The 72,089-nt window shown below is 32.8% G+C and overlaps 1 protein-coding gene across 1 annotated transcript; it reads left to right on the plus strand.

The window, feature by feature from the left end:
• The first annotated feature begins 24,242 nt into the window (after positions 1 to 24,242).
• Positions 24,243 to 41,281, plus strand: LOC124890396 (BEL1-like homeodomain protein 2). Its single transcript, XM_047402229.1, has 5 exons — positions 24,243 to 24,477; positions 24,720 to 25,979; positions 27,891 to 28,273; positions 36,114 to 36,174; positions 40,570 to 41,281. The coding sequence occupies exons 2-5, from the start codon at positions 24,858 to 24,860 to the stop codon at positions 41,050 to 41,052; spliced, it is 2,049 nt and encodes a 682-aa protein (XP_047258185.1). The 5' UTR covers positions 24,243 to 24,477; positions 24,720 to 24,857; the 3' UTR covers positions 41,053 to 41,281.
• The last annotated feature ends 30,808 nt before the right edge of the window (positions 41,282 to 72,089 follow it).

Genomic DNA, 72,089 nt, shown 5'->3' on the forward strand with positions numbered 1-72,089 from the left:
CTGATACATTTATCTTTTTTTCTACAAATAGAATAGGAGCATTCCAAGGCAAAAAATTTGGATGAATAAAATCCTTTTTTGATATCTAGGACTTCAATTCCATTAACTCTTCTAGTTCCATCCGTTAAGAAGGGATAGAGATGGGTTCGACTACTGGCTCTAAGTTTATAGAAAAATTAAACTAGCGATCTTGAGGTATACTAGGGATATCCTTTGTCAACCCCTCTAAGAATTCACACACTACTAGGACCAAAGTTACAAGAGGAACTACTTAACTTTCTTTCTGAAGATTAGCAAGAAATGTCCTATATGCCACTTAACTAACTTCTACGCATAAATAACTGACACAATCATCAAAGGAGTAGGCTTAAAGGTACCTTCCCACTCTTAACTTTTCAACTTTTGGCATAGCTATACTATAATCTAATCATAACAATCAAGAATAAAACATTACAGAGACAATAAACTCATTCCCAAAATAATATCAAACTCCTCCATATCGAAGATCACTACATCTAGCAAAGGTTTATACCCCATAAAAATTATAGGACATGCCTTGTAAACTTGATCAAAACATACAGAAACACCAACTAGTGTAGAAACATACATGGGAGTATCAAGAATTTCACATTCTAAGACCTAATCTAAAGAAAATTTCACAAACACATAACAGAAAGTAGGCTTGGTATCAAACAATACAGACGCTATATGATCACATACAAGAGTAATGCCTCTGATCACAATTTCAGAAGCCTAAACCTTAGGACAGGATGGAACAACATAAAAATGATTCCTATCATTACCATGTCTACCACTTCGACCAGCCTGCAAGCCATCTCAACCAACCTGTCCTCTACCATGAGAGACTTGGTACCCACATTTCCCTATGTTATGACCACCACACTTACCATGTGGATGACCCCTACCATATCCTCCATCACTTTGGGACTTCTGGAACTAAAGCACTATTAGTTGGATACTGAGTCAAATAACCCGCAGATAAAAAAATTAGGACAAAACCACTTGATTTGACCCGAATCCCCATACTTATGGCATCTGATGCCTAAGGCAAGTTGATGGACTAAAGATTATGAAGGTGTTTAGATGCTTGTCCATGAAGGCTGATAAATGAGCCTAAAAGGGCTCCATAAGAACACAAGTATAGCTCAAAGAAAAGGCAAATAAGAATGGCCCTATGAACCACGACCCCTCAAATAAGTAACATAAAACTGAACAAATATCCTCGTCGTCTTTTCCTCTGCCTCTATCTATCCTTGCTTTTTATCACTTCAACTTTCTTAGAAAATTCAACCATATCCTGAAAAGACTTTCCAAATGCAGCCACTGATAAAGTAATCATCTAATGCTCTGAATTTAAACTTTTCATAAAGTAGTTGATCCCCTCCTTCTTCAGAGTAACCAACTGAAGGGCATAGTAGGATATAACATGAAATTGGACCCATAGGCTGTCAGAAATATATCACTCTACTCTAGCCTTAGAAACTTATCCTTTTTCTGATCTCGTCATGTACAATGAAAATATTTCTCATGAAATACACTTTGGAACTAAGCTAAAATAAATGGAGGTAAGGCAGCCTGACAGTCAATAAAGAACCTGCAATATAGCTTGGCCTTTGCCTGTAAATAAAATAATTCAAACTTCACATGGTACCTCTCCACTACACCCATCTTATGCAAACACTCACAAAAACCGATCAAAAATTCAAAAGCATCCTTTAACGTAGTACCTTGGAATAATGGAGGTTTCATCTTCATGAACTTATAGAATAGTCTATGTTCATCATCAGTCATCATCAATCCTAACACCTGTCGGGGAAATACTTCAACCTCAAAGGCCTCATATACTTGAGATGCTCTAGCAGTTGTATGTTGCAAGACTGCAAATGAAATGAAGGAATAACTGGAATGGTATAGGTGTTATTCAAACCACCCAGAATCCCAACAACAATTGAATCAACTCCTCAGATATAGGGACGTAAGTTGTACCACTCTACATAGGCACCATATTTTCTTGAACCTCAACTTCTCCCTCCTCAATAACCATATCTTCATTTTGGTCTAACTTTAGAGCATTTTGTCGTGGGAGGGGACAATGTCCTCTGTTTAGGATGCTCTCAAGATACCCAAGGTCAAAACTTGATAGTTGTTGCCCTTGTTTCTTCTCTCCTTACCCTACTCCTCACTCAAGGCCTGCCCCAAATTGTGGCCCTAATGATTGATATGGATGTTGTTGTTGGTGCAGCTGCTACTACTATAGTGGAATGAGTATTCACTATCTGCAAAGTAAGAGTGAAGGAAATCAACTACCAATTTGGATCACCAAACACCAATTGGAATTAAGTAATAGCATAAAAGGAAGAAATATAGGAATTTTGTTTCCTAAAGCCTTGTAGCCTCCCAAATAAAAGTATAGAAATCTCAAAACCATTCTGCAAGATTCTACTAGACCTATTTTTGTATGACAATATCTATGAAAGCGCTCTGATACCATCTTTGTAACAACCTAAATATTCATAATTAGCACCCACTCTAACACTATAGTGGAAGGACCATCTAAATCAATACTTGTCAACTAAGTTTGACCCTTCATAAGTGTCTTTTGTAAGTTTCTTATCTTTGAATCACTAAATCATAATAATAAAAAACTCAAGTACAATCTAACTTAATCAATAGCAATAACCACGAAATAAAGTGTCAAATATCTCTAACTAATACAATCCTCCAGCACTTGAAGTCACCATACAAAAAAAAGTACCAATATCTAAAAATTAAGTCTAAAAGGTTATCTAAAAATACAAATTAAAGAAAAGTCATAGTCTTGAATTAGGAGATAAATGACATAAGGAAGATAAAATGGCTACCCAATCATGGTGTTTATCCTTTAATCAAAGTCTGAAATCATTGGCTAGAGTCGAGATCTCGTCTCAACTGTTGGAACATAATTTGCACTAAACAAAGAAAAGAGTACCATTAGTATCGATATAACAACCATATACTGGTAGGCATCATTGACTGAATCAACTAAATATTATGAAAGTATACAAATCTAATGCAACTAACAACAATGAAAACATAACTTATAATCAATAATAATCAAGTACAAATATAAAACTACATCTTATTAGGAATACAAGGACAGAAGTACTTCAACTATAAATAGACAGAATCTTCAACAAGGCGCATTGCAACATATAACTATATATATATATATACTAATATATATATATATATATACACACATTCAAAGAATAACATGAGTGCAAGTAGGCAAGAGAAACATATCATCACAAAATTATCAGAACATCGTCATATACATTATCTCAATATACACGTCATAATATGATTATCAATATTATCTCAACATTATATCAACTTCATACCATACCTCTCTATAACAACCATATTATGCATACACTCATGACAATCAATCAAGAATTCAAAAGCATTGTCTGACTCAATATCCTAGAATACTTGAGTTTTCATTTTCATGAACTTATAAAATGTCCAAGCTCATCATTTGTCATCGCCGATTCTAATACATGTTGGGAAAATACTTAGGCCTCAGAGACTCACCTATCTAAGGTGCTACAACAACTGCATATGACAAGGCTATATATGGAAATATAAGAACAACAAAAATGGTACCAGTTCCAGCCAAACTATTCAAATGCCCCAATACCTACTAAATCAACTCTGCAGAAATAGACAATTGAGTTGTACCACTCTACATAGGCACCACATTATCTAGTAACACTACTTCTTTCTCCTCAATCACCAAATCTTCATTCTAGGCTAATTTTAGAGAATACTATTGTGGGGGAGAGAATGGTGTCCTCTTCCTAGCTGACCTTTTAGTTATTCAAGATTCAGCCCTGATATTTATTGACCTTCTTCCTTCTCTCCTTGTCCTACCCCTCCCGTGATGCCTTTCCTAAATCATAATAGTTAGTATAGGTATTGTTGGTGGTGTGGCTGTTGTTGCTTTAGTGGAATGAGTATTCACCATCTGTGAAATAGGAGTGAAGGAAATTAGATACTAATTTGAATCATCAAATATCAATTGAAATCAAGTAATAACATAAAGGGAAGAAAGAAAGAAATTTTTTCGTAAAGCCCTGTACCCTCTCAAAAAAAGTACAGATTTTTTGTCTTATTCTATAAGAATCTAAAAGACCGATTCTTTCATGAAGAGATCTATGAATCCATAGCTCTAATACCATATTTTTCCAACCCAAGTAGTAATAATTGATACCCACCCTAATATTATAGTGGTATGACCATATAAACCAAATTTTATCATCTAAGTCAGAACCCTTCACAAGTCACTTTCGTAAGTTTCTTATTTTTAAATCACTAAAACACAATAATAACCAATTTAAATACTATCTAACTTATTCAATAGTCATAACCAAGAAATAAAGTATGAAACATCTCTAATTATTACAATCTCTAAAGACCTGAAGTCACCATATAAGAATATCTAACAATATCCAAAACTAAATCTAACAGGTTATCCACAAGTACAAAATAAGAAAAAGTGTTAGTCCAGAACAAAGGAGATAAACTACATAAGAAAAATCCAATGGATACTCGGTCATAGTGCTCACTCTTGAATCAAAGTTTGAAATCACTTGTTAGGGTCGATGTCTCACATCAATCACTAGAACACACTCTGCACTTAACAAAAAAAAGAGTACATGTAGTATCGGCTCAACAAGTAAGTACTAGTAGGCATAATCAGCCGACTCAACTCAACACTATGTAAATAGACAAATTAAATACAAGTAACAACGATCAAAACACAACTTACAATCAATGAAAATCAAGTATAGATCTAACACTACATCTCATCAGGAATACAAATACATAAGTGCTTAAATTACACTTAGGCATATTATTGAACAATATTCTCCACAATACAAACATACATACCTATATGTGTGTGTGTACACATATGTGCAATGAATAGGATGAGTACATGCAAGAGGAACATATATATATCATCAAAAAATTATCACAACATTGTCATCAACATCATTTCAATATCATGCTCAACATTATCTCAATATCATATGTCTATGTATATGTATGATGCAATCAATAATCACAAGTAATCACATTATTGTGTTTTTCAATAAAAAGTAAAAGTGAAAACACATTTGGTTTATTTTACAAACTAAAATCCTTTGTTTTTATCGCTGTAGTGAAGGATCTTCCACTGCAGTGGCCCTCAGGCTAATTGAGTGGCCACCGCAGTGACACTTTTGTTCGTTGCAGCGAGCCCTAATAGTAACTTAAAACTTGCTTCTATTTCTCCATTTGAAAGCACTTTTTCTAAAATTTGACATCAATAACTAACTTTTTATGGTAATTTCTATACTCAGAGTTTTTCAAGTTCATTTTATGCACCAAAAATTTCTGCGACTTTCTAAACTCGTTCTCTAACACAAAATAAAATCAAAAATACCAAACAACACTCAAATTACTATTAGATTTCCCTAGACCACCAGAACCCTTAAAATACACCTAAGACTAGGTTAACACTGAAATTTAAACTTTTGATATAAGGAAAAACTAGGAAGGAATTCTACTCTCTATGTTTACATAACAGGATGTGAATAATTACATCAATATGATCGATTAAACTCAGTTAGTTTTAGCCCATCAATTGAATGAGTTGATATATACTCCAAATTGTCTCTTGAAAAATCTTGTTAAATACAATTCAAACGATATTTTATTAGTTAATATGCTATATATAATCATAATAAAGATAAAAAATATTTTATTAGGTACTAAAATTAATTCCTCTGTCTTAATTTATGTGAGGCAGTTTGACTCGACATAGAGTTTAAGAAATAAAGAAGACATTTAAAATTTGTGGTCTAAAATAAGTCATAGAATATTTGTGTGGCTATAAATCGCTTTAGTAAGGGTAAAATAAGCATTTTAAAGTTAATTCATTACTAAATGTAAAATACACCATTATTTTGGGTTGATTAAAAAGGAAAGTGAGTCTTATAAATTAAAACAGAGGGAGTATGAAAGAACAAATAAGGCAATAAAAACTTAATAAAAATTGAGTGGCTTGGTTTATGACCGGCGTTTCAGCCATTTCAACCTATGTAACTTTTCAACGGATGAATAACTCGCTCATTTATTAACTGAGTTCATTTTAACTAGTCCAAATTCTTCTCTGTCCCCTCATTTTGACAACTCTCACTACTAGAAATATAACTATTTTCTATTGAAATTTTCTACTGGAACTTGTCCAGTGGCTATGCATATTTGATTGAATTAGTGGGAAAATAAAAATAGTCATGTAAATATTAAAAAACTTTAAAGTGTTTCACTAAGAATATGTTTTTCATCATGCACTTTTCAGTGAGCTGGTTCGATGGAAAACGAGTGAGAAAATTATAATTTATAACACAAATTTTCTATTGAATATATTAAAAAAAATCCTCTATGTTTAATAGTCCCTATAAATACCTTTACTTAGAAATTTAGTAGGTATACTAAGAAGCAATCAAGACACATTTGTGTCCTTAACTAAACCAAAGAAATATATGTTTCCTTTTATTTTTTTATAGGTAAAAATAAGAAAATGTCTACCATGATGCCATGCTCACCTTATCTGTTTTATCAAGTTTAATATTATGTGTAATACCCCAAGTTTTCATGTTCTAAACCTTCCAAAAAATAGCCCATGAGGTTAGCTTTCCAGTGCATCAAGCCTCATCTTAGTCTGACGTAATGGCAAAAAGTAGTGGAATTCTTACTTGAGATCCAGTTACGACTCAGCGTAATGAATCGTTACCACTCATGATGAGTCAGTACGAGTGAGTTGTAACCACTCTTGCGAATCCCTTCTTGTTGAGCCCAGTAACTTTTATCCCTCAATACGACTAGTAATCAATACCTGCGAGTCGTATGGAGGGACTCATAGTCACATCAGTGTGTGTGGACAAGAACCCTCTCCAAGGGTTATGGGTCTATCATACAAATCATAACCTAACCTTATGAGTCTTTACATGGACATATGACCTAACCAGTTTATGACCCATGGCCTCATCTTCTAACTACGACTCCATCCTATGACTCATAATTAGTCATGACGAGTAGTAAGGTGGCAAGTCGTAGTAATCCAAAATGTACCCTAAATACTAAAATCTCAGGCTATGACTCAGACCATGAGTTGTAACAAGTCGTTATAAGTCGAAAGTTGAGTCGTAATGATTGGGGGTATATTTTCCTGTACGTTTTTCAAAGTGCCTTTATGTATTTTCTCACTATCATAAAATCCAAATCCATATAGATTTGGCTTCATAAGGGGTGGTATAAAAGACTCCAAAAGCCTAAAATCACGACATAATCCTCAATTTCACCAAAGTGAGTCAAGAGGGATGATTTTCTCTTTTTCCTCAGGCAATCAAGGTTTCTAAAGAACAAGATCAATTTCAAATATTTTCCTAAAGATTTCACTTAAGTTATGTGGGGTATTCATCAATGGGTTACGTTCACCCATTGAGACCCAAAATCCTCTTTTTGGTTCAAGTATGAATTTTATTCTAGTTATGATCCAGTTCAATATAATTATTAAATTCATCCATGTTTCCTCATTAGTTTTACATTCAAGCCATGATAATAGTTTTAATCTATGAGAATCATGATCATACATGATTGAAGCTCCAAAACCCTACATGTTCAGGCAATACTATGTTAAATTCTCAAACTATGCTTTAAACTATATAAAAATGATAGTTTTCCAAGGTTAACTCATTCCCATGTTTACATTCATGAAATTTATCAAACTATTAAAATGTCTGCTATATGTAGTTGTGATGATGAGCAGTTAACTGCAAGGGACCAGGTCCCTAGAAATGTAAGATATAGTACAGCTGGCACGCGTAGTCTGCATAATTTTGTAATCTTGTGAAGCAAATTTGTAGGTGCTATTTTTTATTGATTAGGACAGAGAGTCCAATAATCTTTCAACCCTAATCATCTTCAACTATCAAAGAAAAGAGAGGCCTCTTCATCAACCAGTTTTTGACTATTAAAAGGAGCGAAGAGAGGCAATAGAAACCTCATTTTGACACTTCTTGAGTTTGTAGCTTTATGAGAGCTTAAATAGAAAATTGTTCTTGAGTGAGTACTGATTTGTAGTTGAACTACTCATGCTATAAGAGTAGTGTTTTGTTTTTATAGAATTTAGGTAGACTTACCAATGTTTGTTACTGATTATAGTTAATCGACATAGAGGGTCTTTGGTCGAGTTTCCAAGATAATTTTGTAGTAGAGTTGTGTCATGACCCGAGTCTACCCCTAGTAGCAACAATGGTGCTTATGATCATAAGTGATCATGATCTGGTACCAGTTGTGCGCACTAAATAATATATTGATAATGAACATGTACGGAAACAACTGAAATAATTCATAAGGTTCAAAAACTAGGAATGCGATTTAAATCATAAGTTTGAACATCTGATGACATACTAAAAAGAATGATCAAACCACTGAACTAATAAACTGACTAACTGTCTGAATGATGGAAAATATCTGAAAGCCTCTAAACTAGTTGAAGAGTTGATGGGACAGGCCTCAACTAACTCCAAAATAAACTAACTAAAATGAAATACGAAAATACTGAAATAACATCACAGGTCCTCGACATATAAGGACTCACCACAACTGCCGTTTCTAATAAGCTAAACTATCTAAGAGCGGTCAGAAAACTAAACATCCAAACCAATGATACAAGATATCATAGAACGAAGAAAGTATGCAATCAGTACTTTGAATATACTGGTATATGAGATAAGGTTAGGCTGAAATACATAGGTTCATGTGCATGAAATAATGACTGACTGAATAGCATGAGATAACTTATGCATAAATGTGTGAAAACTATAAAATCTAAGAATGGATGACCAAGCATATAACATGATACTGAAATAGTCTATAAACTAAAATATTGAAATATAGTAACTGAATAACTAATGAACTATATGCTATGGTCAAGAAAACCTAAACTGAACTCTATAATGAATACTAAACTGAGACTATAGGAGGTATCATCTAACCGACATGCCCTAATTTAAGCAAAGTGGGGTCCAACCTGTAACCCCAGTTGGAGGGTGTCAGTAGTGTGCCACGAGTACGAACAATGGCTGTGTGGATCCACTAAAATAATGTCCTGAAGGACTAATGAGCCACCATCATAAGGTAGGTGCTCTAATGAGATATGTGTTACACTCAACTGGCAGGTAAACACTTTATCAACCTTCAACTGGCAGGTTGATATCTCTAACCTACGTTGGCTATGTAGTTCTGAAAATAAGGGACTGCTATTAAAGGTCACACCCTCTACTAGTAGGTGATCCCCTATCCCTGGGTTCTCTCGGTGCTAAATCTTACTCCCAACTGAACTGACACTGATTACTGGACTGAACTATGCTTAACTGAACAAACAAGTAATTATAGATAACTTGACTGAATGATAATGCTCATAGTTTATCTTAAATCAATTTGAAGATACTAAATTTATGTAAAAAACTAAGTATCAGGTGTTCATAACCCACCAGCACTGAATAAAATAACAATAAGGACGTATGAAGCTTTAAAACCGATAATAAATGATCATTGTTCAAAACTCAAAATTTAGACATTTCATTAAACACATGTGAGTCATGAATTTAAGCATGGGAATGCGTAAAGAATGTGATTGAAAACATAGTTACAAAACTAAAACCATAAATTAGGGATTTAACATAAGAATTTTAATACATAAATTATATAAGGGCTCATTTCATCGAAAAACACTTGTAACATAATGTGTAATCAAAATCAATAACAATTTTATGGAGAAAATTCATCATAAACATGTAACAACTCATAATTTGATATTAAAAGGGAATTCTTGGACTCCATGGATGAAAAGGGCCTATGGATGAACATCACACATACGTTAAATCCTTAAGCTTAAAAGAGAAACATAATCTTGATGTTTTTCTTAAAAGTTCTTGGAATTTGGAACTTAATTTGATGGTTTTCTTGAAGAGGAAGGAATGAAATTGATGAACTTGGGGGATGATTAGTGTTTTTTTAGAGGAAAATTAGAGAAAATAGGCATATAATACCCTAACTAAAGCTTTAACTCATGTTTTTACGAATTGGATTGAGGGGAAAAGACTCAATTACCCTTTAAAAAAATTAAATTCATAATTGGAATGCAATTTAAGAGCTCACTGCGATGTGATAAAGCGCTCATCACTATACCCACTACGATGCGCCACTATCGCGATGAGTTTCTGGAATCAAAATCCAAACACAACCCTTTCCTTGTCTGAAAAATCCAAAACTTCTCTGAGATATGCTCCTTACACCCCTGAACATGAATTAACTTAAAAACTAACATCTTGGGGTTGGGAAGACTCGTTTAAAAATCCTTGAAGTTAAGAAGCCAAAAATATGGCTAAGACCCCAACACTTGGTTAAATTTTTAGGCTTTAAGCCTCTTATACGTGAATTTAGGAGCTAAACTAAGCTAAGAAAAGTATGGGGTATTACAAGTTGCTACATGTGAAAGGATATTAGAGGTAGGCAAAAATCTAGAATATAATTAGGAGGTTGATTATAGAGTGTATTTCTTGAGGTTCTTGTGAGGGCAAGCCATGGTTTTTTCCTTTCTGGATTTCCACGTAAAATCTCATATTCTTACTTTCTTGTACTACCTTTGCTTTTACCAGCACCTTGTAGTTGCTTTAATATTCTTTTGCTTGTGTTTGACTTTGAGGAACCTGGTCCCTCACAGTGTGGTGCAACCCCCAAGGGTTCCAACAATTGGTATCAGAGCAGGGTACACACTAAAATGTTTATACCAAAAGTGTTATGGTCATCATAGCTGCTATAACTAAACTAGGGGTGGAAAAAAAACAAGCAAAAAGGGAGAGAGTTATGACCTTGAAAGCTTTTGAGTCTGCCCCAAGCAAAGAAGACTCTAATGTTGCACTTTTAGTAACAAAAATTGTTAGAGCTATAAAAAGGGGTGGTCACATAGCAAACGAAATGATAAGATTGAAGACTGTAGCAAAAATGTTAGCTCTGACGCATTCATAAGAAACTACCAAATAGATAAGAATGATCAGGTCCCTGAAAATTCAAAAAAGAAAACTATAGCAAAGTATACAGTAAAGCAAGATCTAACAGCATAGGGAGATTCTTCTAGTAAAACAAATGAAGATAGGAAGATTGGAGATATATATAGGCTAGCAATGGAATATAATCCAGTTATGTACGATACCTTGTGTTCATTCATGGCAAACTCAGAAGATGAAGAAGAAAAAAGGCTAACCCTTTTTTACTTAAAAGATAACCTACATAACTACTCTATTAAGAAGATAAAAGGGTTTGCTGATGTGTTTATAGACTCTATATGTGAACTAATTGCTGAGAAGAATGTATTAGGGGAGAAAGTAGAGAACTAAGAATATGAGTTAATTTCATTCACTCACTAAATCTCTGAAACTAGAGAGTTGTTCATAGAGATAAAATTAAAAAATCAGAGTTTAATAAGTAATTTGAATAAAGTTAATGATAGAGATGAAAAGGGGAAGAAAGAAGCTTCATAGATTCAAACTAATCTTGAAGAAAGACTAGGTATTCTTAAAAACACCTAATGTCTGCACTTCACAGAAATGAAAACTTAGAGAGGGGCATGTTCCACTTGAAAGAAGAATTGAAAAAATTACTTAAATGGACTATTTCCTCACTGATCCTCTCTAACTTGACTAATCAAAGTGTAATTGATGGTAGGGGTCTGGTCTATCAAAGAAAATTCAAACCTTTTGAGTGTAAAGGAAAGGTTGTTTATCATACTAAAAGCAAAGGGCACGAACTCATGTGTACTTACTATAGAAGAGATGGACATTTGAAAGAAAAACATCAGCACTGTCTTAAGGCCAAATTGAGGAGTAATGAATATAGTCATCTGGAAATGCATATTTAAAGAATTTCAGGTCACTGAAAAGGGTTAAGAGGAAGTCATCACTGCCTATATGATCCTAGAAGGATTTGATCACACCATTATCCTCTTACTGGGAACTCAAACTTAAGTAGGTTCCCAAGTCTAACTTTTGATCATGTTTATAGGCATGAGAGGATTAGAGTCAGGAATGGTCTGTAAATAGTATGTGCTCTAAGCTCAATATTTGAAGACCTGACTGGATTCTCTCTCAAAATATTTCTAGATGGAAGTATCTCATTGTGAAAGAGATAATTTCAAGGGACTTGGTACCAAATAAATTCATATTAGGAGAAGAAAATTGAGGTAGAATGAGTGAATTAAAGCCTGGGACCTGGTCCTTAAACTTGTTCTAAAAGAGCAAATTGAGACTGGAGTGATCAAAATACCCTGACCTAATATCTAAGTCAATGTCACTCCTAAAAATTGGCTATGTCAAGGTGAAAGGTATCCATGATAGTGTAGGTCCATATTAATCTAACTCATTATCATAGCTTCATAGGTATACATCCATGCGGACAACTTTGGAGGAAAACAGTTGAAGTAATCACAAGTTGAAAATTCACTCAAGTAAGAGAAGGAATTGGTCCTATCTCTTAGGTGAGTACCAAAATAATGTGCCTTAAATTTTTTTTATAAAAATTCTATTTAAAAAGGTCACATTTTCTATCTCATATAAACAAAAGTTATCAGTACGGTTCAAATATGAAGAGACACACCGTGTCATCAGACGCATCTATTTAAAAAGGTATCTATTAAATGTCAAACGGTCTTCTCTTCAATTATAAATTCAAATCCTCCTATTCTTTTCTCAATTATCTCATAACATTATTCTCTTCCTGAAGCTAAAATGGTCCTTTTCTTTTGCTTCTCTAAAGTTCAAAATAGCTAAAAATTCATCTTCTTCAAACCCCATAAAAGAGTCATCCACTAATCATCCTCAAGAGTCACAAAATCTTTACCCATCAGTCCTACTCTTGATATCCCTGAAACCTTAAGTGAACAAACTTACACTAATAGTCTTGCATCCATCAAGAATCCTGTTGAGTTAGCCTTGGAAGATATGAATCAAGTCCAAGAGCTTTATCAACCAGAAATTCCCCCTCCTCAAAAGAACAAGAGTCCTCTAATGACCCATAAATTCCTATTCATCTTGAAGAAGTGGTAGGTTCTGAAAAATAAAAATATTTGCCAATATTGGTTCCTCTAATGGCTCTAAGTCAAACTCCATCTTTGCTCAACTGAGTGATGATGAAATTCTTATAAAGAGATATGATCCTATTAGCAATATGGACTTGGGAGTTGAGAATCTACTTCTCGATACTGGTGATCCAAATGAAAACTCTATAAGTATTGAGAATCAATCTTAAAGGAATAGAATGAAGAGACATGGAATGAAGGGGGGAGGGTTATTACCTCTAAATGAGAAATATGAAGAGGATGAGAATAATCAACCTCTGAGTTGGAAAATGAATAGACTAAATAAAAATAAAAGGAAAAATGATTGATATTAGTGTACAAGGTACTAGATCCTATTCCACTAGAGGATCTAAACAAAAACTGCTTGCAGATTTAATGAAGAAAAGGAAGTCTTCTACTACTAAAAGAAGAAGACTTAAGAAAGTTGTCTGTAATACCTTGAAAATCTAGATCACTATTAGAACCTTGCTTCAAGATCATGAGAAATAAATTTCAATGTTTTGGTAGTTTTATAAGAGAATTGATGTATATTAAGTCCTCAAGTAAATCCTAGCTATTAGACAAATCAAAATACCTCTTACCGATTAAGTTCTTGAGAAGTATGTTGCCATAGTCAACTTTAAATGAGATTATCTTTAATTCACTAAGAATTTTGAGCTCATTACCCACTAACAGGTAGATAATTGAATTAGCTTTCCAACGATACCAATTCCACCTTAATCTGATACCTGGGTGAGAAGTTATGGCCCTTTTAGTAAAAGTCAGTAGTTCACTTTGATAATGCCGCATCGTGGTAATGGCCAAAATAGTAGACGTCCTTTTCTAGTGAGGTGACGCAATTTCACCATGTCACGGTGATGGGCAAAATAGGGCTCGTCCTTTTCTAGTAGCCCAACACAATAGCATTGCATCGCGCCAATGGTTAAAATCGCGCTCGTCCTTTTTTTAGTTAGGCACCACGATAAGCATCGTATCGCGTTGAGTGTCAAAATTGGGCACCCAGTTCTGAAATGATTTTTAAAGGGCAATTTAGTCTTTTTCCCAAGCCCCAAATCGTGAAAAACATTGAATTAAACATATTCTAAGCAGAATATGCTCATTATTCATCAAATCCTTCTCAAAGAAAACTCTAGGTTTAAATTTCAAACTCTAAGAACCTCCAATTTCCACTATTCTTTTTCCAAGAAAACCCATAATTCAAGGTTTCCAATTCAAGATCTTCAAAAGCACAAATAGGAACTCAAAATCAAGCTTCTTCATCTAGTTCATCAATTAAGGTATGTGGGGGTTTTGAACATGGATAATACTTTCATCCTTGTTCCCAAAACTAGTTTTAATTTCAAATTTACATGGTTTTACATGAATTCACATGAATTTCAAATTAGGGTTCATACCCAATTATTTCTATTTGAATTGTATGTCTATTTTACACATTTATGTTTGTGAAGTGATTTTAGATGTTTAATAAGGATTGAATTTCATTATTATGACTAGAATTGTACAAGAACTCCATGGTTTTGACTAATGAGCATGATTCATGATAATTTGACATGAGTTTGAAATTGGGTTATTAGGCCCTAGCTTTGATAATGATATTCCAAGAAATTATACTTTTAAGCATCCCATGATATGTTTATAATTAGTTTTAAATCAAGATTTGATCTTTTGATCCCTATGGAATTCACTTCATAGCTTGAATTTCAGTTAAAGAAAATAGATGCATAATTAGCTTTCAGTATGAATCTTTATGTTATTTTAAGTGAATTTCCTATAGAATGAGCATACAGATTAAAAGGAGAAGTATTTAGCCCCAAGCAGGAAGTGTGGATTTAGTGCATCCTACTTTCTTAGAACTACCAGCCAACATAGGTACAGATTTAGGTTAAATCCATTTCTATATGGATGAAAGTTACAGATGTGATCACTTAGCTCAGGTTATACTCCCTGGCAAGAGTATGACATCTCTCCCCAATGTTAGGTTTTCCCTTTAGGGGAACTAGATATTGGATACTATGATAGCTCATATAGTGTATGTCAGTTTAAAGAACCTCCCTATAGCCTAAGTCCTAAACAAAATAATAGTTCAATTTTTTTAGAATTAAATATGATGGCTCACCAGCATAAGTGATTTCGAGCATCTCTATCTACATCCCGATAGTTGGTGAGTCCTTATGGTTTGAGGATCCATTTATTCAGATTCTTAGCTTTCATAATATTTTATTAGTTATTTACAGTTCAGCTCAAGTCAATTGGGGGTCTGTCCCAAGGGCTCTTTAGTTCTTAGTAGTAGATATTTGTCGAATTGCTAGCTATAGTTCAAACTTCCAGTATTAGTTGTTCAGACAATATGTTCAGTTGATTTCAGCTCAGCTTAGATAATTTAGTATTTCAGTATTTTTACTTGTTTAAGTTACCTTGATATGAGTTGAATACTTAGTAGAAGGCTTACAGGATTAGCTTGAGACTACTCGTAGTCTTGAGCATCGTGTGATGTTTTGGGACCCATTTCTGGGGAGGTACACTGTCATAGCAGAGGAAGCAACTATTGAAGTAGTAAAGTTTAGATAAGATGAGGATATTAACACTGATACTGTCATTGCATATAAAATTAAAGTACTAGAAGTTAATGGTGATAAGAGTACCAGGTCCTCTGATCCAAATTCTAGGAGTCATGGTTGATGTTGGGTGTATTTATGCATTCTAACATCCTTATTCTAACCTTTTTAGCCTTGTTTTGGGGATGATTTTATGCTATAATGATGTATAATGAGATAAATGTGTATCAAATTTTTAAATCATGTGTTTATGATGTTAAGAGTGAGTTTCAAACAAGTTTGTACCTAAAAGATTCATTTAGAGTTCAACCCGAAAAACTAGTGTTACTAGCTTAAGCTAGGCGCTTGTCTAGTTGATTACAGTGGATTCTATTGTGTTTAAAGTGTTACAAATAGTTTTTATGTTTATTTATATGTGAAACAACTTTTTTTATAATGCTCAAGGGTCAATTGTATCAAGCCAAGGGTCAAAATAATAAGTTAAAGATCAAAGTGAAATTAGCTTATGCTTAGCTCGTGTTTCTAGTTCGCCGTGTTGGATGTTGTGTTGTTTTGAGCTTTGAATTATTGTGTTTAATGTTATAGTATTCTTTGTTAATGGAATATTATTATATATTAAGGATATACAAGCTTCAAATAAATTAGGAACAACTCAAAAAGGCTCGGAATGGCTCAACGAAGGCACAATACGCAGATTGATGCACTTTTGGACCCATGGAATGACTTGGGCGCATTTGGATAGTAGGAGTGGCCAATGTACGTGTTAAAAATACCAATGGATTCATAGTAGGCTCAAAATATCAACCAATAGGCGCGTGATGGTCCTAAAGGCGATTAGCATGCGGCACGCTCATTTCGGTGCTCCTTTGCCTTAGAAATTTTTTTAAGACAATTTCCAGAGAGTGGATGCAATTATCATGCGACGCACGCTTCATTCAATAGGAATAGAGCATGCGATGCACGCTCCACTCGATACCTATGCATTTCAAGCTAAATCGACTTCTATTGGGACTTGGCTTACTCCTATGTTATAAATATATGTTGTATCACGTTTTTACATACTTTTGTAAGTATTGAAGGATTAAGGAGGCTGACACAACTTTTTTTTAGGGTTTATATCTCTTTAATTTAGTTTCTTTCATGGTTTGTATCATCAATTCAAGGGATTGGATGATGAATATTTCCATTAAAGGCTAAAACACCTTTTCGGGGTTAAGGTCGTGACTTCTTTCATTTTGAATTAAGTTTGTTAATTTGCTTATCATTATTGGTTGTTTATTTATTCTTGTTTTAACTATTTTAAGGATTAGCTACCCTTAGACTATATCAATTGTCAACCTTGTGATCTCGAGAGAGGAAATAGGGAGATATAACATGGGAATAAGCTGAGTATGGTTTGTGTTTCTTTATGAAACAAGGAATTCAAATTAGTATCTAGGACAGTGATGTACTTAGATGCCTTACTTGTTTCACACGTAGGATGATATTTGTAAAGAACTTAAGTAAACTATTACATCCCCACTCAACGATGTAGGTGTAAGGTCCAACTTAGGTAAAGGATTAGAGGTTGGGAAACCATAATTATACAATTAATCGTACGAATCAACAACCACAATAAGAAATTTAATAAATGAAGTTCAACAATGTAGTATGATTATTTGTAAGCCTAAACCCTGGGCTACTATCCATATATTATCCTAAGTCATTACTTGTTTGCATTAGTTTAGTTTAGTTTTAATTTACAACTTTAAAACTCTATTTGTTCCTCTCCTTAATTGGTTAAACTATAATTGGATAGACGGTGAACGTAAGTCCCTGAAAGATCGATACTTGGGATTCCTTGAACCCACTTTACTACTTGATAAGACCAGTACACTTGCGTATGCGCTTGGGTGCTGTCAATGGCATAAGAAGAAAGAAACACGTAGCTATAAAAAAAGTGTCTAAGGGACCTGGTCCCACGAAGAGAAAGAGCTAAGGAATCAAAGAAAAGGAGAAAAGAGGAATAAAAAAAGGTTGTCCCTAGATAAGTCAGGAATGTTATCTGGAAACTCAGAAAGTATTGACTAGAAGAGTATTTGATCAAAAAATCTATGAAAAAATAGGGATAGTAGAACTGGTTGAGTATGTGAGGCATTAGGGTTGGCTTCACCTACTTGAAGAATCAGCCCCTATGGTGTTTGAAAATGAAGCTAGAGAGTTTTAGTATAACATGAACTTCTCTAAAGATGGCCTAAGCTTAACTACTTAGGTGCAAGGAAAGTATATCTATCTATATAAAGAAGCACTGGAAGGATTTTAGATGTACCTATTATGGGAGTAAAATCTGTTGTGAAGGAACAAACTACCACTGAATTTATGATTGAAGTATCAAAAGTGGGTAAGACTTCAATAGCTATGGTGAAAAAGAAGTTTTTAATCAGTGAGTTTTAGCTAGTCTATGAGTTCATCAATAAGGTTCTGTTACCAAAATTAGAGAAAAAGACCATTGCCTTTGGTGTTGATCTGTTCTTAATAGAATGTTTGAGTAAATTTGAGTTGATAAGCTTACTAGCACTTATGATAGAGCACATAAAAAAAGTAGTCTATGAGAAAGAAAGAAAGCATGGAATGCCTTATGGGTACTTCCTAAACAAGGTGTTTGATCACTATGAAATAATTTGGAAAAAAAGGACCCCTGGAACAACTAAACTGATGTTTAGTCTAATAACCTTAGTGGAGAATGAATGCATTGAAGGAAAGGTTGTAACGGTGTCCCAAGTATCAGAACTCTTGGTTCCTTAAGAAAATTTGAACAAAGAATTGGAAGTGTTAAGGATTCAACTGGATGCAAAGGACACTGAAATAGTCCATCTAAAACTGCAGAATTAGAAGATGTCCTCAGAAGGACCTAGTGCAACTGAAGAACTAGCAACAGAGAATGCAAAGCTCAAAGAAAAAATTATAGAGTTAACTAGTGAAGTCCAAAGACTGAATGCTAAAGTAAAAGATCTCACCAAACAATTACTGGACGCTCATACTGCTGCAGCTGATAGAATGGACATGTTGCTAAAATCATTCTCCTCTGAACTCCCTTCTACCTGAATCCTGTTGTGTCAGTCTCTTGAGTCAGTTTTAAGTTCCTATTCTTATAGTGGCCTTTGGAAACAGTCTTTTTATAGTTTTTTGGTTCATTGTACTGATACTGGTCTTATTGGATAATGAATGAATTTCTTCTTGTGTGCTTCAATTATTTTCTTTACTTTAAGTTGTTCTTCATGTTAGTGTTGTTCCAGTTTCCATGAGTTAATTAGCGTGTACTTATTTTTACTCTTAGTTTACTATTATTCATATTCAATGATGACAAAAGAGGGAATATTGACTTCATGTGTAAGGTCTAGGTATGATGTGTGATGTGCATGGACCACGTACCATGTAATGAGGATGACCATGTACCATGAAATGATGATGTCATGTGTGGCATGTTAATAAGGGGAAGAAGAGGTTTTTGCTGCAAATGATAACTAAGGACCAGGTCCTTGTATTGTATGATGAAGGAATCATGATGATAGGGGGAAGGAAATATTCATCTTCAGATGGTAATCACACTGATTAAATGTGATGAATGTGCAATAATGCTCAAAGTTGAATGGTTGGTTTGTCATCATCAAAAAGGAAGAAAATTGTTATATGTAGTTTTGATGATGAGCAGGTAACTGCAAGGGACCAGGTCCCTATATGTGTAAGATACAGTATAGCAGGCAGGCGTAGTCTGCATAGTTTTATCATTTTGTGTAACAAATTTGTAGGTGTTATTTAGTACTGATTAGGACATAAGGTATGATGTTTTTTAAACCCTAATCATCCTCAGCTATAAAAGGAAAGGGAGGCCTCTTCATCAAGCGATTTTTGACAATTAAAAAGATAGAAGAGAGGAAGCAAACCCCCTATTTCAACACTACTCAAGTTCATAGTTTTATGAGAGCTTAAATAGAAAATTGTTCTTGAGTAAAAACTGATTTATAATTAAACTAATCATGCTATAACAGTAGTATTTTCTTTTGAGAGCATTTAGGTAGACTTACCTTAGTTTGTTGTTGATTAGAGTTAATCGACATAGAGGGTTTTTGGTAGAATTACCAAGATGAGCTTGTAGTAGAGTTGCTACAAGTTAAAGGAGCCTAGAGGTAGGCTGATATCTAGACTGTAATCAAGAGGTTAATTATAGCGGATTTCTTGGGGTGCTTGTGAGGATGAGCCATGATTTTTTACTTTCTGGGTTTCTACGGGAAAATCATGTATTCTTACTTTGTTTCACTATCTTTGTTTTTTCCAACACCTTACAGTTACTTTAATATTCTTTCGCTTGTGTTTGTCTTTGAGGGAATTGGTCCCTCACAGTGTGGTACAACCCTCAAGGGTTCCAACAGTGTCTCATGTTTGGGTCATTGAATTATGACTTTATTTCAGTACTGTTGGGTTATGAACTCCCGATACCTATATGTTTACTTATATTTCAGACTTTTCAAGTAGTGAGTCAATCAATTCATGATTTTATTGTTATACTCAGTATTATTTCATGTCAAATTATTAGTTTTACATGTTCATGATTTCTTCAGATTAGGCATGCACTGTCAGTTTTAAAATACATCATGTGAGCAAATCAGTTATCAGTGTATGCATCAGTTAGTATCTCAGTTTCTTTCAGTTAGGAGTAGGATTTAGCACCGAGAGAAAAGTATGGGTTCAACGTATCCTACTTTCCAGAAACTAAGTGTCACCGTAGGTTTAGAGGCTTCGCCAGAGAGAGTTTTCCTTTGCCCAATATGGGCTCAGTTTAATGATCACTCCAGTTCAGGTTCTACTCTGATGGCAAGAATAGAACATCCCTGCTCCATGATATCTTACATGATTTATGTCGGTTATATGATAGCTCCCATAGTTTCACTCAGTTTATCTCAGTTTAGATTTGCTTGACCAAGTAGACAGATTTCAATAATTATTCAGTCAACTTTACAGATTATTTTAGTTATTCAGATAACAGTTATTTAGTTATTCAAATCATATTAGTAAATACTATACTTGATCTTGCATTCTCAATTTTACATATCCATGCTTCCATGTTCAGATTTCACAAGTATTTCAGTAGTTCTTGCCTCACGTACCAGCACATTCAAAATACTGATCGCATACTTTTCTCTACGCTATATTATCTTATAACATAGGTTCAGACGTGGAGTTCATTGGGCATACTTAGACTGATTAGCATTCTCCCAGCAGCAGCAGTGGTGAGTCCCTATCCACCGCAGATGTTATTTTTATTTCAGTTATTTACAATTGTTACTTTTATGTCTGTTAGTCAGAGTTAGTTGGGGGCCTGTCCCATCAACTCCTCACGTTAGAGGTTTTTTAGATGTTCAGACAGTCAGTTTATCTTTCAGTTATTATCAGTTGTCTTTCAGACATGTTATTAATATTCAGATCAGTATTCCATTTTTGGATCATATTTCATCAATTTATCTTCTGCACATGCTATTTCAGTATCATTTTATTCAGTGCTCTCAGCAGATACCAGTACATAGGTTAACTTGGGACTGGGCCGACTCAAGCAAATCGGTGTCCTAAGGCAAGAATTAAATAAAGACCTTGAATTTTAAGAAAAGTTAATTTTATTTTATAAAGTCTATATTTTAAATCCTAAGATGCAAAGATGTACTATTATAATCGATTTCTTCTAATTTTTTTTTTAATATAATTAATGCATTTAATCTTTCTTGACACATACTTTAAATACATCAAAATTCTTCTATAATTTTTTACTTTTATATAAGAAGTTTATTTTTTTGTACAAATAATATTTAATAATTTTTAATAAAAATTTGTAATCTATTATTGTTAAAAAAAGGGACAAGGATACTCTATAGCATTTTTTAAAACAAATAGCCAAAGTTTGAAAACTTTTCAAAAAGCAGTCAGTCGAATATACTATTTTCGCTTTATAGTCATTTCCTAATTTGGGTCATTTTGGCCTACATATACAATATACAGTTTATATGTAATACTGATACAGTACTCAACTTGAACAATTCGGCCCTTTTAGAAATATTTTAATTTTTTTTTTTGCTATAAATTTTTTAATTAATCAAATATTTTGCTTTTTTTATTGTTTAAAAATAATAATTAAATTATATAAAAATGATATGATTGTTAAATAGAATATGTATCTATATAAGATATATGTATAGAAATTATATAGTTCTATCAAATATGTAAATGTATAAAATATATTAAAAAAAATATGTGGAAAGTGTATGAAAATTATATAATTGTTGTATAAAATGTGTAAAAAAAAAATGCACTGTTATTGTATAAATTGTGTATCAAAACTGTATAATTTTCGTATAGAATATTTATATGTATAAGATTTGTATAGAAACTATATAGAAGGTGTACAGAAATGATATAAAACAAGCCAGTAAATTAAAATGACTAGAAAGTGGAATTTAAATTTCATGACCATTTTCATGGAAATAGTTTAATTTGAAGTGTCATTTTCCCTAAAAAAATATAAGGCCCCTCAAATTTAGGGGCCTTTGGCGGTTGCCTTTTTTCTGAAGGGGTTGAGCCAATACTGGCTTGAGGTCATTTGCACTTCGCCCCTCTTTTTATTTATTCTTTTATTTTTTCTGAAATTGAGTAAAAAAATCAAAAATATTTGAGTTAGTTATAAATTATGAACTAATGAACAAGCATCGTGTCGCGATCAGGGATAGCCTCGGGTCGTGACATTATGTCCACCTCATCTCTTTTGTTCCAAAAATTTGTTGTTATTGCTGTGAAGCGCCTACGAAGATTGACTATTATAGCCTCAGCCAAGAGGGTGAGCAAAGTTATGATAATGATAGATTAACGTCTTAATGCTGTTGAGATATCTTTTCAACCTAACCTTAATTAATTACCAACTAGTATCTCTTATTATTCTCTAGATAAGCTGTACTCTCTACAAAATTTGATGATGGACAAATTATTTGTAGCTTGGTCATTTTCTGCTCCGTGATTTGTTGATTTCATTTTAAAATGCAGCCCAATACACTAGGTCCCGCCATGTGCGGGTTCAAAAGAGAACCGAACCACAATAATTTATTATTTTATTGATTACATTATTTTATATAATTTTTTTGATCATACATCGATCGCATAACTAGTCATATTGACATATTAGCTATTATATTTAATCATATTCCGTCAAATAGAATATCAAAATAGAGAAATAACTAATGGTTATTTGAATTTCTCCTCACGTTTTTTTTTTTTTTTTTTGTGAAAATAGCTTACCGTTTTCCTTCTCCTTTTTATTTTATTTTTTCGGTAAGCATAATTATCAGCATCTAAGTTATAAATGTTACTATGTTAGTATAGTAAAGGACTAAAGGAGGATAAATAATGTACTATCATGTTGAAGGCTCATTAAAATTCCGGTACGCTATCTACCTTACCTCCCTGCACTAAAATTGGACTTATTAAAGTCCATTTGTCAAACAAAGGAAGAAAAATAAACTAATGTTAGTAGTAATATTTAGTGGGATAAATATTTTTTTATTTTTGGGCAAGTTAGTAGGATAAGTAATTAGTTGAATGAAAGGGAAGGTGAGCAAGAAGAACAACGACCTTTTCTCCCTTTCTCCTCTCCCTATTTCTTTCTTGTGTTCGCTCCTCTAAGACAGAGGCACAGAGATGCGTGATTTTCAATTTTCATTAGGCATAATTGTGACTTCTAATCCCACAACACACATAGTAAGAGAGATTTATATTACTAACTATCTTAAAGATTGATTATACGTAAAGTTGACAACTAAGATTTACAGTTTATGCATTTTGAATTTGTCACTAAAATTCTATTTCATAGATCATTTTAATTTTTGTAGTTTATAGTAAGATAATTATACATTTGTATTGATACTAAAGAAATTACACGATATAAGCAAAAGCTATTAAATAACAACAACTTGAATTCATAACCTATTAGATCATAAGGAAATTTTATGATTTCTCCAAGACTCATCTTTTGCAAGTCATATAAAGAGGAATTAAAGATTTGAAAACTGAAGCAAGTTATACTTTTAAGTGTCCATTTTTTTCTTTTTTTTTAAATATTATCCCAGAACACTGTTTGAACATAGAATTCTTGCAATTTTTCAAAATCTAAAAAAATCATTTTTACTCCAATTACAAAAAAAAATAAAAAAAAATAAAAGCAATTTTAATTTATATTTTTGTTCAAACACAACTCAAATTTTCAACTTAAAAAACAAATGTTACTTTCCATAACAAAAAATCACAATTTTTATGTACAAGCACCCACTTATGATTACATGTTACATCTAAAAATTCACTGATTATATTAAAAAAAAATTACGTATATCATCATTGTATTTTATAAAAGTGCACTTTATTATTGTTACTTATTGGACTCTCTTTAGAGAAGGCAATTTCAGAGACAACAATCACTTCAAATACAAAGAGTAACAAGGACACAGATAGAGAAAGAAAGTGAAAAAGCGACAGCCTTACAAACAACACAGAAGCGAAAGAGAAAGAGAAAGAGAAAAAAAAATTGTTCATTTTTAAATCCCACAGAAGCGAAAACGATACCTGATGAGAGCCTTTGCAACCTTTTCCGACCTGCAATTCCATGAGGTAATAATTCTGCTTATATGGATATAACTCAACTTCTTTTTTGAATAAAAAAAAATAAAGAAACAAATTCAAAAAAAAAAAAAAAAGTCTTTACTTTGATTTATTCTTTCTCTTTTCCACTTTTTTATACTTTCTTTGTTCCTAATTATAGTTGTATCCATGATCTCTTTGTTGTATATCTATGACGAATATCACAAACGTTTATTTATTTTTGCTATCTTATTATGCTCGATCCATGGTAGACTGAGCAGCAAATTGGAGCAAAAGAAGGAGGCAGGTTAACTTATTGTGATGGTGGAAGAAGTGAGGACTATTAAATGAGATGATTACACTCTTCAACTGTTCAATTGTTGGAGGAATTCAATACTTCGAATAATCCAATGTCCCAAGATTATCATGACCAAAGTCTTGCTAGTTTCTCGAGTGGATTCGAGAGACTTCAAGACGAAGAACAACAGCAGCAACAACACATCGCTCACCAGATCCATCGAGAAAAATTAAGAGTAGAAGGGTTTGAGTCGCCACTGTCCTTGGTAGGTGTTGAAGAAGAAGGAGAATCAAGTGGAATCCAAGTTTATGAGACAGACGGAATGTTGTCTGAAATGTTTAATTTTCAGACAACAGCCACGGCCGGTTCTGCAACTGAGTTGTTGCAGAATCAATTGTCTCATAACTATAGGCACCCGAATCAAGTGCCACATCGTCATCAAGAACAACCTCCGAACACTAACTTGGGAAATGAGTGGTTTGCTAACCAACAAGTGGTCGTAGTTGGTGGAAGTTTGCAGGTACCATTTGGGGATGCAAAAGATCATGTGGACGCGAAGGTATTGAGTAACCATGATAGTGTAACTGCTCATTACCAGCGTCAACATAATCAAGTACCAAGAACATATAACGCGGAATCCATGCAACTTTTTCTTATGAATCCACATCCAAGGTCAGCATCACAATCTCCTTCACAACCTACTAGTTCAAATCTTCAAGGGTTTCCTAGTCCAGCGACCGGAGGGCGTTTCGGTCAATTCATATGTGGAGGAGCAAGTACTTCTAATTCAGTTGGAGGAGTAAATGTAATTGAAGGGCAAGGTCTTTCATTATCTTTGTCATCCACTTTGCAGCATTTGGAAGCAAACAAGGTTGAAGAATTAAGGATGAGTGGTGGAGGAGAAATGTTGTTTTACAATCAAGAAAGTCAAAATCATCGTCAATTTCATCATATTGGTTATGGGTCATCACTAGGACTAGTCAATGTGTTGAGGAATTCAAAGTATGCCAAAGCAGCACAAGAGTTGTTGGAAGAGTGTTGTAGTGTTGGGAGAGGTCAATTATTCAAGAAGACAAACAAAGTTTCCAAGAATAAAAACACAAAATCAGCCTCTAACCCTAGTGGAAGCAAAAATAATCCATCTTCTTCTAAGGATAACCCTCCTAATTTGTCAGCTTCAGATAGACTTGATCATCAGAGAAGGAAGTTTAAACTTTTATCCATGCTTGATGAGGCATGTATAATCTCTCTCCCTCTCTTTATTTCTCTATAGGATTAATTAGCGATTAATCCAGGATTTAAAAATTATGCGTTCAAGTTTGAAAATTCAAATACAATTGGATTTACTGGGCCTCAAAATATATTATGATCGTTATTTAGTGAATTTTTTAACATACACATAATTTGAGTCGAAATTACTGGTTCAAATGTACATTTGCCTCCGGGGTCAATGACCAATCCTTGTTGTTAATTATAAATTCAAACCACAAGAAAGGGAAGGAATAGAAAACTCTAGGAGTTGGAGGAATCTTTTATAGAGGAGAATATAGAAAGCCGGCTAGAGAGATAGCCGATAGGTTTTGTAATATCCATAGATTCATGAGTTGGTTTTAAGTTTGATTTCATATTGACTAACAAAGGAATATATAACGGGTGGGATGTTAAGCATAGCATCAGATTTTGCTTTGGTGAGATCGAGTACAAAAAAAACAGTGATAGCTCTCACTCTACCATCAAGCCAATTAAATCATTAATCTTCTGTCATAGATATTACTCTTAAATGTAATATAAATATAACATCTATCTTTGTTTATTTGACCATCATATTTCAATACACGACAAAATAAGTGATGCTTAAAAATCCTTCTGCGAGGATATGATTTACCTTTTTTTTTTGTTTATTGATACATTATATTTTTATTATTGTTGTATTGAAAAAATGCTAAGCGAAGGCACATGCAAACAAAATAGACATAGAAGGTTCTTCTTCACAACAACAATCATTTGGCATCAATGTACTACTATATATCAGCTTTCTTGCAACCCTTTTATTAGAATATATTATGTATCTTTCTTCCTTTATTTTGTTTCTTGTCTTTACTATTTCAATCGCATCTGATTTACTATGAAGATATTCTTGTTTTCTTGAGTGGAAGGTAGAGTTACAATTTCAGGAGTAGTTTTCTTGTTGAGGAAATTTGACTTCCTAGCTGCACCTTATACTTTTCAACTAATTGAACATCTTTTTCTTTACCTTGATGGTGAAATTTAGTAATATAGTACTCCCTCCCAATTTGTGCCATACTTTGACTCAATGAGTGTCATTTATTAAAATAAACAAGATTTATGAATCTTACAATTTTAAACTAACGATATATATACAATACACCAAAATGTCATGCCATGTGAGAATTAGAAGTTAAAGAGTTGTTAAATTAGGAAAGATGTATTCTTTTTCATAAAGAATAAAAAAAGGTAAGACAAAAACAAATTGAAACTGAGAGAATAATACGTTATTTACTTTATTTTCCATGTTACTTCCTCCGTTTTGGAATAAGTGAATTGTTGGGGTATTTATTGGTATTTCAAAATAAGTGAATCATTGAATTTTTTTTCAAATTTATCCTTATGATTTGACAATCAATTAACTTTTGAAAAGAGATTACAAGATCAATTTTTTCTTTTTTTTGGGTAAAAATAAAAAGTTGTATTAAATTTATGTTTTTAATGTTTTTTTCTTAATTTATATGTCAAAATCCAACAATTCATTTATTATGAAACGAATGAATTATTAAATAGTTATAAAATTATTTGTTATTGCAGTTAACTTAACCTAGTAGTACAAAAATTGTATAGATTGCCAGTAGGGGCGAGCTACTCTCCCTTTTCCCAAGAAAGTCAATTGATATTCATTTGTTTGAAAATTACACATTTACAACTATATAAATAGTTTAATATAGGGTATGTGTGTTTATGTATATTGTATATTAATTTTTTTTTTATTTCTTCATATTTTTATACAATTTTTAGTTTGACTTTTTCTAATGAAAATTTTGGTTCCATCACTCACTATAAAACTCTTAATTGCACAAAATTAAAACATGATTTATTTTTCTAGAAGGATTACTTGTTTGGCATGCTGCAGGTAGACAAAAGATACAACCACTATTGCGAACAAATGCAGATGGTAGTAAACTCATTCGACCTCGTCATGGGTTTTGGAGCTGCAGTTCCTTACACAGCACTCGCACAGAAAGCCATGTCACGGCATTTCAAGTGTCTAAAAGGTGGCATCGCCGCGCAATTGAAGCAGAGCTGTGAACTGCTGGGCGAAAAAGATGCAAGCACTTCGGGACTGACCAAAGGAGAGACACCAAGACTGAAAGTGTTGGAACAAAGCTTGAGGCAACAAAGGGCATTTCAACAAATGGGAATGATGGAACAAGAAGCTTGGAGACCACAAAGAGGATTGCCTGAACGTTCTGTCAACATTTTAAGAGCTTGGCTTTTCGAGCATTTTCTCCATCCGTACGTCTTTCATCTCATTCTCCTACTAATTTTTATAGATAAAAGAATTTTTATCCTAATCATTATTTTATATTTTACAAATTTTAGTCAATATAATTACTCTATAATACTCCTGTCGTTCTAATTTATGTGGCACATTTCGAGAGTTAAATGAGTTTTTCTTTAATCATAATTTTTGTCTTTCAAATATTTTAGATTGTTAACTATTGAGACTTGAGAGTAAGAGTAAATCTTACATAATTTTTCAGACATGTAAATTTTATTTTACAAATGTTTAAAGATCCCATGACCAAAATTAAGAAATATGACTCTTGAATGTTTTGACACATAAATTGAGACAAGAAAGTAATGTGTACCGGCAATGTTTACAAATGGTTACTGCAGCTAGGTTAGTAAAATTAATACTTCATCTATTCCATTTTATTTGACACCAATTCCTTTTTTGTCCATCTCAAAAATAATGTTATAATTAGAAGTAATTTAACTTTAAATTATTTTTTTTTTACCACTGATGAAATGATTTATACACATACAAATATCTATAAATTGTTTTAAAGCACAAGTCTCGAAAGTATTTTTTTTTTAAATATTGTGTCAAATTGAAGGATACCGCATAATATAGGACCGATGGAGTATAATTTTTGCCACCTGGTTAAAACGTTAAGACCCTAAAAGAAAAAGTCAAATAACATGTAACAAAAAGTTAATCCTATATTATATTGATAGAGTGTGTAAAATAAAAATTTTAAAATTAAATTATTTTTAAAAATAAAAGATATATTTTTTTGAGTGGGACTATATATCTCTTTGCTGAAGAAGACTTGCAAATCTTTTGTCGACTCTAGCTTACACTTCTCCTTAAGTCCTAGTAGTGTACACCTTTATTATAAAGGAAAATCTTAGACATTTACTGGAAGACCAAAAGTTAATGAGGAAAGTGGAGATCCCATGATCATGAAGACAGAATGTTTTTTCGTGCAATCAACTTTTATTAGTCTAATCTAAAACACATTTCCAATATATACTGAGTAGCCGCTGGTACATTTCCTTTTTCCCCCTCTTTGCTGTCAGTGTTTAAAGGCACTGCTGCTATTCAGTCCTTTCTTCTCAGTGCAGGGAATTGAGCAAAATTACCTCTTACTACTTTTTTGTCAACCACTTTTACCTCTTGAAATTCAATGCCATCTTTCTGGCTTAAGCATGAATTTGAAAAGTATCTAGAATTTAATTTGTCACCAACATACGCTATCATTTCATTATAATAAAATAAATAAATCAAAGAAAGAAAGTCGTCAAATATAAATTATGTCAATTTTTAAAAGTGAACAATGCAAAACAATTTACGCTCCCTCAATTAAGAAGGAAATAATTCATTTCTTCATGAAATTTCTAATCTTAAATATGTTACTAATATTTCATGTAGTTATAAAGCTTTTGAAATTTCTATTATCAAATAGGAATATGTCATAATATTTGCGTGTCCAAAAAAAATGGTAATTAAAAATAAAATAGAAAGTTAAGTTGAATATTTTCGAAAGACTTTTCCTATAGATATTGTTAGAGTACGTTCCCTAATGACCAGTGACTTTAACGTAAAAGTTGCCTATGGATGGAACGAGTTGCCTGACGTGTTCCAAGGAAGCAGTAAAACAACAAGTAAAGAACACAATGATTTTTACTGGGAAAACACCCGGCTCAAAAAAATGTAAAAAATCACGACCTGTACCTCTACAGGATTTAACCCCAATTTCACTAAATAACTTTGAGTCTCAACAATGACTGATTACAAAACTCTTGTAACCAACAATTAGGAATTATAAACTCTAATTCCTATAACTCAACAACTAAGAATCATAAACTCTAATTCCTATAACTCAATAATCACCCTTGACTGTTGAACCCACTTCGAGTTATCCCAAACTTGAAGTTAACTCAGCTCAATATTGTTCCTAAATAATTAATCTAGGAAAGCAATAAATTACAACTCAATAAGAACAATACATTTAAACTGACTCATGAACTGTAAAGTTCTGTCTTGTGAAATATATTCGTTAATCTGTTCCTTTGTACTGGCAGCACTTGAATCTTCAGTCAGAATTCTCTCAATTATGAACCTTCTCAATTTGCTCGTGTTTAGCCTTTTCTCTCTGTAAGTATGGAAGTTATTCTGAATAATACATGTTCTATTTAAGCACAGCTCTCCAAAGAGTCATTCTTTATTTCAAGCTCCTCCTTTAATCAGAACTCTCATTGCATAGAATTCTACTTCAAGTGAGACTCTTTCTTTAACTCCAACTCTTGCCTCCTTAGTGTTGTAGTCAAACTCCAACTCTTTAAATTAGCACATATTTATTTCCTTGAGTTTATCTGAATTAGCCACCCATCTGGTCCTTCTTTGATTTTTGCATGCTTGTCTTTAATCATCGATGATTTTGCTACAAGTTTCAGCTACATGAGACAGTGTGTCTGTGAACCAGCTTGACTGACATATTTCATATTACTTTGTCAGTTTGTCAATCATCAAAACTACATCATACCCAACAAATTTCCCCTTTTTTGATGATGACAAACCTCTTTTCTTTGGGCATTCAAACATCTTCACCTGTAGGCACTAAAGTATAAAACACTAGAATGAAACAAGTTAGCCAACGAGCTATAAATATTGCACCCCTCTTATCTTTCCCCTTTTGGCATCATCGAAAAACTATTTTTAATGCAATAATATACTAGCCAAAGTGATTTATTATGCTATTCATGGCTACTGGGGCTATCACCAAAACAATCGACAAAGACTTTAGCCAACATAGTAATGTATTAAAAGAGAAAAAATATGATTCAATTTAGCAAAGATAACCATTCCATTTAACTGACAGAGCATGTTTCGCATTAAACCTAAGCTAGTACTGAACAAAGCAAAACAACTGAGCACTAATCAAAAAAGAATATAGTATAAAAGTGGGACATATCTAAGGATACAAATAGTGAGGAGCTGATGAGAAAGGTGAAACAGATGATATCAACTATGTCAATTGATTAATGACTTCAACATTTTCATTCCTCTATCAATCAAGGTCAAGCTTCAAAGTCTTGATCCTAGCTTTAAGGACCTCTTATTCCACTTCATGACTGTGTTGTACAATTTTTAGTTTAGATTTTTTCCAGCTAAATCATTTCTTTATTATCAATTTATTTTTCAAATGAGTGTTAACCCTCTTTATTGAAACAGGTATAGCAGCATGATTCATTTGCTTAAGAATATCCATTATTGTTTTATAAATCAAACCTAAACTAGGACTGAGACATTCACAAAAAAGTAGCCAATTAGGAACTAAAAAGGAAAGCATGTCCCTTTTTATTCTTCAGAAACATATGCTGGATGTGATTGATGATCAAGTTTGGCAAATTTATGATACAAAAACTAATACTTTGGTTGAGAAAGAAGAAGGAATTTCTGGTGTTGAATTAACACATTTGTGCACTACCATTTAGAGAGAGTCAAAGAAAATTTAGTCAATCAATTCGTCAGAATCATAGGAGAAGGGGAGGATGAAGTGTGAGGAATGGAACATGTGTGCTCAACTATTTCAACTTAGACAGCCTATGCTTATGTCAGTGTAGAGCATACCTTATAAGAGGAACTCTGTGGGCACAATTGCTTGCTTGTACCTATTTTCTGCACAATATAATTCAAAATTAGGTTAGAAGAGTCAAAAATCTGAAATTGGGACACACAAGTAAATGTGCCAGACTGAATCGAATAAAATTTTAGCTAATAAGATTTAAAAGAAAAATGGTTATTCTAGTCAATCATTGAGGGGAGTTCATGTAATTTTAATCATCCCCAAATCTAATCTATTCCTTTCAAAATGCTCTCTACTTAGTTCCTTTGGTGCTTCTGCAGTCATTTAAGTATGCCACATAGTCAACATTTTTATAACCCTCAAGAGTAAAATTACTTTCATTTGAATACCATAGTCTCAAGCCATTGATTCCCATGAGATATCTCAAGATTCTTGTGACAACATCAATTCTTATGAATTACCAACAAAATTATCATCAGCTTGTGTTGGTGTTATTGATGCATCAATTTCTTGATTTGTTGTTTCCCTTATCAATATGCCCTCAGTCTGTACAACAGTTAAACCAGGCGGTACAACATGTTTCTGTGCATGCTCATCAGTTTCACTGCCATCCTTTTTTTTGCCATTTCCAAATGATCCATTTCCCTTTTAAATATAGTGAATGAAAAAAACTTTATTTGTTTCCAGTTTTATACCTTGAGCAAACTTTATCCATGTATAAATTTTGCTTGTCTCCTTTCACTCTCATCTGCAAAATAAATTAGGAGTTAAATTTAGGCACCTAGATAAGCTTGGGTCCTTTCTTATGAGAAAAAAGATGTATGAGGTTCCTTTTAGCCCATCGAGGCAACATGTTATGTAACTTGTTTCTCTGACCAGAGTTGACCTTCTTGTTAGCTTGTGCTAACATGGAATCAGATTTTTTTCCTAGGTTTATGCTTCTTGATTTGCTTTTTACTGCAACTTGACATTCAGTGGTTGGATGCCCCCGGTTACTACAAATATAACACAGATCTTTAATAGCATTAAAACTTTTATAAAATCCCAACCCAACCTTTTCATTGTGAGTTATTTGACCTAACTTGTGAACAATTCTTGAAGAATGTATCCATTTATTAGATCTTTCAAGATCAAGTTTCAATTTAGAAACTTTTTGACTCAATTGACTAACCTTTTCTTTTTTCACAAAAGTATTCATGTTTAATCTTAGTCACTTCTGACAATTTTTTCTTGTTCCTCACTTTTGACCTTTTTTCCTTTTTCAGAAAGAGTCAGTTTCAAGATTTCAAATTTGAGGGTCAGATTTGATGAATCAAGTCTGCTAATCTGTTCCTTAAAAGTGCAGTTTTCCTTTTCAACAATGTTCTTACAAGTTTCTAGATCAATAAAATTACACTTGAGACTTGCAAGATTGTTGAATAACTCATCCTTATCAGAAGTTAATTCTTGAAAATCATCAATTAGAGCACTCATTAAGGAAATAAGTTTTGTTTTAGAAAACAAATGCAACTTTTCTTTAAGTTCAAGTATACTTACCTCAGAAGCATCATCTTCTTCCTCTAAGTTTGAATCTCCAAGAGCCATAAGTTTGGTTTCATCAACTTCATCATCATCTGAGTCAGATCCTCGAGTTGCTACCATTTCATATTCTTCCCTTTTTTTTTTCTTTCAATTCCTTTTCAACCCTTTTCTTTCTCCATTCTATTTCCCAGACATGACAATTCCTGATCTGATGATTAGTCTTACCATGCTTGTAGCATTCATTTGGATTGTCATTGGACCATTTCTTGTTACCTATTCCCTTCTTCTTTTTGAAGAATTTTCTGAAGTTCTTAGCTATAAAAGCAACTTATTTTTCATCAAGTTCAATTTCTTTATCACTGTCAAATGCCTTCAGAGCTAAGGTATCCTCAGGGACTGCTAGCTCTTTAGTTCCATCAATTTTCATTTCATAAGTCCTCAGATTCCCTACTATTTCATCTAGAGTCATACCTGTGAGATCTTTATTTACCTCCCTAATAGCAGTCACTTTAACATTCCATTTTGATTTTGGTAACGCCCTCAACACCTTTTCAACTTGTTCTTCAACGGTGATGACTTTTCTCAAAGAAGTCAACTCATTTGTCAAGTCAGTAAGCCTTGTCATCATTTCATGCAAGTTTTCATTCTCCTTCATCTTAAAAGCTTCGTATTCAGTAAAGAGAAGAGCAATTATGAATTTTCTTACCTGAGAGGTACCCTCATGTGCATTGACCAGTGTGTTCCAAATTTGCTTAGCAGTGGTACAGTTTGACACTGTTGTATTCTATCAGTCCTAGTCCACAGACTAAGATGTTCTTAGTATTTTTCTTTAATGCCACTAAGTCATCTGCAGTAAACTCACTTCTTACCTTCTTGTTCTTACCTTCTTGACCTATTCACCATCTTCTAACTTTATTGGAATAGTAGGACCATCAGTGATCCTATCCCATAACTCGTAGTCTTCTCCTTGAGTGAACGTTTCCATCCTAGCTTTCCACCAAATGAAGTGAGAACCATCAAACACTGAAGGTCTAATAGTGGATTGACCTTCACTGTGACCAGTAGGTGGTACGGAATTCATCATATTGATCTTTGTCTTAGGTGCTAGCCCTTTTTAAGACAACCTTTCTCTGATACCACTTGTTAGAGTACGTGCCTTACTGACCAGTGACTTTAACATAAGAGTTGCCTATGGATGAAACGGGTTGCCTGACGTGTTCCAAGGAAGCAGTAAAACAGGAAGTAAAGAACACAATGATTTTTACGTAAAAAACACCTGGCTCAAAAAGGTGTAAAAAATCACGACCTGTACCTCTACAGGATTTAACCCCAACTTCACTAAATAACTCTGAGCCTTAACAACGACTGATTACAAAACTCTTGTAACCAACAACTAGGAATTATAAACTCTAAGTCCTATACCTCAATAACTAGAAATCATAAACTCTAATTCCTATAACTCAACAACTAGGAATCATAAACTTTATTTCCTATAACTCAACAATCACCCTTGACTGTTGAACCCACTTCGAGTTATCCCAAACTTGAAGTTAACTCATCTCAGTATTGTTCCTAAACAATCAATCAAGGAAAGCAATAAAATTCAACTCAATAAGAACAATACATTTAAACTGACTCATGAACTATCGTCAATCTGTTCCTTTGTACTGGCAGCACTTGAATCTTCAGTCAGAATTCTCTCAATTATGAACTTTCTCAATTTGCTCGTGTTTAGCCTTTTCTCTCTCTGTAAGTACGGAAGTTATTCTGAATAATACATCTTTTATTTAAGCACAGCTCTCCAATGAGTCATTCTTTATTTCAAACTCCTTCTTTAATCAGAACTCTCATTGCATAGAATTCTACTTCAAGTGAAACCCCTTCTTCAATTCCAACTCTTGTCTCTTTAGTGTTGTAGTCAAACTCCAACTCCTTAAATCAGCACATGTTTATTTTCCTTGAGTTTATCTGAATTAGCCATTCATCTGATCCTTAATTCCTTGATTTTTGCACGCTTGTCTTTAATCATCGATGATTTTGCTACAAGTTTCTGCTACATGAGACAGTGTGTCTGTGAACCAGCTTGACTGACATGTCTTATATTACTTTGTCAGTTTGTCAATCATCAAATCTACATCGTAGCCAACAGATATATAGATGATACTTTTTTTTGGAAGGCGAACTAGTGCTCATTAGGCTGATATGCATGGCAACAAATTAACAATGATGATAAAAAACAAGAGAATCTATCGAGTAAAACTTACACGCATCCGGTGTATACATCAAGCCAATACATGTGTATCATGTGTTTGAATTTAAAGTTCATGTTACTTAATCATGATTAATCAATATATATTTTACTTAATTTAATTACATAACCATGGTAAAAAATATTAGTTTGATGTATACATCAAATGCGTGTCAAGTTTTTATGAGAATCTATCCATCTGTCTAATGAATGAATGTTAAGAAAACAGACAGAGCTGGAGTTGTCTTCTCTCTTTACTTTCTGCTTTTGGCAGTAGCTACTACAGTACTGCTGAAATTGGTCTTTCCTTTTTCGATCCTCACGCCAATAAGTATGTATACATACAGCAAAAAAGAAAGCAAAAAGTGTGAATTCTCATCTACGGATAAGGAAGCATTTCCAACTTTTATACAGTTTTAGGGACTCTTATACTACTGTTTCATTTTTTCTGTTTGTTTTTTGTTTTTTTTCAACTTTTTTTATATCTCAGGTATCCAAGTGATGCAGATAAGCATCTGTTAGCACGACAGACTGGTCTCTCCAGAAATCAGGTTTGGCCCCGTCTACTGTAAAATGTCTTTCTCTTTCACATCTCTTTTTTCTCAAGATATTCATAATTAAGTTGCATGAAAAATAAATAGTTATAAACTCGGGGAGTCAATAATATGATTTTTTCGGTTCTTTTTAAGAAATTGGAGTATAACACGTCATTTTTTGAGTAACTTTATTGCACATAACCAAATTAAGATTTGGGAAAGGATAAAAACGATACTTTACAAATTAAACTATTTTTACGAAAATGATTATGCAATTTAAATTTCATTTTCTAGTCATTTCAATTTACTGACTTGTTCTATATCGTTTCTACACATCTTCTATACAGTTTCTATACATATTGCCATGCATATCAGCCTAATGAGCTAAACGCAGATATTCTATACAAAAAGTATATAGTTTTGATACACAATTTATATAATAATTATATTTTTTTTACACATTTTATATAATAATTATTTAATTCTTATACACTTTCTATATATTTTTTATATATATTTTATACATATACATATTTGATAAAACTCAATTTCTATACATATATTTTATCTAGATACATATTCTATATAACAATTATATCATTTTTATATAATTATATTTAATTATTATTTCTAAACAATAAAAAAATAGAATATTTTTTAGTTAAAAATTTTATAGAAAAAAATAAAATATTTTAAAAAGGGTCGAATGGTCCAAGTTGAAAATTAATGTGTATTGTATAGACCAAAATAGACTTAAATTAGGAAATGGCTAAAAAGTGGAAATAATATATATAACTTTTTGAAAAAATATCAAATTTGAGTTATTTATTTTTAAAAATGCTACACATTATCTTTTTCCCTTTAGACTTTTCAAAACTGACTCAATCATCTCGATTGTTCTTTGATATGGATACTGCTCGATAATTTTTTGATAAGTAATTCATTTAAACGTCATCTGAAAGTTACATTATTATTAGAAATTTCGATTATTTGATACTCTGTAATCTCTGCTTAAAAAAGAATGATTTGTTTTAATTTTACACAAAGTTTAAAAAATAAAAAAGACTTTTAAATCTTATAATTTTAAATTAACGTTATGTCAAATGTATCAAAATGTCTTTTAATTTTGTGGACTTAAACATGCCACATGAAAGATTAGAATTAAAGTGTTGCCGAAAAAGAGAAGAATCATTTTTTTTTTAAAAACAGACTAAAAAAAAGTAAGTTATTCATTTTGAAATAAAGTGAGTGTAAAATAATAATAATAATAATAATAATAATAATAATAAAAATATTCAATTAAAATACTAAAAATAATAATAGTATTGAATAACTTTTCTTTAGTTTTACATAAATACATAACTTAGATTTATTTTTTTATTTAATATTTAGTTATGTAATTAATACTTACTAAATTTATTTTGGCATGACTTAATAGTTTTAATTAATGATTATTTTTATTATAACTTATTAAAATGCAATATTTATTTTATACGATTTTATTATTTTTATTTGTTGAATATTTTATAATCATAACTCATATCATATTTTGTGTTATTTTCTTAAGGAACAACTAAGTTGTATCTTGCTAGGACTAAAGAAATATTTAAAGCACAAGTTAATTACGTATATGTTTGTATGAAGACTTTAACGAAAAAACCCAAACAAATTGAGAAAACTGAAAATTTTGAAAAACCAAATGGTATATTGATTTAAAAACTCAAAACAAATAATTTAATTTAATATTTAAAAAGCCCGAACCAACCCAATTATTTACACTCTTATTCCCAGTGAAAGGAAAAAAAATAAACAAGACCGTTGACCACATGTATTCACTGCTCTTCATGTCATCTTAGTACTTCAGAATCTTCTACATCAAACTGTATTCTCTCTGTTCCTAATTCGCGAGAAGTTTAACACAGGAGACTAGTGCATGCATGGGCCTATAGAAAATTAGTGCTCGATCCTTCTGCATCCCAAATTAATTGATGCAATTGTGTTCCAATGTGATTGAGCTGATAATTTGTCTTCAACATATCAGTTTGATTTCGGAAAATCAATATTTAGGGTTAAAGATATCAAAATATAATACTCTTTTCGTTCCAATTTATGTGATATTATTTTAATTTGTGTAAAGTTTAGGACAGAAATAAACTTTCTGAAACTTGTGATATTATAACATGTCATATTATTATTGTGGTTATCGGACTTTTGAAACTTTGTTGGCTTAATCTTATTACAACATTTGATTACATTTGTCTGATGAAAGGTGAAACGAAAATGTAGAGCTAATTTATTGCTTTAATATTTAAAAGTGGGTCATTCTTAATTTGAACAAACAAAAAAGAAAGTATTGACATGTAAATGAGAATGGACGGAGCCAGTACTCATTAATATATAAAGCTTACACCTCAAACATTAAAGGCTTAAATATAGTTTAGCCTTAATTCTATAATCAAATACTTATTACTCTCCTTTAGAAACATCTAATTACAGATGGAACATTTTCCCGGATGTGTGTGTACACACCTTTCTTTCTTGAAAATTCAAATGCACAATCCACAAGTTGATGTGTAGGTTGCGTGTACTATCCGAACAATTTCTTTTGTCTAATATACACCTCTATAAATCGTGCTTATACTACTTTTTCTCTTCTTTTCCTTTTCCTTTTTTTCTTTTTACCCCTTCCAAGGAGCTTTCATCCTTTCGTTTTTCTTAGTGACTCGAATTCATAATCTTCGGATTGCAAGTTAGGTGTGTTAGGATTTATCCTGAATTTTTTTTACTTTACTTGAATTTTTTAATTGTGTTTTAATTCGAAATGGTTTTCTTAGTAGAAAAGATTTCCTTGTCGGAAATAATTTCTTTCATAATTAGTTAATTCTTTCTTGTGAAGAAGTTTTGTACTTCTATAAATAAAAGAAAAGACCTCTCTTTTCAAGTCATAACACAATAACATCCATAATAAAGTCGTTTAAAAGTTTTATTTAGGGAGAAATTTTCTCTAAATTAGTTTTTTTGTTTCTTGATTTAGCTTTTTATTATGTAGGCCAATTGATCGAATTATATCACTAATATTATGTTTTAGTATGTTTTTTTTTATCATCTCATTTATTATCTCAAATAATTTACAACTATTAGCTTTTGGATGACGCCCTCTCAATTTCGATTCCAACAAGGAGTGTTTACTATCCAAACAACTTACTCTTGTCTTAGACTACTTTTTGTTGGATTCGGCTCCTCTCAATTTTCACTCTCTCCATTTCCCTAAAGTCCCTATCTTGATTGACGACATATGACATAGTGCAAATTGAAAGGGTAAGATTTAATTATTCTAAAGTAAATTTCTAACTATAGTTTAGATAATAAATACATTATACATTTAGTTTAAAAAAATATTGTAATCCCACAATCTTAGCAACATGTCCATAAATAAAGCAACAAAAGATTTTCTCTTCCTTTTTCTTTTCCTACACAAGAGTTTCATCTTTTAATTTCTTTGTAAATTGATGTTTTAATTATCTATTTTTTTTTGAAACTTTTTCTTTAACAATTAGCTTTTTAAAAAATAAATAAAAAATAGGTGAAATAAAAAAGGAGAAATAATCACTCTTCTATTTTAGATTAATTTTTTATCACCTTTTTTTTGAAACTTTTTCTTTAAAATTAGATATTTTAATTTCTTTAAAATAGGTGAAATAAAATAGGGAGAAAATGAAAGAAATACTCGGTTCTCGTCTTATAATTTAATTTTTTTACTGCCTTATTTTTTGAAACTTTTGCTTTAACAATTGTTTATTTTATTTTCTTTAAAATAGGTGAAATAAAATAGAGGGAATATAGATGAAATAAAATAGGAAAAATTATCGACTCTTCTATTTTATTTCGTCTATTTAAAGAAAATAAAATAGCTAGTAATTATTGAAGAGAAAGTTCCTACAATTCAATTAAAAAAAAGGTTAATTTAAATAGAAACTAAAAGACGGACCATGCATAGGAAAAAAATTTATGAAAAAAAGATTTTTGTTGTTATTTTTATGAACAAGACAATATATTGTTAAAGTAAATATATAATATATTTATTATCTAAATTATAGTTAAAGATTTATTTTAAAATAATTAAATCTTACCTATTTAATTTGAACTATGTCATATATTTTGGAAAAATTGGAGAAAATGAAAATGGAGAGGAGCCAAAGGACTTTTTGTTGAGATCAATTAAATGCATTACACGCTGTCAGTCAAATTGTGACACGTGTCATTGCCACTTTTTCTTGTTGACTCTAAATAATTGTTAAGCTTAGAGATAATTTTTCGAGGTCAGAACAGTCAAGTAGTTGATAGATCTGGTGACATAATAATGCAGTTATATCACTGCATGTAGCATATAATGTTGCCTTATATATGCAGGTAGCAAATTGGTTCATCAATGCGAGGGTGCGGTTGTGGAAACCCATGGTAGAAGATATGTATCAACGAGAGGCTATAGAAGATGATGATGACATGCAAAACCAAAACAGTACTAATAATGCACAAACACCAACCTCTAATATTATTACCAATTCAAATACACAAACATTTGCTTCAGACGAAAAATCCCCAAGCAATGCCCCGGAAAACGACCCTTCAATTGTTGCACTGAACAGCCATATTTCTTCCTCTATGCCAACTCAAACAACCAATTTCCCAACTATTCAAGATTCCGACGACACGTTGCCCCGCGGGGGAGCGGTGTCCGGTGGTGGTGAATATGGGACCACAAATGTGGCTAATAATTCTGAAATTGGATCTACCATGATAAGATTTGGGACCGCTGTGGCTGGTGACGTTTCACTTACCTTAGGACTGCGCCATGCAGGAAATCTACCCGAGGATACTCATTTTTTTGGTTAACTAAGATGGGAGTATTTCATTTGAAGGCTGGGTGCAACATACATGAATTATATATATTGTCACGACATTAGTTTATACTTAATTCTGCCATAGTAAAACCAGATTTTGTTTCACATAATTTTCTCTTGTTATGATGCCTCACAAGATCTATATTGAGAAACAGTTGCACTATATTGGAGAATTTGTAAAATAGACACTTCGAAAACTTAATAAAATATTTAGTAACAAGTTTTAAAAAATTAGGTGTATGCGCACCTTTAATATGACATCATCACTTTGATCATACAAACCTACCACGCAAGTTTTAAACTTTATACTTTAGTCCCCACCTCATCCAACTAATATCTAATATTTTTCACCAATTTTCATATTTTTCTATTTTTAATTTACAAAATTATCCAAGAAGCCATCAAAAGGAGATCTCGTTTTTTAGTTATATTTTTCGATTCCGATGATTTTTCGATGAAATTTTGCTCGTCACAATTGAAAATCTCTATTCTTGGTCATTGCCTACATTGTTGTTCCATCTTTTTTGAAAAAAAGATTTGCAAAAAATATTTTTCATCATTTTTACTATCTTGAAAAGCTTTCGAAATCCACTCAATACCTCGTCATTAGATATATTTCAGTAGTTTAGAAGTCATACCCATACATTTCTTCATCCCAGAGCTTGGAGGGCATCGATTATATCCAAATTCATTCATTAACATTTTTTGTACAGAGGTTTTCATACCAGTCATCGATCATTATAGACCGATATCTTAATCATTTATCGATTAGTGTGGTCTATAATGACAGTAGCTGAAGTAATTATTGTTGGTGGTAATTATATGGGTGTGTGGGAGAAGGGTCCCAAATGTTAGAATTGAAAATCATCTAGCAAGTAGACAGTGTCCATCCCGTTGCGTCGAAACGGTTCATACGATGACATGGTTCGAAGCGTAATCAAGAGCGGAGAATTAGATTGCGAGCCAAAGAACGTTGTGATTAGCTATTTGATGAATGGGTGAGGGAAAATACATCCCACATTCATAAAGAATGATCGGCATGTGTCTTTATACATATTGAATGTTGTTGTCGATGGCTCTAGGCCATTACTGAGGATACATATTGTCGTGGGGCCTCTGACATTCCCGCCACAACACCCGATAATTGAAGAACATGATTCATTTGAAGATGAGAGTTTGGATGTTCATCCAATGGATACAAAAAATAATTCAATGGAATCGAAAGATTCTAATTTCCTTCAAAAATAAGAAAAAAGTGTGGATTGGGATCACAACCCAATAACATCTTCTTCGATGGAACTAATTTTCATGTAGATCAAATGTTTAGTAGAAAAAAAGAGCCGAAATTATTATTGGATGTAGCATCGGTGAAAAATACTTTTGATTATGCTATGTTGAAGAGTTGTAGTAAATACTTTAAGGTGAAATGTATCTGTCCTAGTTGAGCGTGGATATTGCGGGTAAGAAAGTATGTATGCACAGATAATTTTTTCATCTATAAATACGTCAGGAATCACATTTGTAGGGTTGAACACGCCATGCGTAGCCATAAGAAAATCACGGCTAAAGTCATTACATCGGTCTGTGTGAATATGTATCGCGAAGGCAAGGGTTCAAACACTAGTGAGATTCGGAGGATCGTCTTCAAGAATTTTAACAGTACACCAACCTACTGGAAATGTTGGATGGGGGGGGGGGGGGGATCTCCGAGCAAATGGTTCAAGGGACACTGAAGCATGGGTATTCCTGCCTGTCGATTTTTTCCTACATGATCGACACTCTTAATGTTGGTTCTACCTATTCCATCATTGTAAACAAGGACGATTGTAGGTTTTAGCCTTTGACGCTTACATTAGGGTTTTGGCCCATATGAGAAAGGTTATTGAAGTCAACGAAACTCATTTACACGGCAAGTACGAGGATGTGTTGATAAGCACGGTTGCACAAAATACGGAGAACCATGTTTATTCCATTTTCTTTTATATCATTGACAAGGAGAATGATGTGTCTTGGACGTTCTTCTTTTAAAAACTGAAGTCTATAGTGATCGATGGACCAGATTTGTATTTTATCTCCGATTAGCACAAGAGCATTGCCAACGGCATTGCAAGGGCTTACAAGCATGCTCATCACGGGTATTGCATGAGGCACCTAGGTGAAAATCTTCGGGTGAATCACCAATGTGGAGATTACCTCTATCTATTCTACCACACGGTAAAGGCATATTCTTTTGAGGTGTTTAGCAATCATTTCGAGGAATTCAAGAACTATTGTCCCGAGCCAGACTTTTTCCTTGAGCATGAGCTTGATTTTGAGAAGTGGAGCAGGGCATATTTCTCCGACAACAGGTATGATGTGATGACGACAAATATTACCGAGTCGATCAACGCTATGTTGATAACCTAAAGGGAGTACCCCTTGACATCCATATTCAATTCAATTGCCAAAAGGTTTGGTGAGAAATTAAGTGAAAGGCGTGCATATGTCCTCAACTATAAAAATAACAAATTTGTGTTTGCCACCAAAAAGATCGCAAGGAAGAACATGAGCGAGGAAGACTCCTTCTATGTGGAGAACGTAAACGGGGATGGTAACCAATTCACCGTGTTCAGTAGGGGTCCTACGGACAAAGTCAACCTACTGAAAAAGTCGTGTTCTTGCTGAAAGTATAACTTGGACAAAATACCATGCGCTCATGCGATGACCACTTTGCAATAGAAGTAGGGTGATATTATGGTTTGAAAATCTATGAATAATCTTCGCCGATGTAAAAAGTTGAAGAGTGCCTCCTTGCACATTGGAAATCAATTAGTGTTGTCCCTTTAGAGTTAGAATGGCGCGCGCCACAGGAATCGCTCGACATGAACATTATCCCACCCCTTGTCGACACCAAGCTCAGAAGAAAGAAAAGAAAACATATTAAAGGTGTGGGTGAGGCTTTCAAGATCAAAAGGAGGAACAAGTGTTCACTATACAAAAGACCCCGACACAAGAGAACCACTTGTAATAACAACAAATCATAAATAGACTTGTATGAATATGTGTTTTTGTAAGTTATGACAGTGTATGTATTTTGACAATCCTACAGTGGTCTCATTAATGTCAGTTTTATTGATTTTGCTTTATGTCTATTATCGACCTTTTAAATTATAGCATATATTTTGCGTCCAGTCTATTGAGAGTATTCTTTATATAACACAAAGCTTATTATTGATCCTATTTTAAGTCTATTAAAAATCCCTAATCATTCAATCGAATAAATGAACAGGTGGGCATTTGTGACACATCAAAAAAGTTGTTGCACGTCCACTCACATGCGTCGATTAGGTATACACTACCTACTTGAATTTCGTTCATCCACACATAGACCAACTATTGAGTGGAAAGACCAAAGGTCTTCTATTTTGGTATATATAAACATCCATCTACTCCACTGAATATTTATCTTCTTCAATCAAAAAAATTAAGAAATACCAGCAGATGTCAAGAATCACACTCAGACTACTAAGGAGAATACATTCCCAATATTACCATGACCTCCTCCTCTTTCGGAATGACCTGAACTGTCTCTTCTACGATTCGGGTTAGGACAGAGAGCACCTCCACCATGAATTCCACCGTGTCACTCATTTTTTATGAGCTATCGTGGAGAGGCTGAACATGGAGCCCAACGACTTGATCACCCCCACCATCTCCTTAGTTTAAGATTTAATTTCTATATTTGTATAGTTGTTGTTCTAGTGATAGTGGGGAAAAGATTTTGCCCCCGGTGTAGCTCGAAAGCAGAATTCATTGCAAAGAAGCTTTCATGGTTAAGAATTTTGTTAGATGAAAGCTTTTTTTTTTTTTTGTTATTTTTGCTTGTATTTTGGTGTTCATATTATGTTAAACGATGTTGCAATGAACTAGTGAAATGAAGTATTTTCTGTTTCCTTCACATTGTCTCTACTTGAATTTTATAATTTTATTGTTGTTTGAAATTTTACAATTTTTCCTGTTAGAAGATGAATGAAACAGTTGACAGACTTCAAAATTTATGGTCTATCAAATATATATATATGGATAATGAATCTAATCTATTAGCGATTATGTTAATTTATACAAAATTAATTACAAGGTTGATAGAGTTTATGATTGATCGAGTTCAATATCTATGCGTGAATGTCTACGTAATCGATGAATTTCATTATTCGAGTTGGTGAAATGGTAAACAAACATTAGTACATAGTCAAAAATATAAATAATTAAATAAATAAAATTGAATTGAGGACCATCAATTGTGTCCATTGTAAATCATAGACTGCAAGCCTTGTCAATAATATACCGTATTAGTTTATTGTCCTTAGTAGCATATTGTGAAAAAAGGAAATAATTAATTAATTAAATGAAATGGAATTGAGGACCATCAATTGTCTCCATTGTAAATCATAGACTGCAAGCCTTGTCAATAATATACCGTATTTGTTTATTGCCCTTAGTAGCATATTGTGAAAAAAGGAAATAATTGATTAATAAAAAAATTAAATAATTAAATTTTATGCAATTAAATGAGCTTAAACAAGTCATGTGATCATAGAGTCCACGTAAATTGGAGAAGATGATCAAAGATGTGTGAGGATGGGTAGTGGTTGTACAACCAACATCCTCAGGGTAATGTTTATCCAAAACGCAAGTATGTTGTGAGAAATTTATTTGTTCAACCACTACCCATTCTCACACATCTTTGATCACCTTCTCAAATTTACGTGGACTCTTATATGATCACATGACTTGTTTAAACTCATTTAATTGCATAAAATTCAATTATTTAATTTTTATTAATTAATTATTCCCTTTTCAAAATATGTGCTAGTTATGGTCTATAAATATATATTCTGGACTAGTTTTATTATTGAAGTAGTCCATCATTTATGCTAGACTATATTTAGTTATTTGCTCGACCTGATATAGTTTAGCATAAACTATGAACTGCTTCCACAATTAACTAACTAGACGGTGATACATATTTATACACCATGACTAGCACATAATTTGAAAATAGAATAAGTAACTAATAAAAAAATAAATGATTGAAATTTATGCAATTAAATGAGCTTAAACAAGTCATATGATCGTATAAGAGGTCACGTAAATTGAAAGTGGTGATCAAAGATGTGAGGTGATGAGTTGTTGTTGAACAAATGAATTCCTCATACTTGTGCTATGGGTGAACATTACCCTGAGGATGTTGGTTGTACAACCATTACCCACCCTCACACATCTTTGATCACCTTCTTCAGTTTACGTGGACTCTTATACGATCACATGTCTTCTTTAATCACATTTAATTGCATAAAATTTAATTATTTATTTTTTATTAATTAATTATTCTTTTTTTCACAATATGCCACTAAGGACAATAAACCAACACAGTATATTATTGACAAGGCTTGTAATCTATGATTTACACTGGACACAATCAATGACCTTCAAATCAATTTTATTTATTTAATTATTTATATTTTTGACTATGTACTAATATTTTTTTGACCGTTGCACCAAATCGTATATACCTTAGCAATGATTGAATGTCGATATATACGGTCCAGCATCTACCCAATGCATGAGAAGACATCGATTATATTGATGGTCTATGGATGAGGTCCAACAGTAATAAAATTTAAATATTAAATTTTTACAATGATAATAAAGTACATGTCAAATCACATCCAACGGTAATATCTGACTTTCTTTTTTATATAAAAGGAAGGCAATTCTTATTTTAACACTCTCAGTTTTTTGGCTTTATTTTTTATTCATTTTTAGATAACTACAATGTCTCAAGCATCCCAAACATCAAGTGCAAAAGTTTCCTACATATGTCATTGTGGCAACCCTGTTGTGTTGAGGAAGTCACACACCGATTCGAATTCAGGTCGAAAATTCTTAACTATGCGGTTGGAAAGGTGAGTGCATACGTTAATATGTGATTTGTCTTTTTTTTTTTTAAGTAAGCAAATTCATGTAATAACTTTTTTTTTGGTCAAGGATAATGGCGGGTGCTCTTTTTTTAAGGGACTTGTGGAAGACTCATCGACGAACAACCCATCAACATCAAATTTTTAAGGCGCTTCCAAATTTTAAATACTACAAAGGCTTCAAAAATTCAAATAAATAGAGAAATACTCATGATGTTGTTAAAAGAAGATGAAGATCAAAGGAATTACTTGAAATGATCACTTTGATAACAAAATGTAACATATAACTATAAACTTGTTTGTCATTACAGTAAATATGTATGATTTCTTAAATCAATCGTGGGTTCAGTCTATAAATTATAGAGAACTAAATCTATAATATTTGTCATCGATCTTTATAAATTAGGACAATAGCTGAACTAGTAACACAATGCAATTAATTGTATAATCTGACAAGACAATGAAATAACTGAACAAAATTTCATCAATAAATATCATCATTGAGTTTCCAAATATATGTAATTCAATTATCCATAAAAAGCAAATCAATAAAACAACAAATCATTAAGCAAATTATTTGTTTCAAGCCACCAAACTACATGGTATCATCACTGAGTTTCTTAACAATGCCCATCATATCCACTTTATTTTTTCTCCTCTTTTTCTACTTCTTTCTTCTCATTTTCTTTGTCTTCTTCTGATTTTTTTCTCTTCTTCTATATTTTCATCCTTCTGTTCAGCCACTTTTTCTTCATCAACTGCCTTATCTTTTTTCTCTTCTTCTTCTTCTTCTTCTTCTTCTTCTTCTTCTTCTTTTTCTTCTTCTTCTTCTTCTTCTTCTTCTTCTTCTTCTTCTAATTTCTTTGCACCATCTTCTTCTGTTTTTTCCTCATTTTTTTTACTTATTCTTCAGTTATCATCTCCTCAATTGTTTTTCTTTTTTTCCTTCTCCTCCTCTTCTTCCTCCTCCTCCTCCTCCTCCTCCTCCTCCTCCTCCTCCTCCTCCTCCTCCTCCTCCTTCTTCTTCTTCTTCTTCTTCTTCTTCTTCTTCTTCTTTCTTATTTTGTTCATCTGCTGCTTTCTCCTCTTCTATTTTTTTTCTTTTTTCTCTTCTTTCATTTTTTGATCAAGTGCTGCAATGTCAGTCACAATGACTGCAAGTTCTTCGAAGTTTACTTGATGTCGGCTATGAGGGATATTATCGACGTACGTATGAAAGAAAATTAAATTAAAAAAATAAAAAATAAATTAATTTACCTTTATCTTGTTGCTTCTTCCTGTTTTCTTGATTCTCCTCAACCTCTCATCTTTAACAAAAGAAGCAATATTCAGAACAGTTTTTGCGAGAAAAGCAACACGCTCACAAGATCTTCATCATTAAAAGTATCTGGTGCAGTTTTGAGTCCACCTAAACCAGCATGATCACAAGCACGTGCTGGACTTGAAACATAATTGTGACCACTCAAATATTCGTCTTCGTTCGCGATCTTCACTGATGAAGTGAGAACAATCATGTCTTTTAACTGTGCCTTCAAGGCATTGATGAACATGTTCTTAACTTTGTCCGTGTATGGTTTAAATATTTTCATATAGGTCTGCTCCAACTCATGAACAGTAGGGATAAGATACAGATGTATAATCTATAAAAAATATAAATATAAATTACACGACATTCACTAATTTAATAATATTATTATCATATTATAATAAGTATAATTTTACCTTTGTATTGTTTTTCTTGTACTTAAATGGGTCGCCTTTCATTATGTTGTTGCACTTGGACATGTGCTATCTAAGTAGGCAAAAAATGAACAAAGGAGAATCCAATGATTTTTTGGTGTACCTTCCCAAATGAGGAAAGGTCTTATATGTCCAAACCTTTAATTAGTAGAAACATAAATAAATCTACAAGGTCTATTTATTACTACATAAATAGTTAAGAGTCTATAATAAATCGATAATATGGTAGATAATAAGTATCAGAAATATCCAGAAAAAATCCTATAAAGTGTAGGATTCATTATTCCTCTTCACAATGCTTCTTTCTGCTTGCTCAAATCAATCTTCTTTTTCAAATAGCTCAATGTCAACCCAAATTACTCTTTCCCCATGGATAACTCCCGAAGAAATCTAAATTACCCGCCATCTTGATGTGGTCTAAATTCACCTTCTTTGACGGGTCCTTTGCCAGCAGAATCGAGTATACGAACCAAACTAAAGCACACTTCAACTTTTGTTGATTAGTCAACCTATTATCTTTGATTTGGTTAATCAGTCTTGTAGAAGTAATTCTCTTGTTATTTGTCACCTTAAAATGAATACTTTCATCATTTTTAAGAATTTTATTCGTTTTTTATTCACGGGGATATGCTGAATAATTTAGCCCCATAATCAGAGCAAATTTTTTTAAGCCGAAATAAGCTGGCTTACTATTCACACAAAAACACATTTCATGCAATTTTTTTTATTTTCTATATGTTGCAGCAACACATAATGGATCATCTGTCCATTAAATTTAAAATGTTTTGGCATAAGTCTTAAGTGTCCAAAACAGGTTTTCTTAAAATCAGCATAACGCTTTTGTTCAACTAGAATCCTTCTAAACTCTTGATAAACCGTCATTCTTGCTCTTACGAAAATATTTGCTGGAAAAGAACCTAACCCATCCATCCAAGTTGTTAGGTCGTACAACTCAACAGAGATATCTCTTGCATATATTGGCAAGGATAGGGGATCATTCTTCTTCCTGTCTCTACTATCTCTCCTATTCTCATCTTCACCACTATCACTTTCACTTTCTTCTTTGCTTTTTCATCATTTTTTCCTTCACTCTCCTCAATATCATCACTCTCATGTGCACTACTTTCCATAAATTCGTCAACCTCGACAATAATTTTTGATTTACTTTTCTACTCGAATTCATCGATTACAGTTTTTTTTCTCTTTGAAGTTTTGAAAACTTTTTTGGCTTTTTGCTTCCTACTTCCAGAAGCAGTGATAGCAACCCTTTTAAGTGCTTTATGAACTTTAACCATTTATGATCTACAAGTAAAACGAATCAGTAGTGGTTGACCTATCGACCACTGGTCTATTAAAATAAATGAAAAGATACAACATGCAAATCAAGTTTCAATCGACCACTGATCTATTAAGAAAAATGAGAAAATACCTCAGATCAAACATGCAAATAAAGTTTCAATTTCTCCAGATATTGGCAATGCAATTCACAACAACAAGAACACCATTAAAATGGGTCTAATTCGACAAAAAATTTAAAATCAATATGCAATATAAATACAAAAATTCAAAAAATTTCTAGCCATTATCCAAAGAAAACACAATTAAAACATGCGGAATCGATAATATTAACTAAAAATTCTAAGATTTTGACTAATTCAATGAAGAACGGTGCAATTTTTGTCAAAATTGAATAACGACTGCACAAAATGAAGCCAAATAAACTATACTAAAATGAATCTAAAATTGATCAGGGAGGAAGATTAAACTTACCTGAGCAAGAGAAGATAAAAAATTTCAATTTGGGAAGGAACAATCGAACAAGATATTTTTTTCTCTACAAATATGAAGAAAAATATTTGAGGAGAGAAAAAAGTTATTGAATTTATTAAATAAATTTTAAAAAGGTTTGAATATTTAATAAATATAAAAAGGAACCATCTTGTATTTTTACAAAGTTATATTTTATCCCTAACTTTTAAAATCATGACCCCACAATTCTATCCCTCTTTTTTCCTTTTTCAAACCATAACCCTAAAAAATAAATGAAAAAAATTTAGTGAGTATCTCTCAAATTAAGTTTTCAAAGTGACCGTTTTTTCAAATACTCTCTACTATCTTACCAGTACATCACATTGGACGTGCACATCTCATAATATATATTTTATTGAAAATCTTACATAAAACATTTGAAAGTCATGAAAATTCTATTAAAGATGATAATATCAGCACAACAAAAGTCTTAGTTGTAGTCTAAATAGAAGGACTAGTTGTTAGCCAACTCCTAATAGTATTGAGTTTTTGTTTCCTAGTCATTTTGGAACAGTAGTACTAGGTAAATAATATTTGGTATTTCATCTCCTATGCACGCGCATAAGTTGATGTTATTTACTAGAATAAAGTGCTACTTTCAATTGTGTTTAAATTCTAGATAGTAACTTGAGGCATGTCAAAGACACTATTTTTAAGAATATTGCTAATGACAACGCCCAGAGTTATAAGGACTCGATTAACTAGTTCGAGTGTACTAGGATTAATACTGTTGTACAAGTTAATCTAGGAGAGTTCTACCTCTAGGTGTCAAATGAGCGGGTTGGGTTGATAATGAAAATGTTAAATGGGTTGAATTAAATATCGGGTCAGTCATGACCCGTCCAAATTCACTTTAGATTAAAATGGGTAAAAATCAGGTTGGGTCTTCACCCACCAAATTTGACCAACTTAGTTTAAACAATATTAACATATTGATATTTATCCCTTGTTAATCCAACTCAAGAAAATAGATTTGGATGGAATTGGAAAGTTGGATGGGTGGATAGAGAGTAGGGGTAGGGATGGGGGTGGGAGTGGGTAACAATATTTTTTTAATTTTTTTAAATAAGAATTTTATTTTTTGGAGAGGGGTGTGGGGTATGGGTAGGTGGTCGGGGGTTAGGATGAGGTTGAGGTAAGAATTTTTCTTAATTTTTTTTTTTTAAAATAACTTTTAGGAAAGGGGTATGCCATGGGGTGGGGGTGGAGGTTAGGAGTTGATGGAGGTGGGGTAAGAATTTCCAAAAAAATTAATATTTTTATTAAAAAAATTAGGAGCAGTGAGTGGGGATAAGCTGAGGGTGTAGTGGGGTTAGGGTGAGGTGAGGTGAGGTGGGTCATTTTGAAAGTGGGAGGACGCATTGTCACTTGTTTTTCCTAATTTCATTAAGAAAATTATTCTTCTATTAAATGGGTTGAAGTGGAGTTTGAATTATTTACACTCTCTCCCACTTTCTTAATTACTTTACTCTCTCTCCCGATTTATATACATAACAAGACCGACATATACATAGAAACTTTTGTATATGACAAGGTCGACATATACATAAAAAGGTCGATTCATATACATAACAAGTATGACAAGACTGACATATGCATAACAAGTCCGATTCATATACATAACAGGGCTGACATATACATAGAAAGCTATGTATATGTATTTTTAGATAAAAATAGAATTTTTGTAATATGTTTGGAGAGATGCAATTTTTTGTAATAAGTGAAACTTAAGTTGTGGGTTTGTGTAATTTTTAGATTTAAAAATGATTTGAGACTTAATGGATTGATATTTTACCCAATTTAAATGGACAATATTCACAAATAGCATACTTAAGACCGTAATTATTAGTTTCCTAGAAACACTTTAATAATTACTTAGGATAGCAACTTGTATTTTGTATTTTAAGAAATTGTTTCTATAAAAATACATATACAAATCATTGTACTGCCCTTATTTAACTGAAAGTAGTTGAGATAAATATGGTATAATTACCCATGAATTAAATGTGTAGGTTCATTTTCCATTAAAACCTCTTAAATCACGTGTTTTTCATTATATGTTAACAACATTAAGCAAAATTCAAATTTCAGTTTTTTCATTAACGTGTTCATCCAAAAAAAAGAAAAATAAAAAATAACTGAACCTTTTTCTGTTCAAAATTATTCGAATTCAACCATTTGTTTGAAATTCAACCATTATTGTTTTTGAATCAAATTTGACTGGAATTTCTTCTATTCAATTTCTTTGAATTCAACATAAGTTACAAAGTGAAGCATTAATGTTGTTGAATCAAATTTAATGGTAGCTTCTTCAGTTCAATTTGTTCGAATTCAACAATCGATTGCAATTTCTACCATTATTGTTGTTGAAGGTACTTAATCATTATTATTTTTTGGTTTAAATTTTTTTTGTCAACTATTACTGATGCTCCGTTCAATTTTTTGTTATCGCCGTTAATTTGTTTTTAAAAATTTTGTAAATGAATTTTGAGTTAAAATCAATACAACAGTAAATTGAACAGATAGAACAAAATAGTGATCGAAATCAATTTTTTATGCTGCTCAAATTTAATTTTTTTGGAGGTCTGTTTCCCAAAATTTAAGACTATTTTTATGTTTCTGATAATTTCGATTATGTTTATTTTGGTTGTGTTCGATTATGGAGGTTGTGGCTTTATTTGTATTTAACATTGAACAAATAATTTGTTATTGTATTTTGTACTGAAAATTTTGATTGTGTTTGTAATTTATATTTAATAAATTTGTTGCAATTGTATTTTCTGCCAGAGTTTTTGGCTATGTAAGTATATGTTGTTTATGTTATAACTGTAGAAGTTTGTTTGTATTTTTATTTTGTAATTGTATATTGTAACTATTGATGCCTTACAGATATATTTTTTGTGTAGTTTTGTTGAAATACGTTAGTAATGGGGAGCATCCCAGTTCTAGTGAAACACTCCAAAAGGTGAATGTATGGAAGAAAAACTATGAAAAGTACATTACTGATGCAATATTGATGAGCACGAAAACATCATACAATGAACTACACAATCTTTTAGCATCTCACATTAATTTGGATTTGAGCAACAAACATATTCAAATTGAATATCAAATCACTGGAAATGCTGGACAAATACAAATACATAATGATATGGGTTTAAAGGTATTTATTATGCAAAAGAAAGAAATCCAAGACATGAATTGTCTTTCTTTATATGTAAGAATTTAAAAGAAAGATGTTGTGAGCACATTTGGAAGTTTATCTGTATGTGTTGTTGAAAGAAGAGATGTCCAAAATAATTTGCATCAAGTGTTAAATACATTTGATGAAGGTGTTAAAATCGGGCAGAGATATGTTTGAAAAGAAGAACATCAACTCATGCAGTGGTTGTTGGTCTAAGAGTCACAATAGGCGTTCGTCTAGGAAATATCGTAAATGATACATTTGTTCTTCCTTATTCTTTCTTTATAATTTCTTTTACACTTTTCGTAATAATGAATTCATTTTTGTGTTTTAAGACCTTTATCGACCATTTGCTATAATGTGTTATAAATATCAATTAGTAATACAGTTCTGTATTATTAAATTTGATTAAAAAATACATATGCTTTTTATTTGAAAAATACTATGTTTTAGGGTATATGTATTTGATAACTGAGATGTTTTTCAAATATGATCACTTACATATATTTGTAATATGAAAGTATTTTAAAGTATTTGAAAGTAAATGAACAAAGTTAAATTTGAATACTGCATATGTATATATTGCAAAATTTGAACATTGCATATTTATTTTAATGCTAAATCTCAATGTAACAAACAAAACATGAACACTGGAATGAAACACAGAGTACAAAATTATTGAAAACATATTAAACATAAAAGACTGAAATGAATTACTTTCATTCACTTCAAAATTAGTAAGGTTGATTCATTTCATATGTATTTTGAAAGTAAATGAACAAAGATTAAAATAGATATGATGTTAACTACATATGTATATTTAAGTTAAATTTGAATACTACATATGTATATATTGCAAAATCGAAACACTACATATGTATTTTGAAGCTAAATCACACTGTAACAAATAAAACATGAACACTGAAATAAAATACAAAGTACAAAATTATTGAAAACATATTAAACATAAAATACTAAAATGAATTTGTAATACCCCGTACTTTTTTCTAGCTTGAAATCGTCTCAAGAATGTTAGAAAATTACTTTAAAAGATGAATCCACTTTTGTACATATGGTATTTTTTTAAGATTTCACTTTTGTCATGTGGAAAATTAAATTAGCTTTCCAACGATACCAATTTCATCAAAATCCGACATCGGAGAAGAAAGTTATGACTAAAATACATAAGGCAGTAAAACTGCCCAGGTGAGATGGCGAGGCCGACGGACCTCAGACTAGTGACGGACCGTCGCCCACGACCGTCGCAGTGAGGTAGTGTGACTACCTTCTGCCTAGGAGTGACGGCCTAGGCCGACGGATCGTCGAACTAGCGAATGACCATCGCTCAGTCCGTCGCAAGGGAAATAGTGAGGTCACCTTCTAGATAAGGTGCGACGAGCAGGTTAACAGACCATAGAGCCAGCGACGGACCATTGCATGAGCCGTTGCAGGTCCCGTTCAGTTATCTTAAGTCATTTTTATTAAAGGAGTATTTTTGATCTTTTACCACCCGTTTATATACCCAATTATATCCGACCAAAGCTCAGAAATTCATTATTCTTCTACAACAATAAAATTAAGTTTTTCTCTCTCTAACGTTAATCTCCAAGAACAAAATTCAAATCTTCTTCAAGAACTAAGAGATTCAAATTCTTCAAGTTCAGGAGCTTCAAGAAGCTCAACCCAAGTATGCATAGTGTTCATTCATGGACTCCTTTCATCCATGAAGACCAAGAATCTCTTTTCAAAGTTCAAGTTTACGGATTCCCTTTATGAATTTCATGATTGGGCTTCTCTTGTTCATGTTGATAATGAGTAATTGAATTTTATTCCCTGTTGGGGGATAAATTTTATGTAGATTTGATTAGTATAGATGTAGATTCATGTAAAGCTATGATTAACCCCTTGAATGATGAAATTAGAATTGAATCATGATGTTTAATTGTTGTATAATGTTGTTTACACATACTATGCCTACCATGTGTTTGATTAAATACCTAGATGAAAGAAAATGCCCAACTAGCATGATATCATGAAATTCCCATGTATGTACAAGTTTATGCAGATCACATGTTTGATGAAATGCTTCAATAAATGTATTATAGATTATGATGTTAGTGATGTGTTCAAGTAGGTCATGCTTTGTCAGTTTCCTTCTATTGAGTCCTGGGAGTACTTGTACCTAAAATTTTAGCTGTGTGCCTAGAGCCATGTCTTGTTTTCATGATACTCTCAGTTAAGCTATGATCCTTAGACTTCAGACAGTCTTATGACTCAGGAAATCTACATGATCTCATGAACTCAGTCAATTGTCAGATATCAGTAGCATTTCGTCAGTCAACGAAAGTCAGTAACTCAGTCCATGTTTAATTTAAAAAAATCATGTTCAGAGTCTATTCAGATGGGAGTAGGAATTAAAACCGAGTGAAACCAAGGATGGGAACGTACACTGTCAGATGAGGGTGTGATTCTTATAAGCAATCCTTGCGTTCCAGAACTATGTAGTCAACATACGTTGAGACATCATAGCCTTCTATATAAGGGTAGATGAACATTCAAAGTACTGACGCATTTGCGCTATGGTGTCTTATACCTTAGGTACAGAGATACGAGCTCCAGAGCATCAGTAGAGTCTAGATATCAATAGTTAAAGTTAACAGTGAGTCCTCATCCTTCGAGGACATGATTATATCTCTATTATCTCATTAATTAGTTTATTGGTTAAAGTTAGTTGGGGACATGTCCCATCAACTCCTTATATAGATAGTTCAGTCAGTTAGAGGATTTACAGTATATTATGTTTAGACAGTTATTTCCGTTGTTTTGGGTATTTCATACCCCATTTAGATGTTATGTTTTACTTCAATTATGTGAACCTTATGGCCTTTCAGTTTATATTTCCACATTATTTAGTATTTTATGTAGTATATAGGTACAGATATCAGTCATGGGTTAGCTTGTGGTCCTTCGGGGTCATGAGCGCCATGTAGCATTTTGAGTACCAGATTCGGGGCATTACAAACTTGGTATCAAAGTCTAAGGTTCAATAGAGTCCTAGAAAGTCTGAAAGCCATATCTAGTAGAGTTTTGTGCATGGGTGTGTTGCGCTTCACATTTATGTGCAGGAGGCTATAAGATGTTTTAGGAACAGTTTCCCTTCTTTCAGTATTCATGTCATGCTAGTGAGCATAATCTCAATCTAATATCTTAGTCTAAACCATTTCTTTTTCTTCTTTCAGAACATGCCTCCTAAGAAAAGAACCCAGCCTGTCCAAAAAGATCCTTTGGACGAATATGTTTCTCATGCGAAGTTCAGGGTCGCATTCACTACTTTTGATCAGTCAGTTGCTGCTCAGAATGAATGAACATCTGTTTTTCCAGAAAATCCAGTGGCCTATTCAGCTACAGCCAGGATTTAGGACTTCACCCGAATGAATCCTCCATTCTTTTTTGGGTCTAAGACAGATGAGGACCCTCAGGAATTCCTAAATCGGGTGCAGAAGGTTACAGAAATAATAGGGGTTACTCCTAGTGAGAGTTCTGAGCTAGCTGCATATCAGTTGCAGGATGTTGCTCACACTTGTTTCAAGCAGTGGAAGTCAGAAAGGGCAGATGATGCAGATCCAGTTGAGTGGGAGGAGTTTGCTTTTGTTTTCTTTGATAGATTCTTTCCTCTAGAGCTTAGAGAAGCTAAGGTGTTAAAATTCATCAACCTCAGGCAGGGCAATATGACAGTGAAAGAGTATTCTATTAAGTTTACTTAATTAGCTAGATATGCCCCTCATGTGGTTGTAGATAGCAGGGCAAGGATAAGTAACTTCATTTCAGGGGTGAATGATAGCATGGTTAATGAGTGTAGATCCGCCATGCTGAATAGTGACATGACTTTAGCCAGGTTCATGACTCATGCTCAACAGATAGAGGAGCAGAAAATTAAGATGAGGGCAAAGTAGAATAAGAGAGTGAAGATAGGTAGTTTCAACTGTGCTCAGCCTAAGTCAGAAGGAGAAAACTGTTCTCAGTTTCGTCCTAAGTCATCATTTCCAGCTTCTTTTTTAGCTAGTGCTCCAGTTCCTAAGTTCAAAGAGGGTAACAAAGATAGAGGGCCAGGCTCTAAGTCCCAAGGCAGTGTTAGCAGTGCTTGCACCTATCCTCTTTGCTAGACTTATGGAAAGCACCATCAGGGTATTTGTAGAGCTGGCAGTGGTATTTGTTTAGGATGTGGTAAGCCAGTCCATAGAATCAGAGACTGTCCTCAGCCAGGTTCGTAGGGTCAACAGAATCGCTCCTCAGCTCAGTCCGATCACCTAAATCAGCAGGGTGCCACCTCCAGTGCTACTAGTGGGCAATGCCCAAATCGTCTCTATACTCTTCAGTCCTGATAGGATCAGGAAAATTCTCTTGATGTGGTTACTGGTACGTTACAGATCTTTCATGTGAATATTTACACTTTGCTAGATCTAGGTGCTTCTTTGTCTTTTGTTACTCCCTACATAACAGTTTATTTCGGAGCCAGTCCTAAAATTCTAGCAAAGCCTTTTTTAGTTTCTACCCCAGTGGGTAAAACCATCATAGCTCGGTGGGTATACAAGAACTGTCCGATTATGATATCTCAAAAAGTCACCTCAGCAGACTTAGTCGAATTAGAGATAACTAATTTTGATTTCATTCTCGACATGGATTGGCTTCATTCCTGCTATGCCACAGTCGACTGTAGAAACAGAATAGTCCAATTTCAGTTCCCAAATTAACCCTTCCTAGAGTGGAAGGATAGTGTATCCGCTTTCAAAGGTCATCTTGTTTCCTACCTTCGGGCACGAAAAATGATATCTAAGGGATGTATTTATCATCTTGCTCGTGTTAAGGACACTATTTCCAAAACTCCCAGTCTTGAATCAGTTCCAGTCATGGATGAGTATTCAGATTCTTTCCCGAAGATCTTTCAGGAATTTTTCTCGAAAGGGAAATAGACTTCTGCATTGATCTTCTTCTAGATACTCAGCCTATATTTATTCCGCCATACAGAATGACACCAGCAGAACTTAGAGAATTGAAAAAGCAGTTGAAGGATCTCTTAGATAAGGGATTCATCAGGCCTAGTGTATCCCCGTAGGGTGCTCCAGTATTATTCGTGCGTAAGAAAGATGGTTCTCTCAGAATGTGTATAGACTACCGTCAACTAAATAAGGTCACGATCAAGAACAAGTATCCTCTTCCCAGAATCAATGACTTGTTTGACCAACTTCAGGGTGCTAGATATTTCTCTAAGATAGACCTCAGATACGGCTATTATCAGCTCAGAGTCAGAGAATATGACATTTCAAAAATAGCTTTCCGTACTCGATATGATCACGTCAAATTCCTAGTCATGTCTTTTGGTCTCACCAATGCCCCAACAACTTTTATGGACTTGATGAATTGTGTGTTCAAGCAGTACTTGGACATGTTCGTCATAGTCTTCATAGATGATATTTTGGTCTATTCCCGCAGTGATAGAGATCATGTAGACTATCTCAGAACAATACTTCAGACTCTTAGAGATCATCAACTATTCGCCGAATTTAGTAAGTGCTAATTTTGACTAAGGTCAGTGTATTCCTTGGCCATATCGTTTCCGGTGATGGCATTAGAGTAGATCCTCAAAACACCAAAGTAGTAAGAAACTGTCCTCGCCCTGTCTCTCCATCAGATATCAGGAGTTTCTTAGATTTGGATAGCTATTATAGACGGTTTGTTAAGGTATTTTCTTCTATAACATCCCCTATGTCCAAATTGACTCAGAAGAAGGTCAAGTTTCAGTGGTCAGATTCTTGCAAGAAGAGTTTTCAGGAGTTGAAGACTCGACTCACCTCAAATCTAATTCTATCTCTTTCAGATGGTTTAGATGGGTTCGTTGTGTATTGTGATACATCCAGAGTAGGTTTGGGTTATGTCCTCATACATCGTGGTAAGGTCATAGCCTACGCCCCCAGACAGCTTAAACGCCATGAGAAGAATTATCTTACTCATGATCTTGAGTTAGCCGCCGTAGTATTTGCCTTGAAGATTTGGAGACATTACCTATACGTTGTTCATGTAGATGTTTTCAAGGATCATAAGAGACTTCAGTGTGTCATTTCTTATAAAAATCTCAATCTTCATTAGAGAAGGTGGTTAGAGCTCTTGAAAAACTACGACATGAGTTTCCTTTATCATCTGGGAAACGCCAACATAGTGGCCGATGCTCTCATTACACTGTCTATGGGTAGTGTTGCTCATGCCGAAGACAGTAAGAAAAAATTAGCTCAGGAAGTCCATCATCTTGCCAGACTAGGCATTCTCTTAGTAGATACAGAGGAGGGTGATATATGGGTTCAGAGTAGTTCAGAATCATCTCTAGTTTCCGAGGTGAAAGAAAAATAAGATAGGAATCCTAACCTTGTCAAGTTAAAAGAGTCAGTCAAGGATCAAAAAGTAGAGGTTTTTTCTAAAGGGGTAGATGGTATTCTGCATTTTTAGGGTCGTCTGTGTGTTTCAATTATAGATGACTTAAGACAGCGAATTCTTACAGAAGTGCAGGGTGCGCGCTACTCTATTCATCCAGGGGCCACAAAGATATACTGCGATTTGTGGGAAATCTATTGGTGGAGTGGGATAAAGAGAGACATTGCAGAGTTTATGGCTATGTGCTCTACATGTCAACAGGTTAAGATAGGACATCAGAAGCCTAGTGGGTCCATGCAGGAGTTAAGTATTCCTACTTAGAAGTGGGAAGAAGTGAACATGGACTTCGTGATGGGTTTGCCTCGAACTCGTCATCAACATGACTCAGCCTGGGTTATTATAGACAGAATGACCAAATTAACCCATTTCCTTCCTGTCCATACCTCTTATTTATCCAAGGATTATGCCAAACTTTACATCAGGGAGTTGGTCAGATTGCACGGTGTTTCGCTATCTATTATCTCAGACAGAGGTACCTAGTTCACCTCTCATTTTTGGAAAGTGTTTCAAAAGGGTCTTGGTACCCAAGTTTATCTCAGTATAGCCTTCCATCCTCAGATAGATGGTCCAGCAGAAAGGACCATTCAGACTTTAGAAGATATGTTGCGTGCGTGTGCAATTGATGTCAAGGGAAGTTGGAATGACCACTTGTCTTTGATTGAATTTACATACAACAACAGCTATCATTCCAGTATTCATATGGCTCCATTCGAAGCTCTCTTCATTAGGAGATATAGATCTCCAATTGGTTGGTTCGAAGTTAGTGAGGCCTTAGTTATAGGGCCTGACTTGGTATTTGACGCCTTAGAGAAAGTCCAGTTGGTTAGAGAAAGACTCCGGGCTGCTCAGAGCCGATAGAAGTCTTATGCATATATTCGTACAAAAGATCTCAAGTTCGAGATTGATGACTATGTCTATCTAAAGATCTGTCCCATGAAGAGAGTAAAGAGGTTCGGCAAGAAGGGAAAGCCCAGTCCCCGATATGTCTGTCCCTTCAAGATTCTCAGTCACTTTGGCAAGGTAGCTTTTGAGCTCGATTTGCCTTCAGATCTAGCCTCAGTTCATCCAGTCTTCCATATCTCTTTGCTCAAGAAATGTATAGGTGACCCAGCAATTGTAGTCCCTATTCAGAGCATCGATGTTCATAACAGCCTCTCTTATGAAGAGATTCCAGTTGAAATCCTAGACTATCAGACTCGTAGATTGAGGAACAAAGAAGTCCCTCTAGTTAAAGTTCTTTGGAGAAATCATTCCATCGAGGGAGATACTTGGGAAGCAGAGCAGACATGCGCACCAATTATCCTCACCTCTTCTCCACCAACTCAGATCAAGTTCAAGGTAACAGTTCTCCATAAGCTTGCTCAGTTTCATGTTCAGTGTTCGTCACAATCTTGGTATTAAATACCATTGCATATTGAGTCATGCATTCATGTATAAACTCAGTTATATAATTATGCATCAGACATACATTCTCATTGTGAGAAACTTAGTTCATCAGAACACCCAGTCATGCATTCATGAATCAGTTACACATGCATCAAATATGCATGTTCAGTATGATATGTTCAGTTATGAGTCATGTCAATCATGAGATCATGTTCCAGTTGTTCATGTTTAGTATGTACGTTGGTTATCTTCTTACCTTAATCTCAGTATCATTCGAGGATGAATGTTCTCAAGGGGGAGATATTGTAATGCCCCGTACTTTTTCCTAGCTAGAAATCGTCTCAAGAATGTTAGAAACTTACTTTGAAAGATGAATCCACTTTTGTACATATGTTTTTTTTAAAGATTTTCTCTTTTTTATGTGGGAAATTTAATTATCTTTCCAACGATACCAATTTCATCAAAATTCGACATCGGAGGAAAAAGTTATGGCCAATATACAGAAGACAGTAAAACCGCCCAGGTGTGACAGTGAGTCCGACGGACCGTCGGACTAGCAATAGATCGTCGCCCACGACCGTTACAGTGAGGTAGTATGACTACCTTATAACTAGGAGCGATGACCCAGTCCGCTGAACCATCAAACTAGCGATGGACCATCACACCGACCGTCGCAAGAGAAACAGTGAGGCTACCTTCTGGATAAGGTGCGACGAACAGGTTGACGGACCGTCAAACTATCGATGAACCATTTCCCAAGCCATCATATCCAAGGAAGTGTAACCCTATTCAGGTTCACGTGTGATGATCAAAATGATGGACCGTCGAGCTAGCGACGGACCATCGTACGATCCGTCGCAGGTCCCGTTCAGTTATCTTAAGTCATTTTTATTAAAGGAGTATTTTTGATCTTTTACCACCCATTTATATACCCAATTATATCCGACCAAAGCTCAGAAATTCATTATTCTTCTACAACAATAAAATTAAGTTTTTCTCTCTCTAACGTTAATCTCCAAGAACAAAATTCAAATCTTCTTCAAGAACTAAGAGATTCAAATTCTTCAAGTTCAGGAGCTTCAAGAAGCTCAACCCAGGTATGCATAGTGTTCATTCATGGACTCCTTTCATCCATGAAGACCAAGAATCTCTTTTCAAAGTTCAAGTTTACGGATTCCCTTTATGAATTTCATGATTGGGCTTCTCTTGTTCATGTTGATAATGAGTAATTGAATTTTATTTCATGTTAGGGGATAAATTTTATGTAGATTTGATTAGTATAGATGTAGATTCATGTAAACCTATGATTAAACCCTTGAATGATGAAATTAGAATTGAATCATGATGTTTAATTGTTGTATAATATTGTTTACACATACTATGTCTACCATGTGTTTGATTAAATGCCTAGATGAAGGAAAATGCCCAACTAGCATGATATCATGAAATTCCCATGTATGTACAAGTTTATGCAGATCACATGTTTGATGAAATGCTTCAATAAATGTATTATAGATTTTGATGTTAGTGATATGTTCAAGTAGGTCATGCTTTGTCAGTTTCCTTTTATTGAGTCCTGGGGGTACTGGTACCCAAAATATTAGTTGTGTGCCTAGATCCATGTCTTGTTTTCACGATACTCTCAGTCAAGCTATGATCCTTAGACTTTAGACAGTCTTATGACTCAATAAATCTCCAAGATCTCATGAACTAAGTCAGTTGTCAGATATCAGTAGTATTTCCTCAGTCAATGGAAGTTAGTAACTCAGTCCATGTTCAGTTTCAGAAAAATCATGTTCAAAATCTATTCAGATAGGAGTAGGAATTAGCACCGAGTGAAACAAAGGATGGGAACGTACATTGTCAGATGAGGGTGTGATTCTTTGAAGCAATCCTTGCGTTCAAGAACTATGTAGCCAGTATAGGTTGAGACATCATCGCCTGCTATATGAGGGTAGATGTGGTGGATTAACCTACTATATGAGGGTTCCCACCGTTCTCACTAGAGTTTCCTGTTATATTAGGATCATTCACATGTTGTCCTTGCCAGTGGTGCGGTATTGATACCCTTTCAATCAGGGCACAGATTGGACCCCAATTAAGCTATAATGCATTATTTAGGGAATTTCGGTTAGATGAATACCTCCCATAGTCTCAGTCTCAGTCTCAGTAAAAGGACTCAGTCAACTCAAATACAGTACAAAACTCAGCTAGTTCCATCAGAATCAGGACTATCAGTACAGTCACTCATGTTATCAGTTATCAGAATTCATTCATTAGTCATGTTAGTCATCAACATACTCATGTTATCATGATTTCAGATATAGTTACTATGTATGCATGCATGTATTCTTACGTTCATATTACTTGGTTATCCAGTATTGTTCATGCATATGAACCCCATGCATTCCACCTATCTCACATGCATACCAGTATATTCATAGTACTGACGTATTTGCGCTATGGTGTCTTATATCATAGGTTTAGAGACATGATCTCCAGAGCATCAGTAGATTCCAGATACAAGTAGTCAGAGTTAGCAGTGAGTTCTCATCCTTCGAGGACATGATTATTTCTCTATTATCTCATTAATTAGTTTATTATTTGGGAACATGTCCCATCAACTCCTTACTCAGATAGTTCATTCAGTTAGAGTCTTTCTAGACTATTATGTTCAGACAGTTATTTCAGTTGTTTTGGGTATTTCATACCCCGTTTAGATGTTATGTTTTTTTTTCAGTTATGTGAATCTTATGGCTTTTCAGTTCACGTTTCCGCATTATTCAGTATATTATGCAGTATACTGGTACAGATATCAGTCATGGGTTAGCTTGTAGTCCTTCAGGGTCATGAGCACCGTGTAGTGCTCCGGATACCAGATTCGGGGCGTTATAAAATTACTTTTATTTACTTCAAAATTAGTAAGTTTGATTCACTTCATATGTGTTTTGAAAGAAAATAAACAGAGATTAGAATACATATGATGTTAGCTGCATATGTATATTCAAGTTAAATCTGAATACTGCATATATATATATTGCAAAATTGGAACAATGCATATGTATTTTGAAGCTAAATCACACTGTAACATATACAACTGAACACTGAAATAAAACACAGACTACAAAATTATTGAAAACATATTCAACATAAAAGATAAAATGAATTACTTTCATTCAGTTCAAAATTAGTAACTTTGATCCACTTCATATATATTTGAAAAAAAATGAACCAAGAGTAAAATACATATGATATTAACTGCATATGTATTTTTAATTTAAATATGACTACTGCATATGTATATATTGCAAAATATGAACACTGCATATGTATTTTGAAGCTAAATCTCACTGTAACAAATAAAACTGAATAGTGAAATAAAACACAGACTACAAAATTATTGAAAACATATTCAACATAAAAGACTAAAGTGAATTACTTTCATTCACATCAAAATAAGTAACTTTGATTAACTTCAAAACATAAAATAAGTTTCTACAATTGATACCAATATCCAGTTAAATCTTGTTAACTATCAGACTTCTAATACTTCTGCGACACTAGTTATCTTGCTTTTTCTAACAGGGTTCAATGACACTTCGTCGTTACTTTGAGCTTTTGCTTCTTATTTTCTCATGCCGTAATTTAACAATAGTGAAGCATATCTTGTACGACGTACATTGGGATCGAACTCAACCAAAGGAACGCCTTGGCCATACGAAAGGTACTCAGTGTATGTAACCATATACAAACCACAGTCCCTACAAAAAAATATTGAATAATAATTGAAATATATTTCTTACAAACTTACAAATTTGGTCTATGCATATTAAAATACTTACAAGCTCCCACTTGGTTGTTAAGGAAAATCCTCTATAAATAACACATCAATATTTCATATCAATATGGCATGTAAACTTCCCTCAATATCATTATCACTGTAGCAGCACATATGTGGTGCAAATCTTGAAAGTTTTCTTCACGCGGCACCTATACAAAGTAAAATATACCTGATTAAACTGTAAAAAACAACAAAACACAATCAACACATCAAAAAATACATATCAATATGCATATGTATATTGAACAAAACAAAAATAAAAAATCATCACTAAAGCAAAATATATATGAAATTTGATATGTATGTATAAAAATACAAATACTTCCCTATACCTTAAAATGTATATTGAACCAAAAAAAAAAAATACAAGTGTAAGTGCATATGTATCTATAAAACATACAAACTACTTACATATACCTTAAATGTATATTTAGTTAGTCATTTGTATATATGGCAAACCTACATAAACTGTATTGAAAAATTATTTAAAAATATATTTGTATTTCAACAGATACAAATATGTCTATAACCACAAATTTATTTGTATATTTCAACATTTCAATATACTGAAAATACATATCAATTATAATAAAAATACATAGAGCCAAATACCTCTTCATGGGTTGTTCATATATAAATGTATTTTTCCATACATGCAACTTAACAAATTAATTTAACATACAAATACAACTAAACGTAGTAGCTTTACAAAAAATTCAAATAAAAATATGTTAACCCAAAATGTATATTTAACCTATCATCTTCACAAATCAGCTTTACTGAAATCCCTAAATACATATCAGCTGATCAGTAATTATATATTATCTTCACAAAAAAAATACATATTACCCCAAATTGATAACAATTTTACTGAAATTCCTAAATATATAACAGTAAATAAAAATACATATACAACAAAAAATATCTCTTCCTCCATGTCTTCTTCAACAATAAATCAATCCAAAATCATCTACAATATCCATTCAACTCCTATTATCCTTCATTAATCGCAACAAAACAAAATCCAGTTCCAATTCTCATTCAAAATTTAATTTTTTCAACTATATCAACTCATAAAACATCAAATTTCACTGAAAAATAAACCAAAAAAACCTATCAACAACAAATCAACCCAAAATTATCTACAATATCCATTCAACTCTGATTATCCTCCATTAATCGTAACAAAACAAAACCCAGTTTCAATTCTCATTCAAAATTTAACTTTTTCAACTATATCAACTCATAAAACATCAAATTTCACTGAAAAACAAATAAAACAAAATTCAACAAATCCGATCACCTTGATTCTTCGTTAACAACTACAAAAATCAAAACCTTATAGACAAATTGGAGAAATTATTTACAGTACAAAATTCAATTTTTTTTTAAAGAAATTGATAACATTCAATAACTGAATTAATTAGTTACTAGAAATTGTGGAACAAGTTCCTTATCAGATTGTGCAAAATACGTTAAGAAGGGAAAAATTTTGAAAGAGAAAATCCAAGAAAAAGCGTGAAAAATGATAAAGTAAAAAGTAATTAAATGAAAGAAAAAAATTTTAAGTGTGAAAAATGGAACCTCAAACACGGTAACTTCCGAGAGGCGGTAAGTGTGGTCCCCCACTTAAAATAATGCTTGGTTTGCTACACAAGCTAATTTGATTAAAGTGTTGCTATTTTTTATAATGTAAGTGTTAAGTATGTTACTCCCTGTAGTTTTTTCTTTAAATTATAATGAACCCAACCCATTAACTATTGGGTGGATCAGCTCAATTTAGATTCATTTTGACACCTCTAGTTCTACCATAACTTGTATAGCTATATTATATGACCAAACTCGTGTACCAGTCTCTCTTCATCACCTCGTTGCTTCATGTCCTGTGAAGTTGATTGTTGAATGCCTCTAACTATTTGAAATGGAGAATGTTGCCGAAAAAATGATGTTACTTCCACGGAGAATGAAACAAGGGAAGATAGATACACACTGAAGCTGTATTTGGATCTTGGGCTCAACTGCACTCAGGCTGAATTACTTGAGTTTTATCTTTTAGAATTGGGCTAACTTACAAAGAGTTTCTCTATTTTTCTGTGTTTGTTAGAGTTGAATATAATTAGGGTTGTACAACCTATTAGTTTTTCTTGGTCATTAAGTATACTTTCTTGTTGGGTTTTCCTTTTGTATCAATGTACAGCTAGCTCGTTAGGTTTTCTTTTTGTATAAATGTACAATTGCTGCAAAAGACTGAATACACAGAAATTTTACAGTTATTTTCCGCTCAAGTTTTCTTATGGTATCAGAGAATCCTTAAGAAGAAATATAATTTTTTTTGATAATCAATTCTAAATCCTTCTTTGAACATGAGTACTTTCCCTTCCAATTTTTCTTCATCAACACCTGGTATAAAAGAAAAATCTGGCACAACAACTTCTTTGCCAGTAGACTCTTGCCATTCTTTTTTTTTTATCAGCTTCTAATAACCCAGGGATGATATTGTTGAATGTGACTTTTGATGGTTCTTGCTATGAAAATTGGCGCAGGAGACACTACTAAAAAATGGCCAAAAAGCGACGGACTGTGTCGCTTTAAAAAGCAATGAGAAAAGTAATTAATAAAATGACGAACATCGTCGTAATTTATTGAAAAATAATGAAAATTAGTTTTTAAAAAGCGACATAGTCCGTCGATTTTTAAATTTGATTTTTCTTTTTGTTTATTTTTATTATAAACGATGAACAACGACGCTATAATTTTTATTTTTTAAAATATTAATCCTAGAAAAGTGACGTTGTCCGTCGTAATTTGTAATTATTTTTAATTTTTCTTTATGTTTTACAAAAAGCAACAGACAGCGTCGCTTTTGTTAAAATTAAATAAAAATTAATTTTTTGAAAAGAGAAGTTGTCCGTAACTTTTTAAATTTAATTTTATTTTCTTATTAAAAGCGACGGACAACGTCGCTATAATTTTTATTTTTTAAAATATTAATTCTAGAAAAGCGACGTTGTCTGTCACAATTTGTAATTATTTTCAATTTTTTTTATTTTTAGAAAAAGTGACGGACAACATCGCTTTTTTAAAACTAAATAAAAAATAATTTTTTAAAAAGAGACGTTGTCCGTTACTTTTTAAATTTAATTTTTATTTTTATTTATTTTTATTAAAAGAGACGGACAAAGTCGCTATTATTTTTATTTTTTAAAATATTAATTCTAGAAAAGTGACGATGTCCGTCGCAATTTATAAATATTTTTAATTTTTTTTATTTCTTACAAAAAGCGACGGACAATGTCGCTTTTGTTAAAACTAAATAAAAATTAACTTTATGAAAACGACACTGTCCGTTGATATTTGATATTTTTAATTTACTATTAAATAAATAATTTTTATATTTAAAATAATAAATATATTTAATTATTTATTGAATACATTGATATCATACGGTCGATTGATTAAAAAATAATACACTGTTGAATTTATAATAGAATGATATAAGTTAAATTAAACGATAATTTATCATTGTATATATACAAAACTTTGTATTACGAGGTAATTTACATGTGTATGTAATGTATCTAGTACATATTGTGAATTTTACAGTCAATCAACTATATATATTGAATATATTGATATGATACGATTGATTGATCAAGTTAATAATATATTGTTGAAGTTATAATATAATAATGTAAGCTAAATTAAACGATAATTCATCAGAGTAGAAATAAAATACGCTGTATTACGAGGTAATATACTCGTGTATGTGATGTATATAGTACATATTACAAAGTTGATAATCAATCAAATGTACATATATATATATGTATATATGTATGTATGAATGTTTAAATATGTATCTCTCGTATAGTAATACATAGTAAGTTAAAAGCTAGCTAACTGAATCTATATATCGAAATATTTTGAATAATATGTTAACATCATATGATCAAGTTAATAATACACTATTGAAGTTATAATAATGAAGCCAATTAACCGACAATTCATCATATTAATACGTTGTATTAATGTAATTGAAATCTCCAATTCAATCTTTTTAACCCAATTTCTAATCCCAATTTGACTCATCTCCTTAATTTTAATCGCAACCGTTTATCATATTTTATCAATGGCCAATATTAAAATCAATTTTCACAATTTTTTTCTTGAAATTAGTGGTGTGCATCGGTCGGTTCAGTTTGATTTTATATATTATCGGTTTGATTTATCGGTTATCGATTTTTAAATAAGTTAAACCAGTAATCAAATCAATAAGGTATTTTTTATCGATTTTTAGTCCTTAAAGGTTCGATTTTCGATTTAACCAATAAGAAAATATGCATAAAATAAAAATAGTAGCAACTAATTAACAAGAAAAAAAATAAAATCTTAATTGCAGCAAAAATTCTACATAATTTGTTTTATTTTACAAGAATCTTCAAGCTTGAATAGGTTTTCGTGAAGGTCTGCGTAAACTATACCCTCCACAGACTTAATTTGTCAGACTAAATTGGTTTAATTGTGTTATTTACACCTAATTTTTACACATTATTCTTATATTAAAATACATACTGACGTGTCACATTTATGATCAAAAGGCGCAAATTATTTTTATTACATTTTAGTATCATTTTTTATAATTTTCTAACTCAAATACAACATTTTATATGATTTTTATTAATATTTTAAATCATTTCTCACGTAATTGTGCACACTCACATTTTTTGCAAATACATTATCCAGTTTTCATTATTATTTTATTATTAGTATTATTATTGTTTGTTATTTTTATTACTATTATTTAAATAAATAGCCTAAATTAATCAATTTGTCTGATCTATTTAATTTTTGACCCAATTTTTACCACAATATAATGATTTTAGCCCAAGTTCTATTTAATTTATTGCAATTATAGCCAAAATTGATCCAACTTTTAACCCCCAAATTAAAATTCAATGGGTGGCCTTCTTTTTAAATAATTTTGAACTCAGTCGTTGATCAAAACTAATCAAACGGCTGAGATCGTTCAACTCATTCTTTCTTCTTTAACTCAAAACACCAAACCCTAGTTTTTATTTTTTCACAAAAATAGTCGTACATCATCCCTCTCTCTCAACCTTCTATCTCTACACTCTCATCCCCTCTTCATCAGCATCCATGGCTGCTGCCGGCTATCCCAGCGACAGTGAGCCTCCTCTCTCCCACTCTCTCTCTCTACAAACTCTCTCTTCTCTACCTTCTCTCTAAAAAAAAATCATTACCGACCTCCTTCACCGCTCTACCTCGCTGACTTTCATCTCCGCTACGCCTCCCTCCGTTCATCTTCAACAGCAGTCGTCCAGCACCGCCATCGGCGAAATAGCGCCACCACCATCTCTCCTTCTCAAACAGCCATCGCCATCGCTCTCTCCGTCACCGATGCTCTCCTATCCCGCCACCAATTGCTTCTCCAGCCTCTCTCCTGCAACTTAGTTCTGCATTCAGTGAAGTGGGATCACATCATTTTAGATGAGACAAGTCACACATTCACAGATTCATGCATTAAGTAGTTATTTTCTTCGATTGACATTTTCTACCTGTGGTTTGAGTTTTTATTGGTAATTTCAATTGTAAAAAATAGTTTTGATAGTTTTAAAATGATTTTTTCAGTTTTATTGGTGAATTTTTATTGCAGTAGTGTCTCGATGTATTTTTATTTTGTGATTTTTTTGCTTTTTTGAGCTCATATTTGTGATTTTAGTTGCAAAGTGTTTTGATAGATTTGTTTTGTGATTTGTAGATTCAGGAGGAATTCTTTGTATATGTATTATTTTTTGTTGTGACAAAGTAGAAAAAAAGGACAATAGAAATAATATGTAGACAAAAATGGTGTTAGGTTAAGGAATCTCGGCAAAGAAAATTGTAGTTGATGCTCTCCATCAAATGCTTGGTAGACTTTCATCAATTTTAGCTGAGGAATTGTTGAATGGACAAAGAGTTGCTAGATGTGAAGAAATTTGTTTATCAGTTGGACTTGTTAGGTAGAAAATGAAGTATCTTAGGCTTTTAAGAAAGGGGATGAATACTAAGACTTCTCGTGGACCTATTCACTTGGTGCTCTTCCAAAATTCTCTGGAGGAAAATCTGTGAGTTAGTTTGTTTTCATTTTTATGTTTTGATTGGTGATTTGGTGAAATAGTGCGTGTAGGTTTATTTTGTGCATTGAAAATTCAGTAATAATTATTTGTATATATTTTGTAATTTAAAGAATCATCAAGTATATATATATATGTCTTGAGATGGGGGTCTATCAGAAACAACCCCTCTACTTCTCTGGAGGTAGTGGTATGGACTGCGTACATTTTATCCTCCCCAGACTCCACTATGTGGAAATACACTAGGTTTGATTTTGTTGGTTTGAGAACATTCTTGGTTTCCCTTCACGTGGTGTTCATTTAATGTTTATGCAATTTTTAAAATAAACACCAGTTCTTCGAGTCGATCATGTTCTTAGAGGTGCAAATGTGGAGACCGGTATGGTGAACTATTAATGTGTTGTGGTGAGTTTGAATAAACCTATCCTCTTAACTACTGAATAATGTGCTATCAGCTATATAGTTAACTTCTGAATAATGTGAAGAATATTATGG

Source organism: Capsicum annuum, unplaced genomic scaffold (genome assembly GCF_002878395.1).
Source record: "Capsicum annuum cultivar UCD-10X-F1 unplaced genomic scaffold, UCD10Xv1.1 ctg1714, whole genome shotgun sequence".
NCBI lineage: Eukaryota > Viridiplantae > Streptophyta > Magnoliopsida > Solanales > Solanaceae > Capsicum > Capsicum annuum.

Excerpts from the sequence above, each read along its gene's own strand:
- LOC124890396 (XM_047402229.1), top strand. The coding sequence starts at position 24,858 with ATGTCCCAAGATTATCATGACCAAAGTCTTGCTAGTTTCTCGAGTGGA. Across the intron at positions 28,274-36,113 it reads TTCGAGCATTTTCTCCATCC|GTATCCAAGTGATGCAGATA; the intron begins GTACGTCTTTCA and ends TTTATATCTCAG. Across the intron at positions 36,175-40,569 it reads CTGGTCTCTCCAGAAATCAG|GTAGCAAATTGGTTCATCAA; the intron begins GTTTGGCCCCGT and ends TTATATATGCAG.